Source organism: Saccopteryx leptura, chromosome 4 (assembly GCF_036850995.1).
Source record: "Saccopteryx leptura isolate mSacLep1 chromosome 4, mSacLep1_pri_phased_curated, whole genome shotgun sequence".
NCBI classification, from domain to species: domain Eukaryota; kingdom Metazoa; phylum Chordata; class Mammalia; order Chiroptera; family Emballonuridae; genus Saccopteryx; species Saccopteryx leptura.
The window spans coordinates 35,793,143-35,856,591 of NC_089506.1; the positions used below are offsets into that span (position 1 = coordinate 35,793,143).

General features: G+C 52.5%; 1 protein-coding gene across 1 annotated transcript; it reads left to right on the forward strand.

The window, feature by feature from the left end:
• The first annotated feature begins 9,567 nt into the window (after nucleotides 1-9,567).
• Nucleotides 9,568-53,912, forward strand: GAS6 (growth arrest specific 6). The gene is made up of 15 exons (XM_066380492.1): nucleotides 9,568-9,897; nucleotides 10,146-10,312; nucleotides 24,207-24,231; nucleotides 26,111-26,173; nucleotides 33,133-33,255; nucleotides 34,474-34,596; nucleotides 38,796-38,918; nucleotides 39,729-39,850; nucleotides 41,138-41,256; nucleotides 41,831-42,020; nucleotides 44,143-44,307; nucleotides 45,466-45,634; nucleotides 49,333-49,505; nucleotides 52,071-52,299; nucleotides 53,358-53,912. The coding sequence occupies exons 1-15, from the start codon at nucleotides 9,819-9,821 to the stop codon at nucleotides 53,510-53,512; spliced, it is 2,025 nt and encodes a 674-aa protein (XP_066236589.1). The 5' UTR covers nucleotides 9,568-9,818; the 3' UTR covers nucleotides 53,513-53,912.
• Nucleotides 53,913-63,449: the final 9,537 nt, after the last annotated feature.

Consider the following 63,449-nt stretch of genomic DNA (forward strand, 5'->3'; position numbering starts at 1 on the left):
TTACTCTAGAAACCAGAATTCTTAGGCGGTTCCCTTGAGTCCAAGCAGCACTCTGTTCTGGGCCACTGTCTACATGAACCTTCTCATGCATTGTCCTGCATGGGCCTTTGTGTCCAGAACTTCCCAGAGCCTGGGCCCCCAGCAGGTGGTCTGCCTCCTTCCTTCAGGTACCTCAAAGAAACCTGAACCATAGATTTCTGGTAGAGCCTGAGTGATGCAGGAGGCCCGTCATCTAACACCTGTCTTTCGCACATAGGCAGTGAGGAAGAAACGAACGGCCCCCTGGCTGGGCTTGGGGCATTCGGTCCTGGTCAAACTTGGTGCTGAAAGGATCATCCTGTCCAGACCAAAACAGTCCACATGGCATTTCAGTTCCCCAAAATTCTCATTGGCTCCCACATACCATCCAAAGGTCCAAATGCCTTAGCTGAGGACACAAACCCCTCCACTCTACCTCTATGCTTTTTTCCCGTTCTAGAATTTATCAACAGAGGCACACATGACACTTCATCTGGAACAATCTGTGGGTGACATTGTCTGCACAAGACAGGGTATTCAGCATCCCGGCCCTGTCCTCTAATTGCCAGTACAGCTCCCCAGTAATTGTGACAATGGAGATGACTTTCACACACTCCCCAGCTGCAAGGGTCACCACAGTCCATGAGCATATCCATGAGTCAACATGAGGGACCCCAGTCAGCATGGCCAATGCAGGGCCTCCCACACACCCGTTCCTTCAGCTCCTCTCCCCCACTCCCCTCCCCAACCCCTTGAGCACCATGAGAAGAGCATAAATGAAATGCTGAAGGGCTTCTGAGGAGGAAGAGACCAGACCCAGACTGAGGGCGGGGAGTCAGGAAAGCGGTGGACGGAGGAATTATCACAGGTGTGCGCTGCAGATGTAGCAAAAACACCTGCTCAAAGTAAGCCCAGCTCTTCTGGGTTTCGTAGTGTGTGTGTGTGTGTGTGTGTGTGTGTCCCTGAGCTGGCCTAGTGTGTGTGTGTGTGTGTGTGTGTCCCTGAGCTGGCCTAGTGTGTGTGTGTGTGTGTGTGTGTCCCTGAGCTGGCCCAGTGTGTGTGTGTGTGTGTGTGTGTGTGTGTGTGTGTCCCTGAGCTGGCCTAGTGTGTGTGTGTGTGTGTGTGTGTGTGTCCCTGAGCTGGCCCAGTGTGTGTGTGTGTGTGTCCCTGAGCTGGCCCTGTGTGTGTGTGTGTGTGTGTGTGTGTGTGTGTGTGTGTGTCCCTGAGCTGGCCCAGTGTGTGTGTGTGTGTGTGTGTGTGTGTGTCCCTGAGCTGGCCCAGTCTGGAAGGGTCTGTGTGTGTCATAGCCATGAGTCATAACTTTGACAGTTGAGGGACTTACTGGGAGGACGTGCTCCCCTGGGGAGCAGGACGCCAGCTGAGCCCAGCAAACTGCCGCACAGTGACCTGACTTTCCTCTGGGACATCCCACACTCTCCTTTTCCAGAAGCTGGTGTTTGGTCCTCAGAATATTATCAAGAAACCCTCACGTGTTGTTCTACATCTAGAATGGCCAGCTTTGTGTCTCACGGGGGGGATGTTTGGTCCTCTTCCCTCATATTCTCAAATGAGAAGGATTTCAGCAAAGACTTCGGCGGGTGGAGGGGGAGGGTGCTCTGAGTAACTCGTAGCCTTCCTGCTGCCCACCTGCAAACACAGTCTTCATGAAAGGAAGTGACAGTGGTGCCAAGCATAGCGGGGGCAGTTTGGGGCTTCTTGTCCTTGAAAGCAGTGCCTGATACCCTGAGGCCACAAGACCCAGATGTCTGGGCGCTGTGGCCCAACCTGCAGAGTACCCAGGCCAAGATACTGCAATCTACTGGCCCTCTGAGTGGACCTGGCTGATTTCTCCCCCGGAAGAGAGAGGGAGAGGCAGCACAACCAAGCCCGCAGCCTGGGGCTCCTGCTCTCAGCCTGGGGCCTCTGCCGAGATTTCCCCTTCCTCTCGCTGAGCCTGGGCCGTGAAAGCAGGGACGCGGGCTGCGCGGGCTTCCTCCCACTCCTCCCATCTCTGGCGTGGAGAGGCCTCACGTGGCCACACAGACTTCTGTCGGTCTCAAAGACCCTCCAGCTGCTTTTGACCAAACAGCAAACTAGCAGGTTCCATGTTTGTCCTCCTGAGTCTTCCTGGAGCCGGGCTGATAAGGAAGCCACAACCCAGGGGAGATTTCCAGCAGTTCTCTCACGGCCACTTTGCTTCAATTTGAAATTCACTTGAAGTGTGCTCAGAGTTACTTAGCTAATAAAATTTATTTGGGATGCTAAGTGGATACAAAAAGAACATTTTCTACTTGGCTTTGCAAAAATATTGTCACGATAATAAAATAAAAAGTCCACCTGTAGTTATATGGTGCAATGAATTGGGGATTCTGACATTGCCCCCCTCCATGGAGACATCAACTAGTAGCAGCTGCCACAGCCCAGCACCCGGGGAAGCAGTTTCCTGAGAACGGTGATTCCATTAGCTGGTTGCAGCAGCGTAGGGAGGAGGGGGGGAGGTCAAACCCTACAAAATAATGTCAGGGTGTCAGATCTTTAAAATACACTTCTAGGCTGATTTACAAGTTTGTCTAACAAATGTTTTCATCAGCCAGAAAGGAAGAAAATGTTCTGAAAAAAGTTATTGTTTTGGAAGCTTTAAAAATGTAAACTTTCATATCATGGTACATCTGTCTACACCTCCAATACAAAAGGTTAGTCTTCTAGATAAGGGGCATCTGTTGCATTTTGTCTCCAGCAACTTCTCATTTTTGGATCTCTGCCCTTCCAGGCAGGGCTGTTGATCACATGGCACAGTCTTGGTTAGAGCTGTGTGTGCACGTCCCACAAATCACGTGTGGGAGTGTGGCCCATGCAAGGCCGACACACTCGTCCCTGGAATTCTGGTGAAAGCCCTGTGGAACCATGGCGGTTTCCTCCGGATGTGAGAATACTGCAAGCTGTGAGCAGCTGTGCCAACCCGGCCACTCCCGAAGGAAACAGAACTGCAGGAGAAATCCCAGGGTGTGAAAGGCAGAGTCCTGGCACTGCCGGAACCCTGAGGTCAGCGCAGCCCTGGACTTCTCAGTTACCCAGACCAATGTATTGCCATCTGCAGTGTAAGCACTTTTGCACTGAGTTTCTGGACATGCAGCCAAACTGGCCCTAAATAACACACTGCTGAAATCTGTAAGTCTTAGTGCGGTTACCCTGGACAATGGCAATATAGGGCACAGGCTTTGTTCAAACACAGGTGCATCAGGATGACTGTGGCAAGATATTTATGCTCTACAACGCTACGTTGGTCATCCTTGCTCCGGGGGTTTCCCCAGACCTGTGAGTCTTGGAGCTGGCTGGACGCCCAGGAGACCCCCACTTGACATCAGCATCTGTCCAGCTGCACCTTATCCATGATTCTCAGCTCCCAAGGTTCCTCTGTTAGGGTGATTCATTATAGCAGTTCTCTTGTGCTATGAGTAAAGGGATGTTTTGGATTGAGTTAATACCTGGTTAGTAATAGCCCCTCTACAATAGGCATGCTCAACTGTGAGACTGTCACCCTTTTCTTCTCTTCTAAGACCCGCAGGGAGTCAGCAGTGGGAACTGTGTGGCTGCCACAGGATTGGCAACTCGCAGGCACGGCTTCCGTTTGGATTGGCCAAGGATTCGCATTCACGCTCTCATTTAATTGCCATAGTATGTACCAACAGTTGGGAAGTGTCATGCTATTTTGCAGATAAGGAAATTTAGGGTGGAGAATAAAAATTACTTTTGAAAGGTCACATTAAGTGGAAGAGGTGAACTGTATCTATCCAGTTTAAAGTCTCTCTCCTCCCTCCTTGCACCTCCTCCCTGCCCACCTCTCCCCTCCCTCCATCTGCTCTGCAAACTCACCAGGACTACAACCAAGACTCAGGTGAGGATGAAGCTCACGTTTCAGACTAAGGAGGAGTTAACCAGGCTATGATAGGCAGCCTGGCCTGGAAACAGGTGTTGTTTCTATGAGACAATCCTTACTGCTTTCCATAAAACCACTTACATTTGGCACTAAACCCCACTGTAAGGAGCAGGCTGCAAAGGGGCCCTCAGGGCACAGAGTAGGGAGAGCGACAATCTTTGTCTGCCGCAGGCTGAGGCGGTCTTGGGAACCAAGACGTTTGACGTTTAAACCAAACCACCCCTGGAAAACCAGAACAAGATGATCACCCTCAGAAGGCCCTGGAAGAGTTTTCCATGAGGGATTTCACCTTAACAAGGTCTCACCACCTTCTTTCACTATGGTAAGCAGTGTTTTTCAAACTTTTTGACCACAACCCACAGTAATAATGACATTTTACATCACGACCCTGTACACATTCAGAAAATATAGTGGAAATGAAAAACTCACACCGAATAAACTCTGATATTCTCTATTCTGTATCATTAAAAAAAATTGCTGGTTAACAAAATACTAAATTGATTTCAAGACCTACCAGTGGGTTGCAAAACATGAAAGAAACCCTTACCAACTAATTCTATGAGGCCAGCATTTCTCAGATACCAAACCAGATAAAGGTAATACAAGAAAAGGAAATACCCTCATAATATGGATGCAAACGTTCTTAACAAAATTTTTGCAAATTGAATCCAACAATTTATAAAAAAAATAATACATCATGACTAATTTAGTCCATAGATTCAAGGTTTATTTAACATCTGAAAAGCAATCAAGGCAATTCACATATTAATTAATAAATGGGAAAATATATGATTATCTCAATAGATGCAGAAAAAGCATTTGAAAAAATCCAATATCCATTTCTAATTTTAAAACACTCACACAAAATTAGAAATAGAAGGGAACTTCTTCATATTGATAAAAAGCATCTATGAAAATCCTACAGTTAACATTATACTTAAAGGTGAATTATTTTACTAAGATTAGGACCAAGCCAGGGATATCTACTATCACCATTTCTAGTCAACATTGTATTGGAGGTCGCTAGACAGTTAATAAGGCAAGAAAAGGATAACAAAGCACCCAGATTTGAAAGGAGGCAATAAAGTGTTTATATTTACAAACAACATAATCATCTATGTAAAAAATTTTATTGTATCTACTAAAAAAGTAATGAAACTGAAATTTTAGTTAAGTAAAGTTATAGGCTAGAACAGTGGTTCTCAACCTTTCTAATGCCGTGACCCCGCAATACAGTTCCTCATGTTGCAGTGACCCCAAACCAAAAAATAATTTTGGTGGCTACTTCATAACTGTAATTTTGCTACAGTTATGATTTGGAATGTAAGTACCTGATATGCATTATGTATTTTCCAATGGCTTTAGGCGACCCCGCCGGGGTAGCGACCCACAGGTTGAGAACCGCTGGGCTAGAAGATAAGTATACAAAAATCAACTGTTTAAATAATCAGAAATTGAAATTTAAAACCTTTACAATAGGATAAAAAATGTAAAATATTTAGAAACAAATTCAAAGTGGATCATCATCCTAAATGTAAAACTTAAACCTATAAAACTTTTGGGAGAAAATCTTTGTGGCTTTGGGTTAGGCAAATATGATTCCAAAAGTAGAATTCATTTAAAAATAATAAATTATACTGCAGCATTAAGAACTCTGCTTTTAAAGCAGAGTTTCATTCTTTAATAGAATGAAAAGACAGGTCACAGATTGGAAGTAACTATTTGCAAATCACCTATCTGACAAGGACTTGTATCCAGAATAAAGAACTCTTAAAACTCAATAACTTACTAATTGGAAAAGCAAACATCCCAAGTAAAAGAAAAAAAAAGATAAAATTTAAACAGACACTTCATCAAAAAACATATTTGGATGGTAATAAGTACATTTAAAAACATCATTAGTTATTAGAAAAGTGTAAATTTAAGCCAAAATAAGATATCACTATGTACCTACTAGAACAGCTAAAATAAAAAAGACGAACCATCTCAAGTGTTGGCAGGGATGTGGAGCAACTGGGACTCATACATTGCTAGTGGGAATGTAAAATGGTAAATCACTTTGAAAAACAGTTTGTCAGCTTCTTAAAAAATTAAACAAATACCTACTATATAAACTCCAATTATTTTTGCTCAGAGATATATTCCCGAGAAATGAAAGTTTATGTGCATAAAATCACTTTTATGCTAATGTTCATAGCTGCTTTATTAGTAATAGCCAATAACTAGAGATAAGCCAAATGTCCATCAACAGGTGAATGACAGACAAATTGTAACATATCCATACAAGAGACTACTACAGAGCAGTAAAAAGGAATGAACTATCGATACATGCAACAATGTAGATGAATCTGAAAATAAAATGTTGAATGGAAGAAGACAGGCAAAAAATTTTACATACTATATGATTCCTTTTATGTAAAATTTCAGAAAATGCAAACTATCCTATGGTGACAGAAAGCTGGCCAGCGGTTTTACCTAGTGATGGGGATGAGGGTTTATGTTCAGTAGGGAGGATTTACCAAAGGCACGAGGTGTTTCTGAGTGATGGGTATTCTCTAACTTGATTGTAGCGGTTGTTTCACAGCTGTATACACATATCATAGATATATAAAAATTTTTTTGTGTACAATGTATTATATTACCACTATATCTCAATGAAGGTGTTCAAAAAAATCAAACAAATAAAAACCAAATGTGGGCCCTGGCCGGTTGGCTCAGCGGTAGAGCGTCGGCCTGGCATGTGGGGGACCCGGGTTCGATTCCTGGCCAGGGCACATAGGAGAAGCGCCCATTTGCTTCTCCACCCCACCCCCCCTTCCTCTCTGTCTCTCTCTTCCCCTCCCGCAGCCGAGGCTCCATTGGAGCAAAAGATGGCCCGGGCGCTGGGGATGGCTCCTTGGCCTCTGCCCCAGGCACTAGAGTGGCTCTGGTCACGGCAAAGCGATGCCCCGGAGGGGCAGAGCATCGCCCCCTGGTGGGCAGAGCGTCGCCCCTGGTGGGCGCGCCGGGTGGATCCCGGTCGGGCGCATGCGGGAGTCTGTCTGACTGTCTCTCCCTGTTTCCAGCTTCAGGAAAATACAAAAAAAAAACAAAACCCAAATGTGATTGGTCTGGTCAAAACCAAGCACAGTGTCTTTTAAAACATTTGGTCCTAGACTAACATGGGTTTGAACTGCGTAGATGGGTCAATTTATAGACAGATTTAAAAAAATAAATAAATGTACTGTCGGCCTTCCATATCCCTCTGGGTTTCACATCCACAGATTCAACCAACCACGGATAAAAACCTGTTTTAGATCTGTGTTTGGAAATGTGTGGATGTGGAGAGCCATTGTTCTATGCCATTTTATATAAGGCACTTGAGCAATCATGAATTTTGGCATCTGAGGGGGATCATGGAACCAATCTCCCTCAAATACATAGGGACAACTAGTTAGGTTTTGGGGGAGTCAAAAGTTATATATGGAGTTTTTACTGTGTAGGGGGAGGGTCAGTACCCCTAATGTCACCTCACCCTCAGGTTGTTCAAGGGTCAGCTGCACTCAACTCACATTTATTGAGTGAAAACCTAAAGAAATGGTCTTATTGCCTTGAAGTCATCACCCACAGATGTGATAACAGGAGAATTCAGAACTTTCATTTCCCTACAAATACCTCATTTCTTACCCTACCTCCACACTTTCATCCCAGTTTATCCTTAGAAGGAGCCACCGGCTTTTCATCCCCGACTACAGGTTGATCGTCTAGCCTCCGTTGCCCTGGGTCTAATCTGTCCCTTGTGGAGGTGAATGATCTACTTCTTCATTGCTATTTCAGGGTATATAATACCGTTCCTGACAACTCTTTCCAATTTTGGAACAGAGTATCTAATTTGTTTCTTATCTATTTTTCATTTCTGCCTTAGAGCAAATTTCCTGCATTGGTAACTATTCAATACTTTGGAAATTTTGGACTTAGCTTATGTCATACATCCTCCACTGCTCCCAAATTTGTTTTCTGCATTCCGTAGTTATCAAAATCAAAATGAGCAAGTGTCTGTAAATGCATTTTTATTAAACGAAGATTCTACATAATGGGTATCCTTATTATTGGAATACCAACTCAGTAGAAGGGGTGAATGAGGAACAGGGGGAAGTGGAGTGAGGTCCAGGCTAACAAGTCAGGGGACCCTGAAAGTCTTCATCCAGTGGGGCCAGACTGATGCCTAGTCACCTGAAGCAATGAGTCCACACCTATGCAGAGCTTCCCAGAGGGACATAACAGAGGCCAGAATGCTCCCTCTTACTTGGAAAAGACTTTTCAGAATTACATGCAATCTATAAACACTCTTCTTCAAACACAGAAATGATGCAGAAAATAATTGCAAATAATTTCTAGGAGTTCACATACTTCCTAAATCTATCCATTGGCCACTGGTTTAGAACCCCTGAGAAATAATAGATAGAAGTACCTGAACACAGTAGTCTTTCCAAGCTCCACGGTGTTGGTGGAGAACCTTCATTACTAGGCTGCATGTGTGTGGCTACCTGACAAGGGAGTGCCTTGTAACTCTAGTTCAGACACAGGTGCCCATGACTTATCTATTAAATTGCTAATTCTATTTGAAGACGATCCTCATGAACATTCATTACCCCAAATTTAACATATTAATACTCATTAACCCACCTTTAAACTGATGACCACAAAGAATTCTACCAGCAATGATGTTTCATTCTCCCGCTACAAAAGGGGAGGAGAAACAGGTCTGGACTACAAATGTTGAACCCAGCAAGTAAAATGACCAACCATTTGGGGTGGAAGTGACTTGCTCTCCCTTTTCTCATCATTTTGGGATGCAGGAAGTATCCTGACTAGGATTCTCCAGAGGCCAGTCCCTGTCCTGGACCCCGGCCCCCCCACCCCACCCCCATGCTGGGCTCACACTGGCGGCCTCAGTCCCCCTTGAGTGGTCTGCTCTGTTTTGGTTTTGTTTGTTTGTGTGTGCTTTGCCTATGACTTTGCGAAATATTCCAGGAGAGACAGAAAGTCTTGGTCTCTGTGAACAAGCACAATGTTGCTTTCAGTTTAAATATCCACTGGGAAACCTCAAGGTTTTTAAAGTCATCATTATGGAAAACACAGATTACAAAAGGAAATCATTTATGTCACTCCCTGGCCCCCACCGGGACTCAGTTTGACCTCAGTTTATCTTTTCTTTGGTGAGATTTAAGTCTTGAGAAAATCTGCCCAAGAATGAAGATTCCAAAAAGGATATGGTAGACTTGGATTGGGAGTTTGGGGGGTAGGAAAGAGGTTTAAATCTGGTAAATGGTCAAATTGTAGTACCTGGTCACGTTGTGCCTGGTTGTTATTTCTTCTTTCTTTTTACCCCATTCAGATTAATATACTCAATCGCCGATTTAGGAGTAGCTTCTTTGGACCCCGCAGTCTCAGCAGCCAGCGTGTGAAGTAGCCACGCCCCGGTGACCTGTTTCCCCTTCAATCTTTGATCTTCCCAGCGAAAACCAGCTTGGGCGCCAGGCGGCTGGTAAGAGCTAGCGGCCCCGCCCGCCCAGCGCGGTCCCGAGGCCAGTCCTGCCCCCGGCCGCGCGCCCCGCCCCGGCCACCCCCGGCCTAGCCGTCGCCTCCGCCCAACCGGGCCGCTAGCTCGAGGTGCTGCCGCCGCCGCCTCTGCCGCAGCAGCAGCCGCCGCCGCCGCCGGGATGTGACCTTCAGAGCCGCCTGCACAGGATGACCGGAGCCACCGCCCCGCGGCTCCCGCGGCTCCCCACGGCCTCCCCGGCACTCTGACCGCGCGCTCCCTGCTGCCCGCCCGGCTCCCGGCTCCGGTTCCCGTCCCTGGTCCCTGGCCCCTGGCCTCACCATGCCTCCGCCGCCCGGGCCCGCCGCCGCCCTAGGCACCGCGCTGCTGCTACTCCTGCTGGCCTCGGAGTCCGCACACAGTGAGTACCGCGCGGGGGGCGCGGTGCGGGCTAGGTCGAGAGACCCTTCCAGAAAAGACCCCACCAACCCTGGGGGCTAGGACAATGCCAGTGTCCTCACCCCAAGCCGGCCCCGTGCGCCCCTACTCCGTGCGCTCTTGCCCCACCACCGCATCCCCAGGCCCGCTGCTGGGAGGACAGAGCGTGCGGGGCCTGGGTTGACAGCGTGTCCCCACTCTCCTCTTCTTCCCCCGCTCGCGTCCGGGCAGCCGTGATGTTGCGGGCGCGCGAGGCGACGCAGTTCCTAAGGCCCCGGCAGCGCCGCGCATACCAGGTCTTCGAGGAAGCCAAGCAGGGCCACCTGGAGAGGGAATGCATCGAGGAGATGTGTAGCCAGGAGGAGGCCCGGGAAGTGTTCGAGAACGCCCCTGAGACGGTGAGCGCCGGGGCCGCGCGCACGGGCGCGGTGCCGGGGAGGTGAAGGAGTGGGGAGGCGTGCGCCGGGTTTGTGGGGATTCCGCAGCTGGGCGGGACTGCGATGCGGAGCGTTAGAGCCTGCAGATTTCCGCGGAGCGCTGTCCCTGCAGCACCGCATTTCTGAGAACAAAAATCCGTGAGCCCCTGGGTTCCTCACCTCAGACTCCTCTTCCCGAGTCTGCGGTGAGTCCTTCATGTGCCGCAAGTCACACCCAGAGCTCTTAAATACGGAGACATTGCATTTACGAATAGTGAAAGGGCAGATCTGGAGTTCAGGTGACTTCCGCTCACCCTCAAGCTTCTTCCACACCTTCTGAACCCCAATCCCCTTGGTGGCTTCCAGGTACTCCTGTTAGCTGGAAGCAGAACCAGATCTTCCAGCGGGATCTTGTTAAAATCCTACAGTTTTCTTCTAAAGCAGACCTCTGAAAGTGCCGCCTTGAAGGAAATATGCAATATATGACACCTCTACCAGAATGAAATAGAGGCTGTTTTTCTAAGTAGAAAAGAAATACCATGATCTAAAAACCCAAACAGCTTCCTAACTCCCCCTCTCCCTTATCTGGATTAGAGGTGAGGGGTGGGGCTACCCACAGCTTCAGGATCTGGTGAAGAGGGATAAAGGGTTTTCCTGAAAGGAATGAAAAGATTTGAGGATTGGAATTGCTTGCAGCAGGAGGTCCCAAAATATGATGACAGGAATAGTGCTAGAATGTATATGGGGGGCATGAGGTTGGGGGACCTCAGTGTGATAGGAAAGGGCCCCCCAACACACACACACACACACACACACACACACACACACACACACAGCCCCTTTCAGCAAGGTGCTCTTTTAGAAGCAGCTGGTGATTTCAGGAGCCTGACAGTGCTGGCTCAAGACATATTTCTATTAATAATGTCCTTGGAGACTATAGGGCACTGGGCAGCCAAGTGCAGGCAGAGAGCAGCCCAGGTGTGAACTTAGTGTCTATGCAGAAGCTTTGTGATCTTAAGGGAGGAGTGGTGTAAGAACATCTGTGGTGGTTGTGATCTGTGGGATCTGGTGAAAGCCCAATGTATCTGCTCTGGGGCAAATGACTTTGGGAAGTAGTAGTGATGGAACTGGGGTAGACTTACCTCACTTTATGCTGTGAGGTCAGGATGATTTCACAGCTGTTTTTGCTTCTACCAGATGTTTTTCTTTTAAAGAGTTCTCTGGGATGAAATAAATGTCACATGTAGACTTCTTCTGGACTTCTATTTCTGATCAGTTGATTTGACAATCCATTTGGTCCCCTTTCTAAAAACAAGGTCTAAAATGATTGCCACAGTGTGGTTCTCTCTAGCATGGTTAGTTGTTGCTGTGGCTGAGTTCCGATAGGCAGTGTTACTGCCTTCAGTGTCAACAGCAACACAACTTCAACCCTGTTGTACGGAGCAGTGTATGGAGCAGTTTTGCAGGTCTTTTCTGGCCTTGCTGTTTTCCCATTTCTTTGATGATGAATCCTCATAGCCCAGTGACTCATACCTCTGCAGAGGATTTCTGAAGGTCCTAGCAGCAGGGCTGTGCGCCTGGCCACCTAAGATCACTGACCAGCTGTGGGATTGTGTGACAGTGCAGTGTTCTCCATCCACGTGCCTAACCTGGAACTTTGGCTTGTGCAGAAAGTGTGCGATGGGGCTTGCAGGTGACAAGGGTTGAGAGCAGCAAGGCTGCCACCCACCCAGTCATGCTCTGCCCTGCCTGCCCTGGCCCCTGCTTGCTCAGGACAGAACAACTCTGACCCGGCTTTCCCATTCAGTCCGGACCTTCTGCGCATTACCCATCATTAACCGTCATGCCACTCTTCCCAGAATGTGAATCCCCTCTCTCACTTTGCTTTTGCGCTGTAATTTTTAACTTTACTTGCAAATGTATGGAGTGAAGACAAGAAAAAGAAAAGTGTTCATGATCTTATAACTTTAATGCAGCCACTGTTTCTTCAGCCTGTGTCTACGAAGGGACGTGGGACTTCCCTGTGAGCTTTCGGCTGCCCTCCCTTCCAAGGCACAGCGGAGTTGCTTTAATGCTGGGGGCTGGAGGGGTGGGGTGGATGTCCTTTCTTATACCCCAGCCCCATTATGAGTTTGTAAACTCCTTTCCTATCAAAGTCTTCTATAGTTTCCTAAAATTCTCTCATCCTTCCTAACCCCCGCCCCCAAATAGTAATTGCATCTTTTCTGTTGTTTATCAGCGTCCGGAGTTGAACTGGTTAGCTCTGTGTCATCCCTCCCAGTTAGTTGGATTACAAGCTCTTCATTTTACCTGCACCTTGCATGCTGTGTAGACCATGTGCTCTTTTGTCTGGATTTGGCCCTTGGCTTGTTTTCCCTTTCCTTGAAAGGCAATGTGGAATGCTGGGAGGAGCTGGGTAAGGGTTAGGGTTAAGGGTCAGGGTTAGCGGTTATGGAGCTAATTCGAATTCCAGCTGCTCTGGTAGATCAGTTGTCCACTGCAATGTGTACAGGTTTCCCACCCAATCTCCTCCTTACTTTGGGAAGGTCCATGTTCCCTGGTAATGGTGAGATCCTCCAAACACTATTCACTGCTAATGTGTTTTAGTAAATACAGGGGGTCCTCGGCTTATGACACAGTTTCGCTCCTACAACCGTGATGTAACCTGAATTTTGGTGTCAGAGGATGCACACCCTATCCTAACACAGTTGTCAAATCCTCATCTAGAACATAAAAACACAAACATGCTGCGTTACTGCGTACGCTTCCACTGTGCGCAGCCAAACTAGTTCTCCCGCATAGTCCGCAAGTACAACACTAACCGCGTAAGCCAAAACACTCACGTCTCAAGTTTTTAAAGTTTTTATGGGAGTAAGCATCCTAAACTCAAAACATCCTATGTCCAGACTGTTGTAACCTGAGGACTCCCTGCACAGCATTTTTGAAAGACGCAGTCCTCTGAAATAATCCATGAGTTTCTCTGCTCCAAAAAGTTTGGGGCTCTCACTAGGAAATATGTATTTTTTGTCTTGCAGCTCAGTGTAGTTCATTTTGCTTTTTTTTTTTATTGAGGCTGATGAAGAAACCCAGGGTGGTCAGCACTGACCTTATTTAGCTCAAGGAGTCCTGGGGACCTGGCCATATGACTGTCATAGGACCTCGAGGGCCATAGTGTCCTGATGTGAAAGGCTGCACCAGAATTGGCATTTCTTGGGAATGTAATCACCAGACCCTCTTACGGGGTGCCTGTAGAAAATGCCAGTTCTCACAGGCCAGGGTCACCTTCGTGGCTGATGCCACCTGCCCTACCTTATTGTCTACGGGGTTAGGATGCTGGAGGCAGCGGCCCGTCTGCAGTGCGGCTGACCGAGTTGTAGTCATACATCTTCCCGGCTGTGGCTCTGCCTTTGGTGGAGTTTACAACACTGCTCTTTCCTGCTGGTAGAGAAGGCAGTGCTACCTGTCTTGCTCCCATTCCTGGGGCTGTGAGGGCATCCGATAGAGGAGGCCCCTGGGAGGGACTGGGGGAGCTGGGATGGGGCCGGATGCCTTGGGCATCTGGACCCAGCTCTTCGGACTCCCACTCCTCTTCCCAGAATTGGGAGGTTTGTGCTCACTGAGCATGTGCTGTGCTGAGTGTGCTCAGTCTTCCTTTCTATCCGGAATCTTTCCAAACTGAGCTGTTTTCCTCTTTGGAGGAGGGAAAGAGCTTGGCCTCCAAAGCTCTCCCTTTCAGCCGGTAGCTGTTAGTGTCATGGCTCTTCTTCATTTCTGGGGTTATCACACACCTAGCTAGAAAGGCATGGAGCCTGGGGGTGCCTTCCTGACACTTGAGCATTTTAGTCACCCACTTCCCTCCTGGGGGCAGACGGTCTCTCACCCACATTCACTCTGGCCCCAGAAAATGTCCCAGGCCACCCACTGTTGCCACTGCTAATCACCTGTTCCTTCTCTCCAGAGCCTGAGGGTGATTACATTCCCTCCTTATCTTGTTTCCCTTCGTGTTGTTGTTCTGTGTTCCTGGCATTTTTCCCTCTCTCTTGTTTTTCCTTGCTCTGGGACCCGGGGTAGTCCATCCCTCAGCTGTCTCTGCTAGGGTTCTCCTGAGTTCTTCTGGAAGGTCACCCAGGCCTGCAGGCCGCCTGTCTACTGAAATCCTTTAAGGCAGGTAGGTTCCAGACAGACGCCTTAAAGACACCGTTTCGGTAATCACCCTTTGCTTTCGGAAAGGGTTCTGGACCAGAGGCTTACCCTGGCCCAACCTGCTGCCCAGGTACGTGTCACTACCTGACAAGCTCTGGTGCCTGCCCTGCAACTGACCCATTCCTTGCTGGTAGGAAAAAAATTCCAGGCTGCAGTTTTTTATCCCCCCACCTGGTTTAATCTGCGATACAAACAATAAGATTTACACTGTCTCAGCTGGCTAGTGGCATACCCTGAAGACTTCACAGCGCGCATGGCCACTGGCCTGTGCCAGAGTGCTTGGGATTCACCCTCTCTACCCCATCTCTCTCTGCCGCAGTCTCTGTCCATTTCTCTCTGTGTCTGTCTCTCTCTGTCTCTATGTTGGTCTCTCTGTGTCTCTGTCTCTGTCTGTCGGGCTGTCTCTCTTTTGTCTCTATCGACCCCATTTCCCCCCAGCTCTTACAGATGTCGGGAAGCCAGGGGTGGTGATGGGTTCTCTAGCTCAGAGTTTAGGGGTGCAGTGAATTTCAGAGCTCTGTGTACTACTGGCCTGGTCCTGAACTGTGTCTGCACCCCTAGGACACCTCTCTTCCTTAGACCCTAGATTATTTGGGGCTGGCTTGGGGAGGAGCACCCCCCGCACAAAGGTGAAAGCCCCTCCCTCAAGTTGTCCTTCTTTGGCGTGGCCAAAGGGTCTCACGGGGGCAGAAGTGGGGTCTCAGAAGGAGTGTGGGGAGGGAGGAGAAGGGGAACCTTGTCAGCTTCAGTGACTTGCCTCAGCAATACAGGCCCCCTGGCCGGGGTGGTGACACTTTGGCTGTGAGATCCAGGACAGCTGCCTTCCTGTCCCCACCCCTCTACCCTCCACACCCTACTCTACTGCCCCAACACACACACACACACACACACTCAGACACACATGTATATAGACACAGTCACACACCCATGCACATGTATATGTAGACATACACTAGATACACCCATACGACACACACAGGGACACAGTCACAGACATACAGTCACACACATGCACATACTCTTCTCTCTGCAGCTGTGGGTCTGTTGAGAAGTGAGCCCAGGTCCCTCTCCCTGTGCAGAACCAACCCCTGCTCCTTTCTCCAGGTTCTGTTGCCAGGGGAGCATCTTGATCCCAAGTGGTTCTGCCCCCACTGACTCCTTTGGGCCAAGGCCTCACCTCCCGGGACCTTTCCACTTGGACTCATGCCATTGGAGTCCCGAGGCAGCCTGTCACAGGGGCAGGGTCACTGAATTGTTGTTCGACCGGTTGTGCTCTTTCTGGAGCGGGTGCCCGCACAGCTCGGAGGCCTGCTTACCACTGGTTAGACCAGAGCGGGCACCCACAGGTGTCCAGCATGCAGGCTGCCACTCTCCGGGGTGGGCCTTGAGCAAGAAACAAACCCTGTCTGTCTCCCCCGCGTCGCCTTCTGTTGCCCTGTGCCTGCCTGTCTGTTTGTTTTAATCCGAGGAGTAGGCAGAGACTTAGAGCCAGCTCTCAGCGTAATAACAGGCCAGGCCCCATAAATTACACCTCATCCTCACCAGTAAACTCAACATCTGCGGAAAACCAATTAAAGACATTTCAGAAAACACTGAACGTCTGCCTTTGTTATTTAGGAACAAAACACCCTTTTGAGAAGCTGATGTTTGTGGCCTGTTTCTTGAGATTCCAAGTAGCTGGAGCCAGGACATTCCAAATGCTTCCCAGGTTTGTAGGCTCCAGCCCCACTGGCAGACGTGCCGATTTCTTTTTCTGTCAATTGAATTTATTGGGGTGACATTGATTAATAAAATTATATACGTTTCAGGTGTCCCACTCCATAATACATCATCTGTATCTGGTATTGTGTGTTCACCACCTCAAGCTGTCTCCTTGCATCACTATTTACGCACCCTTCCCCCTCTACCTCCCTCACCACTGTGCCCAATTTCTTTAATGCTGCATTTTCCCCTGGTTTTTTCTAAGGTCAAAATCGAGAGCTGTTTCTGTCATGCATGGAGTTGGGGGTTGAGGGTTAGTATTTCATGTTGGAAATACTCTGCGCTTCTTCAGTGGTGATTATAATCCAGTGATTTCATTGAAAACTTGGTGCATATGCCCTATAAATTATGACCCTGACAGAGTAGTTCATTAAAAGCTTTAAAATAATTTTTAAAGTGGAGTTGGCAGTGGAAGAAACTGAGAAGATGTCAGTTCCTTATTTCCCGCCGACAGAGGCACAGACCTGCTTTGACTGCTTGCGCCGGTTAGAAATGTAACATCCATGAGAGATAGTAACAACGTGCTGCTATCATACTTGTTACTACTCATTTTCTTAGACTTGGTTTTTTCAAATTGCAGGTGAAATTTGTTTCTTTCTGACTTTAGTGCCCATAATAATAAAACACTCCTTTTCCACATTGGTCCCTAAAATCAACCATCTAGACCCGGTTTTCCAAGGACCTCTTCTTAGAACCACACAGCAGGGCTCAGCCAGCCCCTGGTGGCAGGGTGCACTGGTCACTGTTGCGGCCACACACTCAGCTGCACAGGGGCCTCCCTGAGGCCGGGCAGAGGCCATCTGCCCAGGACGGCTGTGTGACTGGCGGCTGCAGGTGCAGCCACCCTGGGACCCTGCTGAGGACACTTTCAGAATGCTTCAGAGAGAAGTGGAAGAATGCCCTCAGGAGGTTGCTGTTGACAGTTGTCAAGGGGCCCCCACAGGCATGTGGGTTTGTGCTTTCCTCCTGCCTCACTGGGTGGCAAACTCTTCAACTGCAAAGGCGAAGCCACCATGTGTGATGCAGGAATCTGTGGCCTGGGTCTGCACCGTGTCCTTGGTGCACCTGCAGTCATCAGATGCATTCTCCGAGTTACTCTTTGTCCACACACCATGCATATTAATCACATGCATGCTGTCATTTAGCGGCACCATAATGCACAAAAACTTCCCTTCACAAGCCAAGAACAACCAAGAATTTTGCATTAACGTTAGTGGCAGGTGAGAGTCTTAGACATCCTCTCGTTTTAGACACTCACGTGAAACTGAGACCGAAGAATCTATTTAGGGACTTGTCCAACTTAGCTCATTAATGGGATGACTCAGATGCAAACTTACATCCCCAAACTCTCAAGTTTAATATGCACACGCTGAGGTGACAGAGACCTTCAACACGGTGAGCCGGTGAGCCTGGGTCCAGAGGAAGCATCTACATAATCCGCGAGGCAGTGACTTCTAGAGAAAAATACCTCTGCCCCAAGGATGACCTTGGAACCCATGCTGTTTTAACTGCTAAATTGTTAATCTTGTACTCTGTTAAGTATTTTATTTTGCTGTGTTACATGATAGGAAAATACATCATTTTGTTTTAACTAAAGAAACATAAAAACAGTAGCGCAACTTTGCCTTTGTGATGTTAGTGTGTCTTCCCTGGGGCCGGCCCTGTTTCCCTAAAGCCATGAGGGCTGTGCCATCCAGGGGCAAAGAAGGAGGGCAGGGGGTCATGAGGCTCCCCTCCCACCACCCTTAAGCCTGTAAGCTGTGGGTGGGTGTCAACGATGCTTCTCACCACACTCCTTCACTTTTCCATTTCTCATCTCTCTCTTCCTCCCTCAGACTGGCTCGTTCCCTCCTCCCCCACTTTGGTCAGTGCTGCTGCTCAGCCTCTCAGACCTTGGGTGGAAGTCTGAAGTCCCCTCTGCTCGTCTCTCCCTTCCCACCAATGCCTGTAACCAGTGGCTTCTGCCTAAGGGCTCCTCCTATGGCATGTCTCCTAGTTGTGGCTTACGTGGATCTCCTCGTTATGGCTGACGTGACTGCCCACGGCCATCCCTGGATAGGCTGACGTTCCATCCCGTTTGTAAAGCTCCCTGAAGGGCCTGTCTGTCCCACTCACGTTGCCAAACAACCGAGCACAGTCGTCTCTCCCATGAAAGCTCTGGGATCAAGGCCAAACCTCTCGGCCGGGCCTGTCGGGGCATCGCACCCTCTCCCAGCACCTGAGATCATGCACAGCTCTTCCCTGCTTAGCATGGACTGGATTTCCTTCTCTGCTCCTTTGATCCAGCCCAACTGTTCACAGCTGACGGTTTTCTACCCACAGCCACCCTGCTTAGGGCGATTGGGGGTGTGGTCTTTGTGTCCGGGCAGATGGACAGCGTTCATCCCGTGCAGCCAGGGCAACTGCTGGAGCTCTCCGAGCTCTAACAGCTACAAGTTGCCAGAAATAGGTGCATCTAGCTGCCTTCTGTGACTAGGAGGATGACATAGCCGATGGAGGACAGTTGTTTCCTCATTGCTGCTGTGACAACTCAGCACACACTGAAGAGTGCTGCAGGTCTGAAGTCTGAAACAGGTCTCCTGGGAATAATGCCAAGGCACCCAACTGGCTGCTTCTAGAGGTGCCCGGACCCTGGCTGGGGCCCCTCCTCCACTTTCACAGCCAACAGGGTCAGCGATTCTTTTCAAGCTGCCGTTTCTGCTTTCCTCTTCCACGTGTAAGGACAGTATAGACGTAGTTTGAATCCAGTCCTGTTGGTTCATCCATGTAGATCTTGTTTCCCCAGTAAGAACGTGGCAGGCCCGGCAGGCAGGGCCACCCCCAACCCGAATCTCGCAAGAGCGTAGTTGTTTCCTGATCCTTCCTGTCGGCACGTCTTCCTCACGCGCTGAGTGACATCCCTGCTGTTGGCCTTGAGGACCAGGGAGTTTGCTGAGCAAAGCTGTTGGTGATCCGTCAGCAAGGTGAGAAAGGCCTCTGCCAGGAAAGCGCGTGAGAACAGGAAGAGAGGTCTTTGAAAGTGACTCCGTTTAAACCACGTCATATTACACCATAAGTATAAAAATTAACCTTGAGAAACGAAACAGTAAATTATAAAACCAAATTTAGTCCATTCCGTACTTTATAATATTTGGACTATGAAGATTGAAGTAAGAACTTGGGGAGGGGACAGGGCATAATTTTTCCAAAAACAATAATGATCTCTACCATGTCAACATTCTTCTTATCATAAATGGAGAATTTTTGCAAAACAAAAAATGTCTTTGTCCACATTCTCACCCACGAACCTTTCTCAATCCTCAGATGATCAGATTATTCTCTTTAGAAGCAGTCATTCTATGACCCTTGCAAACATTGTCTTCTTTGATGGTTAGTTGGCCTGAAGCGTATTTATCAATGCCTTGGCAGTGGCGGTGGGTGTTTCTCATGGACTCATGAAATCTGGGCTTTCAGTGGATTCATAATTTTACTTTGCAGGTGATTACAGTTCTGTTTGCACTAATTTGTCCAGTTCAGCTAGCCTGATATTTTTGGCTGCATAAATCTGAAAAATGCAAACAAGGAGATAAAAGTTTATTTTTCTCTCATGTGAAAGGCGTGAGGCAGGCTGACTAGTGCTGCTCAGTGGTCCCAGGGACTCACACTACCTCTTTGTGCTCTGCTGTACCTGTGCTTGTGGCCTTTGTCTTCAAGGCCTCCTCACACACCTATCAAGATGCTGGAGCACCAGCCATCACATCTGCATTTTAGCAAGGAAGGTGGAGAGGCAAAGATCCCCCCTCCCAACTCTCTTTACTCAGTGTCACATTGTGCTCATGTCTTATTGGCTAGAATTTAGGCATGTGGCCACTCCTAGCTGCAAGGGAGGCTGGCAATGCATTGTAGCTAGGTGGGTGTATTGCAGTTTTAAAATAAACCCAAAATTCTATTACTAAGGATAAAGGGAGAATTGGGGATCTCTGCCATGGGGAGGGATATTTGGGAACAAACCTCTTTTATTAGGTTAATTTCCATGAGTATTTTCATGCCAGGTGATAGACACTATATCTAGCCGTGTCAGAGTTTTTGCACAGTGCACCAACGTAAGTCTTTTCAGCTGCACCCACACAGTCCATGCTGTATGTTTTAGTGCAGTACTTGGTGGAGGGACCAACCCTCCCCTCCACTTTCCTGGTGCCTCATGCTGGCTTGTGGGGTCACTTGTCAACCTGCAGCTGGCAGTGAGGGGAGGGCTCAGCCCTCTTTTTTGTAGGCCTAGCCGTGCTGGAGAGGAGCCCAAGGACCCCCTTAGGGCCTGCCTGCCACTGCTGGGTGCCCACAGCACGTGAGAAGCACAGGTGCTCTGTGCAGAGGGGGGTGCTGTGGACAGGTACAAATGTCAGCAAACGTGGTCACTGGAGTTTAGTGAGAGCACCAAACCCTTAACACCCTGGAGAGCCACTGCTGCTCATTCCAGGACCCTGAGCATCCAGAAGAGCCTGTATCAACTTCATGTTAGTTACAGGTATTTGAGTTTTGTCCTAAATCTGATCATGAAAAACTTGGCTTTCCAGTGGGCTGTAGCCATTCCTGAGCACCCTGTTGGTTCAGGCCCCTGTCCTTGTCACACCGTGTGTGTCAGGTACCAGGGGATGGCTGTGGAGGAGGAGGAGAGGTGCGTGGAAGCTGCGGGCTGCAGACTGCACAGACTGGGGCCGGTGTCGGGGCTGCTGTGGCCTGTTCTGTGGGTCCGCAGGGGGTGCTGCTCCTGGGAGTGGGCCCAGCTCTGAGCCTCAGGCCGAGGTGCACGCCCTGACCACCTGTGATGCAGCAGGGCTGGCTCTGTGTTCCGTGTCTGGTGCCTGAATTCACAGTGATTTTTAAGACCCTCCTCTTCTGTTAGAACTTTGAAAGACAAATAGACATGTGTCTTTCTCCTGGGAGAGTAGGCAACATTTTTAAGTGTATTCATCTTAGCTTTGCTTTTATTCAGGGTTAACCATCTCTCCCTTAGATTACCAGGCAAAGTAGCACATGCTTTATACCCCTCCCCCACCCCAAATAAATCAAGCACACAAATCAGGATAAATTGTCACCAGGTTATGACTGTGGTTTCAGTAACCACATTCCCATTAGGTGTGGTTAACTGAGGAGAGATGAGCATGGTTTTTCTATTAATCTTTCTTTCACAACAGTAGAACTCATTATTAGAACACACTATACATAACTATAAACTAGTCATGATTTTGAAAAATACAGTATACCTTTCTGGAAAGTTGTGATAATGTAAATGTTTATGTATAATTAGGTCCTTTACTCATAGTTTTTATTGTTTCTAATTCTTCCTTAAGCTAATTCTCAGTTTCTTAAACCCGAAGGCACACTTCTTGTATTCATTCTAAATCTTTCAGACCCAACATCTTTCCTTTTGTGACAAAGCTCTGTGGTCTTGGTTCTCCTTCTAAACTCATGTTGGGCAGATAAAATATATTATGCTCACTTTGTTAAAGATGGTGCTGCCCACGTGGAAGCTCATCACCCAGGTGATATTAATGTGTGTTGGGGGCAGGCTGTGGGCAGGCAGGATCCTTGTAGCCTGGGGCTTGGTTTTAGGACTAAGCCTTTCCCACCCTTTTTGATGTGGGGTGGTGCAATCCCATCATGCCTCAGATAAATGACTTTGTATTAGAGACTTCCCTATTTTGTATATTGGATTAAAGGTTTGGATTTCTGCACTATAAAGTGGGGCAGACCGGGAGCTTGCTCCCTCTCGGTTCCTGAGATTAGCATTAGAGGAGAGAGCAGAGCAGAGAGCAGAGAAAGGCCATGTGAAGGAGGCCAGGAGAAGCAGCCAAGATGGTGGAGTGCTGAGTGAGAAGCCAGTTTGTGCAGAGTTTGTGCAGGGAGAAGGAAGGAGATGGGGAACAGAGGTGAATAAGTCTGGTGAGCTAGAAACCTTTGATTCTAGGAAACTCGGATAAGTCAGTAGCTTTGTGAGCACTGAATGAGTGTGTTTTGGAGCCCAGTGTGTGTTTTTACTTGCCCACAGGGTGCAATCTAGGATTAAAGATGATGGCCCACCGGTTCTTGGCTCTATTGTTTCTTTACCGACTGTCCGAATCCAATGCGAACCTGCATGGGCCAGGTGGCTGTGATGGTGGCCTGGCTACTGGCTTCACAACCTAGAAAGATGTCACTTCCTGCTTGCACTCCACGGGGTCTCCCCAGAGCACACCTGGCCTTCTTGCTATTCCTGTGCTCTGTCATTGGCCAGTCTATGACTGGAAGCAAGAGAAAGAAGTGACATCAAGCATATCATAGGCTTCTGAATGCTGGCAAAGACAGACAGTCCCCTCCCTGACTTTATAGCTCCAACTCCCAAACCGGGCCTCTTTGTCACACTTGCACTGAACGTTATCTTTGCAGCTGTCACACAAGCTGAAGTATCAAACTTGCTCTGACCATTACTATTTCTTTAGAGGGATTAAGGGTTTTGATTTTTAAAATCATGTCTTTGCTAGAACATTATGTTGTAGAAACTCATCTGAGTGCATCTTAGCAAAGTCTGCCCAGCGTCACCCCAGTCTATGAGCTCTCGTTGCCCTCAGGCGGCACCACCCACCCAGCCTCCTTCACAGACAGCAGACAAGGGGGCTCTGGCCAAACGAGTGAAGCTGACAAAAGAGGTTGAACCAGGACTAGCGTATGAAGCTGGCCAGTGTGAAAGAACGGCGCCCTGTGAGAGTGGCCCTGGGGCCCCCCTGCCTGTCTCTCTGAAAGTGCCCCTCGCCAGCTCCCTCCCGTCCACACCCTTTCAGGATGCAGGGAGCCCTTTCCAGCTCCGTGACCTCAGTCACACTCTGTCATCCATGTGAGCCTTGGCTTCTTCATCTCTGATACTGGATTAATTGAAAAGGACCTTCCTTGGGGGTGGTTGTGAGAATTAAACAAAATAATGTAAACATATGGAATGTCACCAGCATGCAGTTGACACCCAACATCTAGTGGCTTCCATTGCTTAGTCATTTGGTTCCATTGAGGGAGTGGGGAAGGTAACTAGGGCCAAACTGCTCCATGATTGGCCCTAAGTGGGCAGATCAGAGTGGGCATGTTTGGGCTACTTTAACCAGCCCACAGCCTGGCGTTTGTGGCTGGGGCACAAGGATCCTGAAGGGCTTCCCAGTAGGTCCTGCTCTCACCGAGGTAAGGCAGGTAGTTCTTGTATTTGACAGTCCCTTGTGCGGAGCAGACCTCTTAATTCAGCGGTTCTCAACCTGTGGGTCGCGACCCCGGCGGGGGTCGAACGACCAAAAGACAGGGGTCGCGACCCACAGGTTGAGAACCGCTGTCTTAATTTGCATTTATGGATAAAAAAACCTCCTTGCTTATACCCTCCATAACTCACTTGGCACCACTTTGTTTTACAAATACAGTAAATGGAAATCGGTGCCCATGTGCTGAGAGTCACACAAAGGTCTCTACATTTCTGTGAGAACCCCTATATCAACAACAGACTAACTTGGTTTTTCCTTGCAGTTTTTCTCATCCTTCTGCAAGACACTTAGAGTGGCACCTTCTAAGATGCTATAAACAGCATCGCTGTTTCTGGTTGCAAAACGTCTAACCACATTGGTGGCTTTGCAAACATTCTGCAGAAGCTGCTTGGCCATCCCCTCTCACTTACTTCCCTCGTGTCATGGTCTTCCAGGCAGGAAGTGGCTTTCGGGGTGGTTCTTGCCCTGCTGGTCCTGTTACTGAGCCAGCTGTGGAGAAATTCTCCTCAGTCCTTAAACACCTGCTTCCCCAAGAGTCTATTTCTGTGTACTGGGGAAGAAGAGCGAGGTTCGCAGGTTCGCTTAACCTGCTGCTCACTGTGTCGTGTGGAAGTCTTGTATTGTGCCAGTAAATTGTTGCCTTTTCTCTTTTCTCACAGGAATATTTTTATCCGCGATACTTAGGTAAGTTTAAATCACTGTTTCCTTTAGTTGTCATAAAGACATAGTTGGGGAACGTGTGTTACATGTCGGGGAAATGATTGGTCAGAATCTCATTACCAACTTGTTCCTGGAGGGAAGATTGCTTAATTACTTAGTACGTTTGAAACCACCCGGAGCACTCAGTTCAAAACACTTGTGTCTTTTGTGCCATAATGATCCGTGTTAAGTTAACCTCAGTCCAATGCCATTATTTGCAAACCTCTTTTCTGCTCTGAGTCCAGGCTTAGTTTATTACTTAGGAATGTGATTGATTTATAATTCTCAGACTTTTTGCTCTCAGAACTCTGTGCATTTCTAACATTATTGAAGAAGTTGCCAAAGAGATTTTATTCATGGGGGCTGTATTTATTGATATTTACCGTGCTACTAATTAAAACTGAGAACATTAAAAATGTTTTTATTTAATTTGAACAACAGGAATGTACAAACACACACTCTGTTGGACAGTGAGTGGTGATATCATTGTGTGTAGGTGGCCAACTGTACACTGGGGAGCGAATGTGAGTAAAAGGGCAAATGACAGCTGAGTCTGATCAGGACAATGGCACTGACTTCCTCAGTGACCTGAAAGAGGCCCCGGCCTCCCCCGAGAACTGCTCCTTTAATTAATAACATTGTAAGAGCTTTTTGGATGCATATCACTTGTGACGAGAGAAATGTATTCCATTCTATAAAGCTCATGTTGGTAAATTTTCCACTGGCCTTCTACCCTCCTAGAGAAACCTATTCTGGGTCCATATCTGGCAACAAGCAGAGTGGACCTGTGACTGGCCTTGGAAAGCCCAGGAACCCGCTACTGGGAATGTGGGGTTTGTTTCCTGAGACAAAGGGTGTTCAGTTATCCCATGGGCCCACCCTTTAGGGACAATCTGTTGCCTGTACCAGTGTCTTCTTAGGCATGGAGAGGTAGCAGGGACCTATGGAAGGACCAGATGAAGTGGTTTAACACCCATTCTGCCCAACTTCAAGTTTCATGTCATCCCGGGACGCATGTGCTCAAAATGCCAAGCCTCCCGCCCCCACCCCCATGCCCATGTGGAACGTCCATTGTCAGTCTGTGTCCAGCACATCAGACAGTTTTGACTTTCAAAAACAGACTGACTTGTTTCCAAATGGGGTCAACTTGAAATGGAAGTTTAACTCTCTGGCTATGATCAGAAAATTTACTAGATGTTATTAGTGATTCTTCCATACAAGAGCAGAGGGAACCCAGTGAGAAGCTGCAGACGGTGCATGGTGACGCTCTTTGGATACAGTGTCTGCCATTTTGGTGGAGTCATTTTCCTGTTGCTCCATGTGAAAATGTTTTTTTATTATTATTGAGTGAGAGGAGGGGAGGCAGAGACAGACTCCTGCATGCGCCCCGACCGGGATCCACTTGGCAAACCCCTTATGGAGTGATGCTCTGCCCATCTGGGGCCACTGCTCTGTTGCTCAGCAACCGAATCATTTTAGCGCCTGAGGCGAGGCCATGGAGGCATAGTCATTGCCCAGGGCCAACTTGCTCAAATTGAACCATGGCTGCAAGAGGGGAAGAGGTGGGGGAGAGGGCGAGAAACAGACGGTCACTTCTCCTGTGTGCCCTGACCAAAAATCAAACCCAGGACTTTCACACGCTGGGCCGACACTCCACCGCTGAGCCAACCAGCCAGGGCCAAAAAGTTTTTGTTAAAGTGTATCAACAAAAGCTAAACTGTGTTATTGCTGGAGGACTAGAGCACCCCAGTAAATGTGAATAATCTATTTTTCTAGAGGTTTCTCAGAAGCGACAGGAGTGCTTCTGAAGTCTGTTCCGTTTCCTGTGACTAGAGAATGACCCGCCCTCACTTCTCTCTTGCAGAGTGCATTAGTAAATATGGATCTCCGTACACGAAAAACCCGGATTTTGTCAAATGTGTTCAAAGTAAGTCTATCTCCTTCTTGTCTTCCTCAAAGCCCTGGGCATTGGGTAACTTTAAGCTTTGTTGTGGTTTTCTGGGGGTCTTGAATATTTTCACCTGCCTGAAGTCTGCTCCCTTTGCAGTGAACTGTCTTGTTTAAGCAAGTATGTTTTGGTTTTGGGTTGGCAAGAAATGCACACGGTACGCAATTTAAACCTCTCACGAGGGTGTAAAGAGAAAGCACATCTCTGGCCCTGCCTCCTCATCAACCAGTAAGCTCTCTTTCCCAGAAGCCACCGTGGTTACCGGTTCTAAGAATATATAATATGAGCAGTCTCAAGGGTGACTGACCCTACACGTGATCTGACCCCACATTGGCCACCAGATACCGCGGATCCCTTCCATATCATCACATTCGGAGCCGCACAGGCATGTTCCTGCCAACCCCGGCATGGGCAAGGGGCACAATGTAACCAGTGTGAACTGGCGGGCTTCGAAGCTATTCCTAGTTTTTTGTTATTACCAGCAAAACCAGAGTGATATCCTTGGACCCTTGTCACCTCTCACACATCTCGGTATATCTGCAGAAGAAATTCTTAGGAATGGAATTGCAGAGTCAAACTTACGTTTGTTTCTCACTTGGATACAGACCTGGCCCTCGTTATCTCCCAGCAGTGGGTGACAGGACTGCCCATCCCCCACATCTCCAACCATCTAATTCGCTTTTTATGAACTTTTTGATCTCTTCCAATATTAATGATGTTTTATTTTATTTTATTCAGTCATTTTACTTTATGTTTTTCCTACTAATGAGCGAAGCTGAGCTTCGTGTGTTTAAGGACTTTATATTTCTTCTGTGAAGGATTTGCGTCTTTTTACTATTATTGTTATTTTAAGTTATTGTACAGTAAAACTGACATTCTTGTCACATGACTTTAAACCCACACCTAGAACTGTGTGACCACCCCAGCTGAGCCTGACTCATGGCCTTCCCTGGTCTGAGTGCTTCAAAGTGTGGCTGAGTGATCACCACTAAGCCCATAGCATTGGTGTTTTTTTTTTGTTTGCTTTTTTTTTTTTTTAGATTTTTATTTATTCGTTTTTAGAGAGAGGGGGGGGGGGAGGAGCAGGAAGCATCAACTCCCGTATGTGCCTTGACCAGGCAAGTGCAGGGTTTCGAACCGGCAACCTCAGCATTCCAGGTCAACGCTTTATCCACTGCGCCACCGCAGGTCAGGCAGCATTGGTGTTTTTACTGCACCTGTTCCACGGGTGAGGAAAACTGAGGCTCGAAGGACACAGCCAGGCTCTTCCTGCACGTGGTGGAGCCCTGCTGTTTTAGGGATGGCCTAGAACAGTGGTCGGCAAACTCATTAGTCAGCAGAGCCAAATATCAACAGTACAACGATTGAAATTTCTTTTGAGAGCCAAATTTTTTAAGCTTAAACTATATAGGTAGGTACATTCCTTATCGAGGTAACGCCCGCACGTGGTATTCTGTGGAAGAGCCACACTCAAGGGGCCAAAGAGCCGCATGTGGCTCGCGAGCCGCGGTTTGCTGACCAGGGGCCTAGAAGGCTGTCCAGACCCGGTACTGCTTATAGACCCTGGCCGGCCCGGGCTCGGCGGGGCTGCTGTGTCCTGTCAGCCCCCTGTCCGCATGCCAGCCCCACACTTCATCTGGTTTGCTTCCATCCCAGACCCCAGCCCGCACCGGGATGAGCAGAGGAAATGATGGCTGAAATGTGGGAAGGGAGAAGGGTGCTGCTGTGTGGGCAGGGGCACCAGTTAGCTCAGAGGACCCGGGAGCCATGGCCACGCCTGGAGGGAGACCTGGAGTAAGACTCTCCCCTCAGGGTCAAGCCACGAACTGAGCCTCCCCAGGGTCCCTTGTGGCCTCACCAGAGCCTTAGGCAGATGGGGGAGCAGTTCAGCTTTGTGTCGATTTGGCTTTTTGTTTTTAGTTACCATTCTTTGTTGTTGTCAATTCGTTAAACCAATTTCTTCTTTTATAATAATGTATTCAAATTCATTAGGTTGTTTTAGTGTAGTTTCTGGGTTTTAAGCTATCTTTTCCCTGAGATTATAAAAAACATTATCTCATGTTTTCTGTATGGTGGTCTGGAATTTCTCCTGATGAGAGAGGGATCTGGATATATTCTTATTTTTCCAGATAGCAGCCACCTTGTTCCAACACCATTTACTTAGAGTCACTGGGGTTTGCTCAGAGAGAGGCCACCAGGATCCTAGGCTATGTTGTTCCTATGTGAAGGATCTCTTGGCATGCATTAAAGTGACTTAACTTGTTTGAATAACAAAGCCGATTTCTTAATGGGATTGAGACTTTCTCTCCTCCTGCTTGGCAAGCCTGGGAGATAAGGTAAGAGGGAGAATCCCAGGGCTGTTCCCTGAGCTGATGTTCAAAGGAAAAATCTCCCGCAGCTGTGGCCTGTGCCAGATGTCTATGCAGTTTCCAGCAGCGTAGGAAGCTGCTTCTCACGCCTGGTCTCTCCGCCCAGCCAGGACCCACTGTGACCCTGGGCAAGCCTCTCTCCCCTCTTCCATCCCCTTTGACCAACTACACCCTCCTCAGGCACTTGACACCGTGCACTTCAAAGTTTCTGCAGCCTGGGCTGCTGCACAAATGTACCGGCTGTCCTTATAGAAGCTGTGACGACTGCTGGGGAGTCGGGCTGTCACTGGGGGCCACACACCCTGTCTCCTGGTCTTCGAAGATGTGCCTTCCAGGCCTGAGTGAACATGGGGTCAGTTCAGGCAACTTTGCACTGTTTGCATCCGTTCCTTCCTAAAAGTAGTCAGACCTGGTGATCACGGGCTGTTTACAGCTGAGTGCTTGGTGACCTGTTATTGTTAAAATTGAAGCAGTAGCCTCAAAGAGATCATCTTTTAGTTGCCAAAGTGGTCAGCCCGGATAAGTCCCAGGTCTGGAGCAGACTTTTCCACTGACCTTTCCACCTTCCTTGCCCACAGATTCCCGCGTCGTGCTGGGGTGTGCCCACGGTCCCTTGCTCTGCTCTGCCCAGGCCGGGTTGGATGAGCCCCAGGCCCATTCTCCTCTTGAGGGAGGATCCCTTTGCCCTTTTTCTTCGGTCAGAACAGTGGGTTCCCTATTAGAGCACGCTGTCCAGGTTATAACTTGTCATTACCTTCAAATTTTGGGAAAAGGGAGTAAAAGGCAGCTGAGAAAGCCGAGCTGTTGGCTGTCAGCAGATGGTTCACATTCCAGGCCACAGCAACAAAGCAGTTCCCTCCTCCCTCCCCTCAGCTCTGCCAGCTCAAGGCCAAGATAAACCCCTTATCTCCCGAGCAGCCCCGCCCATGCGGAGGCTTGACGTCAGCGCACAGATCACCTGTCAGGCCAGAAACCCTCTGCAGGCTTGCTGTGGGGTCAGGGAGGTGGTTCAGTCTGTGCCCTTGGGCCCACAGAGTTCTGTCTTAATTCTGAAAAGGTTTGCTGGGCACCTGCCCGGAGCCAGGCTCAGATGTTCCTTCCTCCTTCCTTTTGTCCTGGAGATAAACTTTGTAACAGTGATGGGTGGAGCTCCTTCTGGGCTGGGTGTTGTGTAGGGATCTCCTAGAAAATCACACCTCAGGCGAAGTGGGTATTGGCCCCTCAGCTCAGGGACCCTGAGGTTTTTTTAGGGGGGGTAGTCATTCTAGGCAAATTCTAGACGAAGTTAACCAGACCTTCATGTCAAAGGTACACATGTGTACTTCTGAAATAACTTTAACAATATGTCAAGTGGAGACACACACCACCTCCCTGATTTCCCTACCGTAGAGGTCCCTCTGGGCCTCATGCCGTGTGTTGTGGGAGGTGTCCAGTGAACCAGCCGCTCCATCCAGGTGTCAGATGCTGGCCGGGCCTGGCATACGTCGCCCACCCCCCGGTCTCTCTGACCCTCCTGCCCTAAAACCCCCATCCTGTCAAGACAAAGTCAGGAAGGAAGATCTGTGCCTTCATTTCTCTGGTCCTAGCACTGGGCTTGACCTCGCCCTCCCTATTCCTTCTGTCTCCAGAGTATAACCCGTTACTTACAGCGAGTGAGGCAGCATGGAAAGGCCGCTAGAGCCGCCGTGGGGGGACCGCAGGGTGACCTGGGGTGGGTTTGAGGCAGCTGTGGGTGGCACGATTCCATGACCAAATTCCTCTGATCACTGGACCCAGTTCCTACTTGCTTACCCGTGGAAGGCATTTACAGCTTCCTGCCAAAAACAACCGAGCGTGTCTCAAAAACACTGTGAGACGTGGTGTTTGGTCTACAAGCCCACTTTGAGGTGTGCCGTGGAAAGGTCACAAGAAAAGCACGATGAGAGATGTCGCGTTCCAGTGTTTCAGACACGACTATGCAGGCGCCCCGAGGATCGGGGTGCCCCGGCCGTGTGAACAGCTGAGGGCACAGAGCACAGGGGCGTCCGGAGTTTGTGCCAGCGACGGGCTGGCTCGCGACCTCGTGTGAGCTGGAGGAATGCAGAGACCGCTTGCCTCCTGTGCTGGCGGCAGGGAAATTCACTGCGATGACAAGAGCAAGCCCTGTGGGGAAAATGCTGTCCCCAAATTTGGCATCAGGCTGGCAACGTCAGTCATTTTAAGAAAGAAGTGATAAACTGCACAGGACACCAGGACAGATTCTGGCCTGGCGCTTTCAGCGGACAGAGGCCCTGTTGGTTTGGGCTTATTCCCAGTGACCAGGCAGTGGAATGAATGGTGACTTCGGATCCATATGGGGGTAGGGACAGAGAGAAAAAGCTGGAGAACCTTTGCATCCTCGTTCCCTGTGGGTTAGATGAGCCTCTGCCCACCTGCGGCTGCGTTACCTAAGGTGGGCTCTTCCCCTCGTAAGTTTGAAGAGTGATAATCCCCGAATCAAGTGCTGTAGATGGAAACACGGCCCTTGGAAATAATACTAGTGACACAGTTTGCATAATAGTGGGTGTTTTGTTAGAGAAAACGTCAGTGTAGTTTGTCCGAGATGAGCCCAGATGGCATGCCTCTGTTGGCACCTGCCCTTCTGCTACCTGCTCTTTCATCCTCCGGGCCTGGAGAGATTTGACAGCCAGTTGGCCTGGGTGACCGTAGTCTCCAAGGCCACTAGGGAGATGTACCCAGCTGCCCTTATTTTTATTTTATTTATTCATTTTAGAAAGGAGAGAGAGAGAGAGAGAAGGGGGGGAGGAGCAGGAAGCATCAACTCCCATATGTGCCTTGACCAGGCAAGCCCAGGGTTTTGAACCAGCGACCTCAGCATTTCCAGATCGATGTTTTATCCACTGCGCCACCACAGGTTAGACCAACTGCCCTTAACTAGAAGCAAAACAAAGAGCAGGTTTTGGTGTCTGTTATCTGTGCAGCTAAAATCCACTTACCATGGACACTGGCGAATTTACCAAGGGCAGTCTGGGTGCCAACCCCCTCTGGTTGTTAATGAGCCAGTCCCGGAACCCAGTGGACCTCCGCCATGGACAGTTGTGCTGTTCAGGGGCTGGATGAGGCATGTTCACCCCGGACTGGAGGAGAAGAGAAGTAGGAAGACCACAGAGAGGCACTGTGAGATATTTAATGTCTGTAGGCTGATGAGAGAAAGACAGTCGACAAAGGCAAAAGCAGCTTTGAATGAGGGAAGAGAGAGGGGGCCGTTCAGGAACAGATGATCGCGTGGCACTTTCTGTGTGAACTGGACAGGACGTGCTGCTGCAGGTCAGTGTGAACACTAAGCCCGGACGGGCTGAGTCAGGACACAGCTGCGTTTGATGAGGTTTTTCTGGCAAACCTCGACAGGTGAGCAGTGGTGAACGCAGGGCCTGCAGTACCCCAGACCTGCCTGTGTGCCTCCGCCGTCTGCACCTGGCCAGCTCAGGGTGTCTCCCAGCTCCCGGCAATGTCTCCGCCGTCCTGTGTGTCTGTAGACAGGAACCCTTCTCAGGCCAGGGGAATCCAGCCTCTTCACAGTGTTTTGAAAACCCACACGTTTCCGATTGGCCGGCGATGCAGAGAGGTGGATGGAAAGGCCTGTCCCTCGCTGCCAGGCCCCTTGGCGTGGCCAGGGGCCTCGTGGAAGGAGTCTTGGGGCTCTGGGCACAATCGTAGCCTTCCCCCATGTACTCTGCTCTCAGCTGCTTGAAGCCTGAGAGAGCGTAATAGCCACGCGGACAGGGTAAGTGCTCCACCGGCCACGTGTCACGAGGCTGCCAATGTGTCTGTAAGAAGCTCCTCATCGAGTAGAAAGCCCTTGGAAGGCCGTCCACTGGAACAGTCTCTGAACTGTGGTGCCTTAAACAGGAGGAAGATATGCTGGTGATTGACATGCTTATCCTAGGCAGATGGCTCCCCAGACAAGTCAGAGCACATCCGGCCTACGCACCGTCACCCTGGGACGCTCTGGGAGGACCTAATGCAGCCAGGGTCTGGGGCAAGCCGCTGTCTCACGCAGGCAGATTTCTGGGGGAAAGAGGGGGAGGCACTTCCACAGAGGCCAAGCCCAGTGGAGAGAATGTTGGTGAAGGTTGATGTCCTCGTGGTTTGGGTGGGCAGGGGCCCTGGCCTGAGAGGGTGGAGACGTCCACTGGGGATTGGGGGAATGTTCTTCATCTGCTGGGAAGGCCTTTGGGTCAGCAAGGGGTCTGTTGACCTGCTTCCTAGGAGGTCTGAGCTCATGGGGTTAAGCCAAATCTTTCCTCTCTTCTCTTGCTCCCTGATGGGCCAACACCCCAACTCCCTGACCCTATGGGTAGGTGGCCACTGCCTCCTAAAAACAGCCGGGGGCCTGGCCAGCCTGTTCTGTGACCCTGCCCTGCCCAGAGGGGTGGATTCTGTGAGACCGGCCTTTGGCAGGGCCCGGACCTGCCTCAGAGTGCTCCCACCAAGGGCCCGACAAGAAGCGGTGCTCCTGCTGGCCATGACTGGTCCCTCCCTGCTGGGTGGGAGCAGCCCAGGACCGTGTTCTCCTCCCTTTCATCTCAGACCTGCCTGACCAGTGCTCTCCAAACCCCTGCAGTAAGGAGGGGACCCAAGTCTGCCAAGACCTCATGGGCAACTTCTTCTGCCAGTGCAAAGTCGGCTGGGGGGGACGGCTCTGTGACAAAGGTACGCCCACGGCAACCACGGAGTGAGGGGTGAGGGTGAGGGTGAGGGTGTGGGGACCTCCCTGTAGGGCCGCTTGAGAGGCCCCAGGCTAGAGAGGCTGTGTCTCCCCTGCCCTTTCCCCCTCCCTACCCTAACCCTCTCCCTGCCCCACTTGGGGACACAGCCAAGCTGGCCTGTTCTAGTTGAGACACGAATGGGGAGGCATGGGGGTGCTGCCAGCTGTCCGAGGACTCAGGCCCCTCCCTGGCCAGCCTCCGCTCAGCTCCTGGGTGCGGAGGGAGATGTCCGAGGACTCAGGCCCCTCCCTGGCCAGCCTCCGCTCAGCTCCTGGGTGCGGAGGGAGATGTCCGAGGACTCAGGCCCCTCCCTGGCCAGCCTCCGCTCAGCTCCTGGGTGCGGAGGGAGATGTCCGAGGACTCAGGCCCCTCCCTGGCCAGCCTCCGCTCAGCTCCTGGGTGCGGAGGGAGACGGGCGGACAGGGCATCCTCGGCCCCTTGTGAGAGTCATCCCAAGAGTGAGAGTGTTTAAACAGTGCCAGAGGCGCTGCTGTGCCTCTCGGGACAGAGGCACTGCCCAGCTTGCGGGCCATCCGGTCAGCTCCTTAGGGAACTCCAAGAGCAGGACTGGGACAAAGGAAAGGGCCACCATAAGGCAGTAAGACCACCACACAGGAGCCTAGCAGCTGCCCATTAACCTCAGCACCCCGAGATTAAAAAGGGGACAAGAGTGATTCCCTCTCCAACCTCCCTCGAGTCTGCCATTGCCCAGTGTCAGCAAAGAAGCTGCAAGAAAAATCCCCTAGGCCCTGGTTGGCACTGCCAGGTGGGCCCCTTCACTGTGGCTGAGAGCCGTGTCCCACCTCAGGGCCTCCTGGTGGTCCTTCCCGGGGCGACGGAGCTGAACCAGAGGCCCTGCCCACTGGTGGTCTGTGAAGGCTCGGCTCAGCTGGGAAGGGCTTGACCAGCCTGAGTTTGGGCCTCATGGCCGCCTGGCCGTGTTTGTCCTCGGGCACTTTCGACTTCTGCCCTCCTCCTATGCCCACGTAGATGGCCACAGAACTGGCACGGTAGACCGTCACCACCCACAGCGCAGGAGATCTCCCCTACCCCACCCCACCCCGCCCATGATCTGAAGGAGACAGACGCTACCACATGCTTGAGGCGGGTGTGCGTCACTGCTGGGCTCTCCCCAGTCCCTCTGTGTCCTGTGTGTGCCCAGATATCAACGAATGCAGCCAGAAGAATGGGGGGTGCAACCAAATATGCTACAATAAGCCGGGCAGCTTCCACTGTGCCTGCTACAGCGGCTATGTGCTCTCCCGGGACAGCAGGACCTGCCAAGGTAAGGCCCCACCGGGACCCACGGTTTCCCGGCCTCGCTCCTCAGCTCGCGGGCGCCCTGCTCGCTTCCCCTCCCCTCTTGTACTTTTGCAATTGCCAAGTTGCTGAAGTTGGCAGTCACATTGGCTCCTCTACAAGAGGCTGCTGGCAGTGGCTGCTGCTTTTGGTTCTGGAAGGGAGGGAAAGATGGAGGAGGGGTGTCCTGCAGAAAGAGCACATGTCTGGGCATGTCAGAAGCCAGAGGGAGCTGTCCCGGCCCCATCTCGACACAGGATGATTCACTGTGTCTGTGGACGAGGCTGGCCCAGCTGAGACAGACATCCCTGCCCCTGAAGGGGGTGCGGCTGCTGGGCCTCCTTGCAGTGCCACAAAGCCTGCAGACTCCTCTGTGCGACTCCGAGCCCAGATCATCTCAGGGGCCGTGGGGCGGGGGCATGGGCTAGAGACTCCAGTCCTAGGGTCTCACCTGTCTGCACACACCCAGCCCTCCCCGCCCGCTTGTCCTGTTCCTCCCGGAAAGGCCTACTCGCCCCGTAAGGCAGGAGGCAGCTCAGAGCCCACTCGCTCTTCTGCTCCCAGTCTAGTCCGGGGCTCCCTGAGGCCCAGCACCCTGAGCACCCCGAGAACAACACTGCAGACACTGCAGACGGTGGCCCCGTCCTTTCTCCTCCTGTGCAGCCCATGGTGTTAGCTGGTCAAAGTCACCACACAGGCGACTCAGGGGCAGCACCCCACATTTCAGGGGGTGACTTCCTCCTCCCACCCCACTCTCCAATCCAGACGTGCTAACATCTGTCTGGCACATTTCTCAGGGCTGCCAGCAGCTCACCCAGGAAATGAGACAGTGTTCAGGGAGAAGCATCAGGCACGGGGGTCCGAAGCAGGCCCGGCGCCACGGGGCGAATCTCTGAAATCAGGACAAAGACGATTGTATCCATTTGGAAAACAGCTTCCACTTGTGTCCCCATTAGTGGCCCCTACTACCGATGACCCTGGAGGTACTCCTGCATCCATACGACAGTTCTCACAGGAGTACACAGAATAACCTGTTTCCCTTCCCGTCTGCCCTCCTCGACCTGAGACCAGAGGCCAGGCGCCAAGTCCAGACCCAGCTCTCAGGGCTGAGGAAAGCCTTGCACCCCGCAGGCATGTCCTCAACTTTAGGAACCACTGAGGACACTGCCGTCGCTGGACAGAAGTATTTTACCCAGCGCCCACTGGTCTCACTCTGTCTGCAGACCAGAAGTTCGTGAACTCAGGGTTTGCATCTGGCGCACCTGCAGCCATGGCGGGGTTCTCGGGACTGCCCTGACTCATGGTCAGCTACCCGGGTGGGGCTCCCTACCAGGCTCTTCGGACGCCCCCCGGGCAGTGCCACCGTGCACTGCAGAGGGAAGCCCTTCTTTAATCTTCTGAAAAGACCCCAAGCGACCAAATTACTAGTCTGCTTTCAACCTCCCACCAAGTTTGTGAAGCTAGAGGAAGACACAGTGGTCTGAGAGGACCCCTGCATCCCACTGCCTTTTCCTCCCAGAACAGTGTGCAGGACAGCAGGTGGGGCTCTGCACCTGCCTGAGTCTCCTTACCAAAACCGATTAGCAATTAGTGTGATGGCAGGAGCCCCACCCTCACTGCAGGTTTCAGGGTGTGCCTGCGGATACTCCCCTCACACACTCCCTTCTCCTTCCTGGCCATCACTATTTCTTTTGGGACCTTGGGACAACAGGCCTAGGCACAGAATGCTTTGGGAAGTGAGGACCATGTACGAGACTGGACTTTCCATCATGTCCCCCTCAGACGCGGGGAGGGAGGAAGTGGGGGTCCCTGAATTTTTGCTTCCAGCACTTTCCCTGGGAAGCATGAGAACAAGGTGTACTAGGCTGATGAGTTCAGAGCTGAGGAGTCTCCCCCATCTCTCCTTGGCTGCAGGAGGGACTGTTTGGCCCGGCAGGGGAGCTGGGCCGGCCCTTCTCTTAAAGGAACAAGCAGATGAGGGTCCTATGGGAGGAGGCGGTTGGCGCCTGTCCTAGGACCAACGGGCCCCTGGACCACAGTGCACACAGTGGGGTTGGGCCTGGGCTTTCTGTGCCCAGTGCCAACACTATCCACCTGCCTGCCCACGTTTGGCTTTCCTGGGTCACTGCACTCCGTGGTTAACAGTGTCATCTTCAATAGACAAAGTGTCAGGACGACTGGGGATGAGGGAGGAAGGAGTGGAGAGAGCTAAGGTCAAAGCTGAGGGTCGCGCATGGTCTGGGACCTCAGGTCCACCCGCCGCCTCGCAGAAGGCTCTGCGGCAATTCAGACACTCTGGGAGAAGAAAATGAGATGACTTGGGGGTCACAATGGACAGAGTGGAACGTGGGGTTCTATCTGCTGTTTCTTGTGGGGAGGAGATGGCCCAGTGCTGGTTCCATTGAGATGCAGCGAGCACAGACTCCTGTCGGGAGAGAAAGTCCAGCCCAGGCCCTCTTCTGGTGCTGCTGCGAGGGCTGAACCCCAGCTGTGTCCCCGGCTCGCAGCGCTGGGACGTGTGAGAGCCGTGTCCCCTCGGTCCTCCCTGCCCTCTGAGTCAGGACGTTGGAGGTGGCCATTCATGTCTAGCAGGGGCTTCCGGGGCTTCTGGGCAGCTAGGGCTTGAGCACCCCTGTCCAGGGCGTCATGGAGTAGCCAGCAGAGGCCAGCTTGGGCCGCTCCGCCCAGCAGCAACGCCCGGTGCACGTATAGTGGGAGCCGTCCCTGGGGTGGAGAAGAGTCCAGGGTGCCCAGCAGGAAGCCAGGGCTCCAGGGATGCAGGGGGAGGCTGCAGCTCAAAAGGCCCCTGGGGATTACTTTTATCTCCTTGTACTGTAATTACTTGAATTAAACAATAATTCTGTGTGTACCGCTGGCCAAGCAGTTCTCTGTCCAGTGTTTGAAACTGATCATCGTACCTGGGACCCTGATCAAAAATGCCCTCCATCCTCCATCCCCGCTCCTGGGCTGCAAAGTCCAGTGGATGGAAGGCAGGGGACAGGCAGCAGAGGAGGGGTGGGGGAGGATGGGGGGGAGGACCAGGGGACAGGCAGGAGAGGAGGGGTGGGGGAGGATGGGGGGGAGGACCAGGGGACAGGCAGGAGAGGAGGGGCGGGGAGGGTGGGGGGAGGACCAGAGGACAGGCAGGAGAGGAGGGGTGGGGGAGGATGGGGGGGAGGACCAGGGGACAGGCAGGAGAGGAGGGGCGGGGAGGGTGGGGGGAGGACCAGGGGACAGGCAGGAGAGGAGGGGTGGGGGAGGGTGGGGGGAGGACCAGGGGACAGGCAGGAGAGGAGGGGTGGGGGAGGGTGGGGGGAGGACCAGGGGACAGGCAGGAGAGGAGGGGTGGGGGAGGGTGGGGGGAGGACCAGGGGACAGGCAGGAGAGGAGGGGTGGGGGAGGATGGGGGGGAGGACCAGGGGACAGGCAGGAGAGGAGGGGTGGGGGAGGGTGGGGGGAGGACCAGGGGACAGGCAGGAGAGGAGGGGTGGGGGAGGGTGGGGGGGAGGACCAGGGGACAGGCAGGAGAGGAGGGGTGGGGGAGGATGGGGGGAGGGCCAGGGGACAGGCAGGAGAGGAGGGGTGGGGGAGGGTGGGGGGAGGGCCAGGGGACAGGCAGGAGAGGAGGGGTGGGGGAGGATGGGGGGAGGACCAGGGGACAGGCAGGAGAGGAGGGGTGGGGGAGGATGGGGGGAGGACCAGGGGACAGGCAGGAGAGGAGGGGTGGGGGAGGATGGGGGGGAGGACCAGGGGACAGGCAGGAGAGGAGGGGTGGGGGAGGATGGGGGGGAGGGCCAGGGGACAGGCAGGAGAGGAGGGGTGGGGGAGGATGGGGGGGAGGACCAGGGGACAGGCAGGAGAGGAGGGGTGGGGGAGGATGGGGGGGAGGGCCAGGGGACAGGCAGGAGAGGAGGGGTGGGGGAGGATGGGGAGGCCAGGGGACAGGCAGGAGAGGAGGGGTGGGGGAGGATGGGGAGGGCCAGGGGACAGGCAGGAGAGGAGGGGTGGGGGAGGATGGGGGGGAGGACCAGGGGGGCCTGGGATCAGGGATGCCTCTCAGGGACCTGTTCTCAGCCTGCCAGCCAGGGCAGCAGTACATTTCTGGCTCACTGCGGGCAGGCCTAGGCCGCTGCAGCCTGCCTGTCACTGAGGAACACAGCTGGGGACCTCTGGGCTTTTTTGCAGACATAGACGAATGTGCAGAGACAGACGCCTGTGGGGAGGCACGCTGCAGGAACCTGCCGGGCTCCTACTCCTGCCTGTGTGACGAGGGCTACGCATTTAGTTCCCAGGACAACACCTGCCGAGGTACCCACCCCCAGCCGCCGCGGGCGCCACACACGTACACACCCCACACACGTAAACATGCACACGGGTATGTATGCATGTGAGTGCACATATCACACATGCGTGCACGCACACGTGCTTCTTGTTGCAGCGGGTCACCTTCTCCAACATGCTGCTGCACACAGAGATCAGATCCCACAGGGAAAGCGCCCCTGCGCTCCTGTGGCGGACTTGGGATTCCCCAGCCTCTGTCCAGCCTGCCGTCATGCGGACAGGCCTGTGAGATCTTCCCCTGCTAAGTCTCAGCCAGCTGTGTTCTCGGGGAGCACAGAGAGATGTTCTCTCTTACCAGCTTCTTGCCTGGTGTCCTAGAGGCTGCCAAAAACTTGAGGGAGATGATAAGGTGGTCCCGGCCCTCGGCCCCTCCTCCGTCTCCCCTCCAGGGCTGTCCATCGAGCCCCTCAAACACGGCAGAGACTCCCATCATGGCGCAAACCTACACCAGAACCTTCAGACCAAGCTTTGCACAGAAGTGCTTTGTTCGCCGACACGGTGGCTTAGCTTGTAACGTCCCCCTTCACCTTGCACAGTCACTGATCCCCCCAGGAGAGAGCAGAGGAAGCGTGGGCAGCCGAGGCTGGCCGGGCCTGGGCGCTGGGTGGATGTTAGAGGCCAGGGTGCATGCTCCGGGAGGGGGTCTAGGGAGTGGGTGCCTCCTGAGTCTCACAGTCTAGAATTGTTTTCACGGCGAACACGCCGTGTTGTGATCAGAGAGAAAGCACGTACCATTGCACAAGGTGAGGTTGGGGACATTTCCCTTGTGGCCGGCAGATGTGGACGAGTGTGCAGAGGGACGCTGTGAGCAGGCCTGCGTCAACTCCCCGGGGACCTACACCTGCCACTGCAACGGACGCGGAGGTCTCAAGCTGTCCCAGGACATGAACACCTGCGAGGTAGCGCCCCGCCTGTAGCCGGGATGCTCTGGCCTTGCCGTTACTTTGGCTGGGCTGCCCCAGCGGGCTGTTTTCTTGGCCCGTTAGCGGCTGGTGGGGAGGTTTGCTGGGAGAAATGATTTTGCTGAAAGACCTGGTATACTTGGGGCCACACGGAGAGACATGCGATGGGAGACAAGCTTGTCCCATCCTGGGTGTTGGGTTGTATTTGTGAGATCATTACAGCAACCCCCTACTCCACAACTGACCAGGTGGTGTGGCTCTGTAGTGTAACTCGTTTACACACAAATGAGCGTTTTCTGGCCCACCTCACGTTTGCTCGGGTCCTGAGGTGGGTATGCAGTCAGTGCTTCCTGACTTGGTGGCCCCTGGGACTCACCCCACTGTGGTCCCTCTGGGTATTGGAGAAGCTGCATTGTAGAGCAGCTTCCAGTAACGGGAGAATCAAAGGACATAATAAAACACACCTGACTCACTTACCTTGGTAAAGATAAGCTTCTGGGAAGCGTGAGTCTCCCAATACTGTTAACTGTTACTATTTTAAAACAACAAATACCATATTATTATCCATAAAGAACTAAAAAGATAAAATAAAATACATGCCAGGACAAGTAACGCAAAACCTAGAAAAATGGTCTCACTTACCAACGAAAATATACAAACAAGTCTGGCGATCAAAACACTGATGTTTTAATGATAGGCCCAGGACATCGGGGGGAAAGTTGTCACCGGCTGATGACTTTGCAGAAACAATAGTCTCCAAGGCCTCCATATATTACTTATTTTACAATATTTTGTAGGTGTGTTTTATTATATTCTACACTTTTATGTGTGTTTGAAATACACTGCTCACAAAAGTTAGAGGGTATTCTATCGCTTCATATTCATTTCATATCCCCTAATTTCTGTGAGCAGTATATTCCATAACTTAAAAAAGGACAAGGGAGAGGAGCAGGGAAGGAGGGCGGGGCGCAGCAGGGAGAGGCGCTGTTGGGCATTCAGCTGTGAGCGCAGGAGCCCAGGGCTCTTCTGGAGAGACCTGAGACCAGCCTGGCCCGGAAGCCTTTACTTGGTGGGGGGGTTACCACAGAATCTCGGGGGTTTCAGCAAGAACCCAGCCCTGACGTCCAAGCACTCCCTGTGTGTACACCAGGGGCCCCCACTGGGTGGGGGGTCGGGGTGCATACAGAGGGCTTGTCCGGTGTCCTGCCACGGCCGCCGTAGCTGGAGGGAGGGGCTGGCCCAGGGCACGCCCCTGCCTGACCCTCCTCGCTCCCGTTCTGACAGGACATTCTGCCCTGTGTGCCTTTCAACGTGGCCAAAAGCATGAAGTCCTTGTACCTGGGCCGCATGTTTAGTGGGACTCCAGTGATCAGACTGCGCTTCAAAAGGCTGCAGCCCACGAGGTGAGAAGGGGTTGGTTGCCACAAAGCAAAGCAGACCCACGGGGCCCCGGGGAAGTGGCCCCCTGATGGCTCCGCTCCCCTGTGTCCCCGGGCCGACACCGAGAATGGCCCTGGCCATGCTGGACGTGGTTCCGTCTGGGCACAGACGCCGCAGCCACAGTGGTTTCGGTGCTGGGCTCTCGCAGGGACCTTGCTCCGGGTGCCTGTGGGGGGCGTGGCCTGAGTCTACAGCACGAGGCTGCCTGCATACCTGCTTCTCTATTGATTTTTTTTTTTAACTTTCCATTGATTTGAGAGAGGGCAGAGAAGGGAGAAAGAGAAAGACAGGCATCAACTCTCTGTTCCACTTAGTGGTTCCATTTAGTTGGGTACTCATTGGTCACCTCTCATACGTGCCCTGACCTGGGATCAAAGGCATGACCTCGTCGGTGCACAAGGACGACACTTTATCCACTGAGCCACCCGGCCAGGCCTCCCTGCTTCTCTTTCCAAGGCCAGTTTGAGCTCCCACAGGGAAGAGGCCAGGAGCACCGACCTGCATGTGACTAATTTGTTTCTCGGTGCTGGCACTCAGGTTGGTGGCCGAGTTTGACTTCAGGACCTTTGACCCTGAAGGCATCCTCTTCTTTGCTGGAGGCCATCAGGGTACCAACTGGATCGTCCTGGGCCTGCGGGCTGGCCGGCTGGAGCTGCAGCTCCGCTACCAGGGCGTCGGCCGTGTCACCAGCAGCGGGCCTATCATCAACCACGGCATGTGGCAGACGGTGAGTGTGGCCTCAGCTGCCCCACCTGTGCCGGCCTGGGGTCTCCTGGGATGAGGGCCCGGCAGTTACTCGTGTGCTCATGCACTCAACCATTAGTGGGCACTGGACATGGCAGGACAGGCTCCCTGTCCCCTGGCATTACCTCATCATGTAATCACGGCTGCCACCTCGAGAGCCGTGATTCTCAGCAGGGATGGTTCCATCAGGGGACACCTGGCTGTGTCTGGAGACAGAGTTTAGGGAGTGGGAGGATGCCAGGGGGCTTCCCGGATACCCTGCAGCACACAGGATGCCCCACTGCAGAGAACCCTCTGGTTCTGACTGGTAACAGCGCTACAGCTGAGAAACCCTGACCAAGGTCCAGGCACCTGCTCCTGTCTCCATGTGGCCTGTCCAGGCTCCAGGAGCTCACCTGTCAGCCTAAGGCAGAGGCAGATGTGACACTCTGACACCATCCCCTGCTCTGGCTTCTGGAGTCCGCTCTGCTCCTGCTGAAGCCCAGGCGTACTCGCCCTCAGTGGCCTCGTTATGGAGTATGTCCTGGTGAGACCTGATTTGCAGGCAGCTGTCCCACCAGATGTTGGCGCTGGAGCACACTGCCTTGTCCTGCATCCCAGCGCCTGGAGCCAAGCAGCCTGTGACGCAGCAGGCTCCCTCCAACAGTGCAGAGGCTGCGTAGTTGGAAGTGGGCTTTTAAAAGTAAACACTTGAAAGAGAAATGAGAAAAGCATTTTTTTTTTCCTTTAGAAGTGGAGATAAAATGGAAAATTTCACCCGTCCTCTCTGAATAAAAACATTGTAGGTGTTTGCGAATAGTTCCAACCTGTCAAGGACTGTTCAGTTCCTTCTTTCCTAACCTCTTCAAGTGCAAGTGTCTCCAAAGCTGTAGAGCCACAGCTGAAACAATACCCCCGGAAGGAAGCAGCCTCCGGGGTGGAAGCCGGGGTCCCACCCCACCGTGGGGCGCGAGGGGACCTGGGTGGGGCTGAGGGGCAGGGCAGGGTCAGCCCAGAGACGGTGTCCTGCCGTCCTGCCGTTTCTAACCGGTCCCCTGCCCCCGGGAGCACCCCCACACAGACACCACGTTCTTTTGACCAAACTCAGACCCAAGTTCCTAAAGGTTTCTCCATGTTAGCCAGAGAGGAAATTGATAGATTTCTGGAAGATTAGGAAGAAACACAGTATATAGAGCGATAGATTTATTTATTTTTTTCTACACAGACAGAAACGAATGGAAAGTTTTACAATGAATTCATGTGCTCATTTAGCATTCAGTGTTAGCCAGGTACTGAGTTAAGTGTTGGAGATTTAGAAATAAGTCTTCCTGCCTTCACGGTGCACAGCTAAGGATAAGAAGGACCAAAATGGGGAAGCAGTGACGTTAGGGCTGACCCTGTGGGGCAGTGACATCAGGGCTCACCCAATGGGACAGTGACATCCGAGCTGACCCTGTGGGGCGGTGACATCAGGGCTCACCCAGTGGGACAGTGACATCCGAGCTGATCCTGTGGGGCAGTGACATCAGGGCTCACCCAGTGGGACAGTGACATCTGAGCTGACCCTGTGGGGCGGTGACGTCAGGACTGACCCTGTGGGGTGGTGACATCAGGGCTGACCCAGAGGGGCGGTGACGTCAGGGCTGACCCAGTAGGGCAGTGACATCATAGCTGACCCTGTGGGGCGGTGACGTCAGGGCTGACCCAGAGGGGCGGTGACGTCAGGGCTGACCCTGTGGGGCGGTGACGTCAGGGCTGACCCAGTAGGGCGGTGACATCATAGCTGACCCTGTGGGGCGGTGACGTCAGGCACAGTTCCCACTCCCTGGCTGAGGGTTAGGGAAGGGTGCTGAGACACGAGGTGAGAGGAGCGGCTCTGAGCAGGTTTCCTTCCAGGGAGAGGAGGAAGCGCAGCAGTGCTAGGAAGGACCTGGCAGAGCCTGAGCCGCCCCTCCGGCTGCATGGAGGTTGTGGGCACACGGAGGCAGGGGGGCGATGTAGGTGACGAGCACAGTCAACCTAAGGTTGGGCGTCTGTTGGTCCCAGGTGGTGATGAGCGTGGTCCCCGAGGTTGGGTGCCCCTCAGAGGGTGCACTCCCACCTCTCACGGCACTGGTTTTCTTCAGATCTCCGTTGAGGAGCTGGAGCAGAATCTGGTCATCAAGGTGAACAAGGATGCTGTTATGAGGATCGTGGTGGCGGGGGATCTGTTTCGGCAGAACCGAGGGCTGTACCATCTGAACCTGACCGTGGGAGGCATTCCCTTCAAGGAGAAAGACCTCGTCCAGCCTGTAAGTGCCGTCACTAGTCCCTGGGGTCAGAACCTGGGCTCGGTCTGAAGACAAGGTTTAAGTGCAATGCATTTAGCATTGACCAGGTTTGGCAAAGGACCCAGGAGAAAGGTAACATTTTCCTAGACATTAACAAGTAGCAGGTGCAGCTTATATCATTAATCTCACCATCAGTTTCTGTGAGACTCCTTTGAGTTTTCCTCTGAATTGATAATAAAAATGTCTATTTTGCAGTGGAGATAAAACACAATGAAATTATTCTTTAACAAAAAAAGAGCAATCAACTTTTTTGGACAATTCCCAAGAACATGTGGGGTGTTAACCCTGCCAGGATTTCCATAGGGGAAAAAGACCTAATGGGGAGGTCAGTACTGGTCATTCTCAGCCCTGCCTTTGCTCACCCTTCCCCACCCCACATGCCTTTGCCCCTCATCTGTGTCCCTCCATCTCCCAGCATGCTGATGTCCGTGTGATGATGATTTCCACACCAAATATGAGAAATGAGTCATGAGTATGTTGATGTTCCACAGAGCGGGCGGTATTAGCACTGTCTTCCCTCTGGGGGTGGAGGAAGGATGTCCTCCAGTGTCAGGCCCTCGTTGCAGGGCTCCCATCCCGTAGTTACCATTTCCTCAGTGCACAGGTAAAAGCTGAGGTAACCCTGATGTGCTTAAAACCACCTAGAAAGTGGATGGCCGGGGCTGGACTCAGAATCGCTGGCCCCTGGACTTCCACCTGGGTGCCGGGCAAGCATGCCGGCACACCTGCTGGGTAGATGCTGCCTCGCCCCACACCCTCTCGGTGTGTAGTCAGTACTCTTCACTCTGCTTCCCGAGTGGGGACATGCAGTGCAGACAGAGCAGCTGGGGTTCACTCCGCGACACGTGTTCTCCTCATCCCGCATGGAGAGAGGGCCCACCGTGTGTGCTATGCTCGGAGGTGTCCCTGCAGCGAGTCACTTGTCAAGTAAAGCGCCCTTTTGTGAAATAAAGAACATCCACACATAGGGTTTTGTCCATTCTGCCGCAGACGTCCACGTGAGCCCAGAGGGGACCCTGTTCATCTGACGGGTGTGGCGCCAGCCACGCAGCCTCTCATCACGGTGTCTGGGAGCCTTGGGGCTCCCAGAAGACCACTGGGATCTCTGTGTCTTTCCAGATAAACCCCCGCCTGGACGGCTGCATGAGGAGCTGGAACCTAATGAACGGGGAGGACAGCACCATCCAAGAAACAGTTAAAATGAACACGAAAATGCAGTGCTTCTCTGTGACGGAGAAAGGGTCCTTCTACCCCGGGAACGGATTTGCTTTCTTCAGCATTGGTTACGGTAAGTCTTGGCTCCTAGGGGGGGATGGCTGGGGCTGTACTTTAAGCCAGTAGACACTAAAACAATAGAAAAACCAAGAAACAGCTTCTTACCCAGGATGACTGTCAGGGACCCCCACCACGGGCTGTGGGGCAGGGCACAGGCCCACCTCTCGGGTCTGTTTGGAGTCAGCCAGTGAGGAGGTGAGGAGGTGAGGAGGTGAGGAAAGTCGGGTGGAGGGGGAGAAGGTGGCCCCCTGCTGGAGCTGCGGAGGCCGGGCGGGGGAGCCGGGTCGGAGGACAGTGCTCTCGAGGAGGGCGCTTTGCCGGAGGTTCTGAGACAAGACAAGCTCAGGTGTGTCCGAGTGGGCGGAGAAGCTCCCTGAACCGTACTTGACAGTGCAGTGGCCACTGACTCACAGGGAGTAAAAGCGGGGGTGGGGGGGAGCGGCAGGAGCTAAACATCTCAGGGTGACTGCCGTGAGGACTCTAGTGAACTCAGGGTTCAAAAGGAAAAGAAGAACCCGGGAAGGAGAGGGCCACAGCAGATGAATAGCAGCCGGTGACCCAGCCCCGGGACACGGCCAGGAAGGCGGACATTCTCCAAAGAACTGAGGCTCACTGGGCCAGTGTGGAAAGCAACAAAGGGGCTTTTCATTCGTACCTGGAGAAAGAAAACGCACGTGAAGGGACATGAAGCTGGTCTGCGGCACCTGCAGCCAGCGGGCAGAAGGCAGGAGACAAACGGACAGGAGGAGAGGCGGGCGTGGCAGCGGGGGCCCTCTGAGTGTGTGTGGGGGCACAGAGGGCCTGAGGTCAGTGGGGTACCCCTCGTCCATCAGTTACAGCGGTCTCGGAAGTGCATGTAGTTCCAGGGGGTCGGCCAGAGGCCCTCCTGACTTCCGTACAGCAGAGCCCTTAATTTCTTAACACAAAACACCACACATCTCTCTGTTTCCTTTTATTATCAAATTAGTGCCAATTTACAGTAAAAACAAATAACTCCAGCGTGCTGACAAATAAGTATTCACTTAATCATAAACTTGACACAAAACGAATTAACATTCCAGATCACGTTAGCCATCGCCCAGTGACACCGACCCTGCTCTGAGGACGTGGGCACGAACGATTCGGATGGGTGGGGGATGGCTCAGAAATGCTGTTGTCTTACTCTGGACTCACAGATTTTCCCTAGTCGTCTTCTCAGATTCAAAATGAACCTTTAATTCTTGAGCACATACCAGCTGGAGCCCTCCATCGTCACTATGCCTAAGTTCATAGACATATGAACTCCGGTGGCTTTGAGCTGGGGAATGTTAGGAGAGTCATATATCCCGGCCCAGGAAGGTGCACGTGCCCAGAACTGTGCGAGCTCTCTCGGCGTGTTCACAAGCTCCCTGTAGCCTGCACAGGGAGCCCACGTCCAGAGCCTTCTCTGTCCAATAGCTGCTATGGGTGCTTTCTGAGTCCCCCTGGCCCCTGGCCCCTGGCCCACACCTGGCCCAGGCGGGCTCTGTGGGAATGCTTCACGCGTTCTCTTCCGTGGCCCGCTGTTGCCCTGATCCCAGCGTTGCTGCAGGGGCCATCTGTCCTGGGCCATTTCTGGCTTGGCCCTGCCTCTCTCCTCATTCCCACCCTGCAAGAGTCTCCTCTCTGTTCCTAAACTCTGAGCCTTGTATGGCTTTGCCCGGCTCATCACCCCAGGGCAGGCAACATGCTCCCTCCTTCAAACCTCACCTCCGCACATCATCCCCAGCTCCCAGCGGGACCTCCACGTTCAAGGAGGGCCCATCTAGTGAGGCAGAGAGGAGACCTGCTTCTTCCTCCTTAGCCAGACCAGCCATCCTTTCAGGACCAGGTGTCACCATCCTCCTTGGTATCTTTTCTTTTTTGTCAGAGCATTACTGTGTCATTAAAGGGAGTTTTGAGAAAAGAACCATTCTCTCCTAATTGTACCTCCTGTTATAATACATACATTGTTCCTTTAGCCTTCGTCTTTGTACATAGAAAGCTAGGACATCATTATAATATTTAACATCAAGTCATGTAATATAGAATATTTAATTCTTTTTTTCACTCAACATTATTAACATTTTTTATGCTATAACAAAGGCATCACAGGTATAATGACTGCAAACACTCCCATGACTATCTATGTCACGGACTGCTTACCATTTTTGCTGTGTGGATTTGGTCTGTGAGTTCTGTGACAGCGAAGTTCAAGTGGTATTTAGGACTGGATGCATTTTAATAAATCTTGAACTATACCATTAATGTCCACTTTATAACAGAAAATACTCATTGGGAAGTTACAGGTTCTGTACTCTTTCACTCGTAATAGTTCAAAACCAGTTTGGACTTACTTGGTCTCGAGGTTTGAGAAGCCTGGGGTAGGATGGGGTCCATGGTAGATCCTGTCCTGTGCCCCTGTGCCTGAGAAAACTTCCCAAGGAGAAGCGAGGCATTGGTGCCTTCAAAAATGCCCTGACAGCCAGCCATCTGCCTAAACCCCATCAGAGGGGAACCTCACATTACCAGAGAACACTCTTCTCTCTTCCTTCACAAATAAAACGGGAACTTGGCAACAGAGGAAAATGCTATATATCTGTGTGTGTGTGTGTGTGTGTGTGTGTGTGTGTGTATGTATGTATATATATGGTTATTTTTCCAAAATTCTGTGTGCATTCCGTTCAATAAGCAATTCTTGAGGACTGACCACAACAGACGCTACTTAGGCATGAGACCCACAGATCATTCGAGGAGCTCACAGTCCAGTGGGGAGAGACGGACGCTAGTGTCATGCTTCACCCTTGATGCTAACCCCAGCTGAGCTCGAATGTGTGCCAACATCACTTCAGTGCCGTTCTGCCTAAACACTGCTCCCTCATCAGGATCTGAAGTTCTTATGAGATAGAAACACTTAAACACCAAGAGGGCAGAGGTTTTCTTCCGGCTTCTTCATCAGCACCCTATTCAAACATAAGGAGGAATCATGGAATGGTACATGCCCTCAGGGAACCAAGATCCAGCCCATTCTACAAAAATGTGGTTGTTGGAACTGTTTAAGACATAGATAGACAGTATATACATATTTCATTTAGATGAATTTTATATAATATATCACTTATATATGCTATATATAATGTATCTTTTAAAAAATCACTCCACTGAGGCATTATAATAGTAAAAAATGAAATGCAACTCAGACTATAACGCTATATATGTGGCAGCTTCTATTTGCATTTTAAACTCTTCAAAGAACTTCCAAGCAACACCACATTCCGTGGAAAAAGCTGAGTCCTACAAGAGAGGAAGTTAGGGAGCCCAGGGTGGGTGGGCACCCCTGGCCCACATGGCAGGCTTGCGCCTGTGGTCCCAGCAGGCCTGAGCATCTCGTCTGGTGGTCACTCGGTTGGGTGTTGGGGAGGTCAGGACGCTGGCATGGCCAGGAAGGAAGCAGCCATCCTCAGGTGGCCCCGGTGCCTTTTGACTGTGGGTGGAGCCTGAATCAAGTGCCCAGGTTGTCCTGTCACTTCCCAGCTCTGGGCCGTTGGCTCCAACAGTGATGGTTTCTGAAAAGCTCAGCACTGAGTTCTTGTTTGGCTTCCTAACTGCTGCTGCAGTGCCCAGGGCAGGGTTGGGGGCTGTAGCTGGCACACCCTGCTCACTCCCATCTTTCCCTCGTTTGTATGGCCTCTTGATGTGCCATCTTCCTCGCAGTGCGGACATCCTCGGATGTTGGGACCGAAACAACCTGGGAAATAGAGGTCGTGGCTCGGATCCGCCCCGCCACCGACACGGGGGTGCTGTTCGCCCTGGTGGTTGACGAACACACTGTCGGCCTCTCGGTGGCCCTGGTGGACTACCACTCAACCAAGAAGCTCAAAAAACAGGTACTGTTTGCTATCCTGCTGCAAGGGTAGAGGGGCTGCCCCCGCTTCCAGCCAGCAGCCCTCCCTGGGGCTGGGTCCCCCTTCCCCTGCTCTGGGAGTTCTTTCCCACCCTTACCCGTCTCTCACCAGTCTGACCAGCTGTGCACGGCTTGAAGACGTTGTTGACATAGGTCCCCTGACACAACTGTACATCTAAGCTGGTGTGGGCTGGGGGGCCAGGGGCCTGGAAGCAGACTGCACAGTGGGGTCACGGCTGGGGGGCCAGGGGCCTGGAAGCAGACTGCACAGTGGGGTCACGGCTGGGGGGCCAGGGGCCTGGAAGCAGACTGCACAGTGGGGTCACGGCTGGGGGGCCAGGGGCCTGGAAGCAGACTGCACAGTGGGGTCACGGCTGGGGGGCCAGGGGCCTGGAAGCAGACTGCACAGTGGGGTCACGGCTGGGGGACCAGGGGCCTGGAAGCAGACTGCACAGTGGGGTCACGGCTGGGGGGCCAGGGGCCTGGAAGCAGACTGCACAGTGGGGTCACGGCTGGGGGGCCAGGGGCCTGGAAGCAGACTGTACAGTGGGGTCACGGCTGGGGGACCAGGGGCCTTGAAGCAGACTGCACAGTGGGGTCACGGCTGGGGGGCCAGGGGCCTGGAAGCAGACTGCACAGTGGGGTCACGGCTGGGGGACCAGGGGCCTTGAAGCAGACTGCACAGTGGGGTCACGGCTGGGGGGCCAGGGGCCTGGAAGCAGACTGCACAGTGGGGTCACGGCTGGGGGACCAGGGGCCTTGAAGCAGACTGCACAGTGGGGTCACGGCTGGGGGGCCAGGGGCCTTGAAGCAGACTGCACAGTGGGGTCACGGCTGGGGGACCAGGGGCCTGGAAGCAGACTGCACAGTGGGGTCACGGCTGGGGGACCAGGGGCCTTGAAGCAGACTGCACAGTGGGGTCACGGCTGGGGGGCCAGGGGCCTGGAAGCAGACTGCACAGTGGGGTCACGGCTGGGGGGCCAGGGGCCTTGAAGCAGACTGCACAGTGGGGTCACGGCTGGGGGACCAGGGGCCTGGAAGCAGACTGCACAGTGGGGTCACGGCTGGGGGACCAGGGGCCTTGAAGCAGACTGCACAGTGGGGTCACGGCTGGGGGGCCAGGGGCCTTGAAGCAGACTGTACAGTGGGGTCACGGCTGGGGGGCCAGGGGCCTGGAAGCAGACTGCACAGTGGGGTCACGGCTGGGGGGCCAGGGGCCTTGAAGCAGACTGCACAGTGGGGTCACGGCTGGGGGGCCAGGGGCCTTGAAGCAGACTGTACAGTGGGGTCACGGCTGGGGGGCCAGGGGCCTGGAAGCAGACTGCACAGTGGGGTCACGGCTGGGGGACCAGGGGCCTGGAAGCAGACTGCACAGTGGGGTCACGGCTGGGGGGGCCAGGGGCCTGGAAGCAGACTGCACAGTGGGGTCACGGCTGGGGGACCAGGGGCCTGGAAGCAGACTGCACAGTGGGGTCACGGCTGGGGGGCCAGGGGCCTGGAAGCAGACTGCACAGTGGGGTCACGGCTGGGGGGCCAGGGGCCTGGAAGCAGACTGCACAGTGGGGTCACTTTCCTGCCTGTATAGTTGGCCACCTCAGTGGTTTAGAACCATTCGACTTTGTTGCCCATATTTAAGTTGATGACTTTACTAACAAATCCAGATTTCCTGTTTTTCTTGAAAAGGCAGATGTGCAATCATAGCCCAGACCCTCTGAGAACATCGTTCCCTGGGTGACAGAGGCAGAGCTCTGACAGCTTGCCCCCTAGACAGGACCTGCCCTGTCCACTTTAACACAGTCCACACCCCTCCCTACTATCCTGACTCTTAAGTCAGCTGTCTCTGGTCTTTGGGCTGTTTTCTTAGAGAACAGCTGAGAGGCACTAGAAATAGGTTTCATTCTCTGGCCATTGTCCAAAGTGGGAAACGGGTGACCTAGGGGAGTACCCATTCACCAAGTCAGCCTGTCCTCAAAACAGTCCTGACCAGGACGAGCAGTAACCGGTGTGGTTTACACCCAGACGCACCCCCACCCCCACCACCAAGGCACGGGTCCACTCTCATACCAGTCCCAGGCGATGACGTAGCTGTGGGGACCGCTGGGTGGGGAGAGGGAGGAGGAGAGTCCAAGCCTGCCTGTGCTACAGAGCATTTCTCTTCTGGGTGTTCAGAGTGTGTTTCTAGTCCGTGTTTATCACACTGTTTCTGAGCTGTGTTCCGCCTGGCAGGAGCACCCCAGACAGCAGGACCCAGCTGCCTGCTGGGATGTTTATGTCCACTGCTCTGCATGGGTGGCTTCCTGTGATGCCCGTGGCCCGCAGGAGCGCCCGGCCCCAAGGGGGCTCAGGGCATGGAGCAGACTGGGAGGCCGGCAGCCCAGGACGGGGCACACAGGGTCTGAGTTGCAGGGCTGTGCTGCCCCCACCCCGGAGGGCTCAGGGCGTGGAGCAGACTGGGAGGCCGGCAGCCCAGGACGGGGCACACAGGGTCTGAGTTGCAGGGCTGTGCTGCCCCCACCCCGGAGGGCTCAGGTATGTTTCTCCCCTGCAGCTGGTCGTGTTGGCCGTGGAGAACGTCACCCTGGCCCTGATGGAGATCAAGGTCTGTGACAGCCAAGAGCATGTGGTGACCATCTCCGTGAAGGAGGATGGGGCCACTCTGGCGGTTGACGGCACCAAAGGCCAGAGTGAAGTGAGCCCTGCAGAGCTGCAGGAGAAGCTGGCCGTCCTCGGGAGTCACCTGCAGGGCTCTGTGCTCACCTTCGTTGGGGGGCTGCCAGGTAGGGCCCCCTGGGGGGCTGCACACTTGGAGGAGGAAGGACTGCCTGTCCTGACCCCCCCCCCCCCAGCTCACTCACCGCAAACGGAACTGCCAGTTTCTGTCCTGAGACGGACTTTTGTTTTAGAGACAGAGAAAATAGAGAGAGGCCCAGTGCTGCCCTTGTGCTGCCTTCATGTTCATCAACACTAGCTTAGCAGCTGATAGTTGAGGTTGAGGACATGCTCATGGGAACAAGCGGCAGCCCGAACCTGCCCTGCCCCCCCCCCGCATCCTCCAGGAGCGCCCTGCTGAGCATGCGTCGGAGGGTGGCTCTGGCGAAGGTCCGTGGGAAGGCCTAGCTGAGCGCGGGCCAGGCTGGAGCCAGGTGCCCCAGCGCCTGGGCCTGCCTTCCCCCCTGAGTCCTGGTGCCCAGCTGCTGTGGCAGTGAACAGAGTCACCGCCCAGGGTGGGCCAGCATGCAGCTGCCTCCTCCAGATGGGCAGGGCTTGCTTCTGATCAGCTGGAGAGTGCCCTTGCCCGTGGTGCCTGTCATGAGCCCGTCATGAGCCTAGTGATCAGGGCTAAGTGGTAGAAGGCGGACGAGGGCCAGGTGCTGGTTATGTAAGCCGGTCTCCGTCTGCTCCCATGCCTCAGCGCAGGTTCTCACTCGCTTCAGAGAGCAGGGTTTCTGTCTTGGCGACCAGACACAAACTCCATTTAGTTTTCATAAACAAAGCTTTGAAGAGGGTGCGAGCGGGCCGGGGAGCCCTGCGGCACGAATGATTCATTTGGGCCAAGAAGAAGATAATATTTATTTAACTGATTTGATTATCTGTGTATACTTCCTTGGGGGTAAAGGGAGGTTTCTTGCCGAAGCCCGACTGGCAGATGTTCAGTGCTTGCCTGCAGGCACATAGCCAAGCCAGGCTGGTGACGTTCTGGAAGTAAAGGAAACGGTGCCCTTGAGGACAAAGGCCAGGGACTGAGAGGGACCCACGGTGCCAGTAGCACTGCGGCGGGGACACCAGGTGGGGAGCAAACCTAAGACAGTGTCTGTTCTTCTCCCCGCCGGCCCAGAGGTGCCAGTGACCTCAGCACCAGTCACGGCTTTCTACCGCGGCTGCATGACGCTGGAGGTCAACCAGAAGACGCTGGACCTGGACGAGGCCTCCTACAAGCACAGTGACATCACGTCGCACTCCTGTCCCCCGGTCAAGCAGGCCACCCCCTAGACCGACCACTGTTGCAGGATGAGGAGGCACAGCGCACTCCTCACGCTTTCTGTTTGACACAGCAAGCAGGGCAGGTGGCAGCCACCCCAGCCCACCCTGTGTGAGCAGCTCCCCGAAACACTGAACCCTCGCGAGCTGAGTTCCTTCTGAGACCTTTCTCTGCCTTGTAATATATGTGTAAATAGTTGAGAGGACTAATGTTAATGACCCAGAAAGACACCCCCACCCCCCGAAGCATCCTGCGTGAGGCTGGGCTCCAAGGAGCTGATCGGAGGGGGAGGCGGAAGGCCCGCATATGCCAGAGGGGACCCAGGAACATAATTCTGTTATTTTTATTACCAAGTGCTTCTTTCTGATCTAAAAATATGGAAAAATAAAATATTTACAGAAACCTTTTTAACTCTGTGTTGGCAGTCCCTGCTCCTTGCATCTTTTTTTTTTTTTTTTTTTTGTGACAGAGAGAGACAGAGAGACAGACAGATAGGGACAGACAGACAGGAAGGGAGAGAGATGAGAAGCATCAGTTCTTCATTGCAGCTCCTTAGTTGTTCATTGATTGCTTTCTCATATGTGCCTTGACTGGGGGGCTACAGCAGACCGAGTGACCCCTTGCCCAATCCAGCGACCTTGGGCTCAAGCTGGTGAGCCTTACTCAAGCCAGATGAGCCCGACCTCAGAGTTTCGAACCCGGGTCCTCCACGTCCCAGTCCGATGCTCTATCCGCTGCGCCACTGCCTGGTCAGGCTGCCCCTTGCATCTTGAGAGCTCAAAAGCTCTGGGTAAAGGACAGGAGAAAGGCTTATGCCGTGTGCCTGAGGCCAAGGGAGGCCCTGTGCACGGCATCCCTTCTGCCCACTCACCGGCGACTCTCCAGGGCCCGCTGAGTCACCTGTCCCCAGGGAGCTGCCGCTCTGTGGGAGACATGGGCCCGTTTACTCAGGAGAAGCAGGCGGCCCCTGGGCCCCCTCCGAGCAGGGTGTGGGGGGTGAAGGAAACTGCGGGTCAGCACCTGCTCGTGTCCCCTGGACAAGCCCCTTCACTGCTCAGCCTCACATTTTCTCTGTGAACAGTGTCCGCGTAGGGCTCCCGCTGGGCCTTGGCTCCTGGGCTGTGAGTGACGGTGGGGTAGACAGTCCTCACACGCTGACCCCGGGAGGGAGAGGGGCAACGACGACACCAGCTGTATGAAAAGGCGTGTGGCGCACTGGGAGACACCCAGCGGAGGTCACCCAGGCCCGTGTCCTGAAGGGGAGTTCAGCAGCCACGGGGGACGCTCCAGGGGCACACACCTGTTCTGTGCCTGATGTGCCTGACGGTCAGGTCACCCAGGCCCGTGTCCTGAAGGGGAGTTCAGCAGCCACGGGGGACGCTCCAGGGGCACACACCTGTTCTGTGCCTGATGTGCCTGAAGGACCACGTGCCCGGCAGCCGGCGCTGCCGTCACGGCCGGTGTTCAGGTCGCAGAGTTCCCAGCGGGTAGTGGGGTCGTACTCGACGGCTGAATGCTTCCACTAAGACTGAGGGCTTTGTTTTATTTTATTTTAAAGTAGCCACTCCCAGTGTCTGGTCTGAGGCGGCGGGCAGGCGTGGGTTTTGTTTCCTTCCAGACCTTGCCCCTCAGACGGCAGCTGAGAGTCCCCCAGCCTCGTCCTGTCACTCTCACAGAGTTCATCCTGAACACCACAGCAGCCAGGCCCAGAATCAGGCAGGGTTGGTTTCGGTGTCTTCACGTCCTCCTGGCTGCTGAACACGAGTGTATAAGTCACAACTTGACTCGGAGATAAGCTGGGTTCGGAAGGGAGGAGAGAACCCTGAAGAATCCACCCACAGCGAAGGAATGCGCGTGTGGCCACACCCACCTGGTGTGGCGAGCCAGGTGGGTGTGGCGAGCCAGGTGGGTGTGGCGAGCCAGGTGGGTGTGGCGAGCCAGGTGGGTGTGGCGAGCCAGGTGGGTGTGGCCACACGGACAGCAGAAACCCCTCCAGGGTTCTCAGGAAGAGGGAATGGCCGCAGGACTGCAGCAGAGGCCCTGCCCACGGCGGTGGCAAGGTGGAATGACCCCGAATGTGCCCACATGAGAGGAAGCAATCGTCCCTTTTCACCAGCTGGCTGACGTACCCTTGAAGGGGCAGGGGTCCCCATGACACTGGGAGGAGTGGGCGATTGCAGACACACCTCAGGAGGGACCTCCTGGGCCACACTCTCTCAGGGATGACCAGACTGGGGCATGAAGGTACAAAGGTGACTTGGAAGGACACACGAAGGTGGAAGTGCTTTAGATCCCTAGGTTCTAACAGAGCTGGCTCGAATAACCAGGGTCCGCTCTACAGAAAGTCCCCGTGGGTCCTTGGCTCACTCACCTGTGTCCTTGGGGCTCCTGCTGGCTTGAACCTACTTTTCTGCTCCCCCGCCCATCCTACAGCCCCAGGTGCATGTCCAGGCACCAGGTCCACCTGGCCCACCCTCAGGGGCATGGTGCAGCTCGCTCGGCCTGTGCTGGCCGCGTCCTTCCTGTTGTTGTTCTTCCTAAACTGTGAGCAGCATCTGGGTGGGAGTTTTGTAGACTCAGGACTTCAGAAAACTAGTCTAAGAGGTTCCTCAGGAAATTTTCCACATTGGTGCATGAGACATAAGAGACACAGGAGAAGTGTTAAGCCTCGGAGAGCACATGTCCGGCGGTCCCTGAGCCGCTTCAGCCAACCGTCTTCTCGTGAAACGTCCATCGCCAGCCAAGCTCCTGTGCGCAAGGATGGTCCTCACCCAGCCTCGCTTCACAGCTCTGTGGGCCTCCCCACTCATGCTCTCTGCCCAAGGTGGAGGTGTGTGCCAGCTCACACTAGGAGTGGACCCCAAACCGAGCCACCTTGTGGCTGGTTCTGGGACCGGCAGGCAGCCTGGTTGGACTGAGCCGGCCAGGCCGGGGCTTGGAACTGTAGGACATAGCCTTGCTGTCCATGTGGGGCATGAGAGCCTAGTTCTTGGGGACTCTGCTGTTGGCCAGGAGGACCCAGGCAGGGACACTTTGCTCAATGAGCAGGAGGTCTCACCCCAGCCACCCCCGGTGGCCCCCAAGCCGGCTGAGCACAGCTCCCCTGCCGCTGCCTACCATCTGTCTTCACACGGCTGCCGGAGCCCAGGGCCACTTCGGGGGCCTGGTCCATTTCTCAACCCTGTCCCTGCAGCATTCCCCATGGTGCTCTCGATTCTCGTTCACTGTGGAGGCGGCTCTGGAATGTTCTGGTGGAATGCTCCCCTGGCCGGCCAGGAGTCTCTTCCGGCCAGCCCTAATTCCTTTGAGAAGTCCAGAACAGCCAAGAGCAGGAAGGACACACACTGAGCTCTGGGACTAGACACTCTGGAACCCTCACAGGCACACACAACAGGGACCAGCTTCTTGGAGGCTTTCTGACGCCCTTGGTTCATCTTCTGCTCCAGGAGAGCTAAGCACACATCTATGTCCTGGTTTGGTTTCCTTAGACTTACCCTATGTGCCAGAGGTTATTCTAACTATTGCCAAGAAAAAGCTTATAGCAAGTACAGAGCCAAATGCTGCAATACATTTCCCAGCTGTGCCAGCCAAGCTGGCATCCTCGCCCAACTATCCAGTCTAGGCAGGGCGGACTGTGTAGGAGGCTGTGACAGACAGAGCTCCATATCTTCTGAAAGTGGGCTATGGAAGAAGATCTGGGAAGATTCTAAGTGCACTATGGAGATAGAGCTGGGGGATTCTGAGTGTGTGCCATGGAGATGGAGCTGGGGGATTCTGAGTGTGCTCTATGGAGATGGAGCTGGGGGGATTCTGAGTGTGCTCTATGGAGATGGAGTTGGGGGATTCTGAGTGTGCTCTATGGAGATGGAGCTGGGGGATTCTGAGTGTGCTCTATGGAGATGGAGCTGGGGGATTCTGAGTGTGCTCTATGGAGATGGAGCTGGGGGATTCTGAGTGTGCTCTATGGAGATGGAGATGGGGGGATTCTGAGTGTGCTCTATGGAGATGGAGCTGGGGGGATTCTGAGTGTGCTCTATGGAGATGGAGCTGGGGGATTCTGAGTGTGCTCTATGGAGATGGAGCTGGGGGGATTCTGAGTGTGCTCTATGGAGATGGAGCTGGGGGATTCTGAGTGTGCTCTATGGAGATGGAGCTGGGGGATTCTGAGTGTGCTCTATGGAGATGGAGATGGGGGATTCTGAGTGTGTGCCATGGAGATGGAGCTGGGTGGAAGATTCTGAGTGTGAGCTATGGAGAAGATTAGATGACTTGATTGAGTATGTGGATATAGAAGAGGGAGTAGATTATGCTATTGACACATTTATGGTCTTAGTTGATTTCAGTTTATTTTGTTTTTTAAAGAGAAGAGCAGTAATAATTTTGTGGGGGTTTTTGTTTTGTTTTGTTTTTGTTATTTTTGTGTTGGTTTATAAGATATTATTGATGAAAATGCCTTATTTTCTGGACTGTTTTATGCATCTGGGTCATTTAGTAAAATCCCTGCCAACTATGCACTAAATGTCAGAAGTACATCCTCCCACCCAATACACACACCCACACACTTATGACAATCAGAAGTGTCTCCAGACATTGTCAGATATCCCCGGGTACAAAATCATTTCTGTTGAAAACCACTGCATTAAAGAAAAAAATTCTTTTGCCTGACCAGGTGGTGGTGCAGTGGATAGAGCGTCGGACTGGGACGTGGACGACCCAGGTTCGAGACCCCAAGGTCTCCAGCTTGAGCGTGGGCTCATCTGGTTTGAGCAAGGCTCACCAGCTTGAGCCCAAGGTTACTGGCTCAAGCAAGGGATCACTCAGTCTGCTGTAGCCCCCCAAGTCAAGACACGTATGAGAACACAATCAATGAACAACTAAGGAGCCGCAACAAAGAATTGATGTTCCTCATCTCTCTCCCTTCCTGTCTGTCCCTATCTGTCCCTCTCTGACTCTGTCTCTGTCACAAAAAGAAAAAAAAATTTGACCCATACCTCATATAACACAGAAGGTTAACTCCAGGTAGAGTATATATTTAAGTCTAAAAGTAAGATATAAAGCATTTAAAAAGTAATGTATAACCATAGCCCGTGGGCCCAGTGTGATCCCCCTTTGCTTTTGTTAGTAAGAGTTATTGGCACACAGTCACACCCGTTAATTGACTATAATCTGCGGTTTCTTTTGTACTGAAGTGGCAGAGCTAAGTAATTGCTATACAACTACTAATCCTCAAAGCCTAATACTATCCTGGCCCTTTACAGAAAATATTTACTGACCCTTATTGTAGAAGGATACTTTTATGACCTAGGGTAGAGAAATATCTCTTAAATAAAGAACAAAATGCTCTAATGATAAGGAAAGAGTTTTTAAATTGGGGCATGGTAAAATCAAGAACTTTAAGAACTAAGTTGGAGGACTGCTGTTACCGGATTTTAAGACTAAGTATAAAGCTACAGTAATCAATGCAGCCTGGTATTGCCAAAGAATAGACAAATAGCTCAATGGAACAGAATGGAAAGTTCAGAAATAAACCCACTTAACTGAGGTTTTTTTGTTTTGTTTTCTTTTGTTTTGTGCTAGGAGTGGAGGCAGAGAGACAGACTCCCACATGCGCCCTTACGGGGATTCTCCCCACTAAGCCCACTAGGGGGCGATGCTCTGCTGATCTGGGGCCATTTTTCATTGCTCAGCAATAGAGCCATTTTTCTAGCACCTGAGGCAGAGGCCATGGAGCCACCCTCAGCTCCCGAGGCCAACTTGCTTGAACCAATCGAGTCATGGCTATGGGAGGGGAAGAGAGGGAGAGAGAAGGGGAAGGGTGGAGAAGCAGATGGTCGCCTCCCCTGTGTACCCTGACTGGGAATCAAACCTGGTACATCCACATGCTGGGCCGATGCTCTACCACTGAGTCAACTGGCCAGGGCCATAACTGATCTTTGAGGAAGGCACAAAGGTAATACAATGGAGCAAAGAGAGTCTTTTCAAGAAATGGTGCTGGAACAACTGGACATCCATCCATATGCAAAAAATGAATCTAGACACAGACCTCAAACCTGCCACCCTTCACAAAAATTAACTCAAAATGGACCTCAGACCTAAATGTAAAAAACAAAACAAAGACACAAAAAACCTCTTCGAGGATAACAGAAGAAAACCTGGAAGGCCTTGGATGTGGCAATAACTTTTAGATACAACATCACAGGCATGATCCATAAAAGAAAGAACTGATGTGCTGGACGGACTCCATCAAAGTTAAAACCTCTGCTCTGCAAAGAGCACCGTCCAGAGAATGAAAGGACAAGCCACAGACTGGCAGAAAATATTTGCAAAGGACAAATATGATAGAAGATTGTTATCCAAAATATACAAAGAACTCTTAAAACTCAATAATAAGGAAACAAACAACCCAGTTTAAAAATGGGCCAAAGACTTGAACAGACACTTCACCAAAGAAAAATACACAGATGACAGATAAGGACATGAAAAGACACTCCACCTCATATGTCATCAGGGAAATGCACATTAAAACAAGCTACCACTAAGCGCCTACCAGAAGAGCCAACATCCAGAACACCGGCAACGTCAGATCCTGGCCGAGCTGTGGGGCCACAGGAGCTCCCACTAAGCGCCTACCAGAAGAGCCAACATCCAGAACACCGGCAACGTCAGATTCTGGCCGAGCTGTGGGGCCACAGGAGCTCCCACTAAGCGCCTACCAGAAGAGCCAACATCCAGAACACCAGCAACGTCAGATTCTGGCCGAGCTGTGGGGCCACAGGAGCTCCCACTAAGCGCCTACCAGAAGAGCCAACATCCAGAACACCAGCAACGTCAGATTCTGGCCAAGCTGTGGGGCCACAGGAGCCCTCGCGCGTTGCTGGTGGGATGCAGAACAGCGCAGCCGCTCTGGAAGTCATTTGGTGTTTCTTACAAAGTCAACCGTACTCTCACCATATGATCCAGCCATCGCACTCCTTGATATTTACCCAAAGGAGCTGAAAAATTATATCCACAGAAAAACCTGCCCTTGGGTGTTTATAGCAGCTTTATTCTTAATTGCCCAAACTTCGAAGCAACCCAGATGCCCTTCAGTAGCTGAGTGAATAAATGGTGATACATCCAGAAAATGAAGGATTATTAATACTGAAAAACACAAAATGAGCTAGCAAGATAGAAAAAGACATAGAGGCACCTTCAATGCATATTATTCAGTGAAAGAAGCCAATGTGAAAAGGCTACATACTCTATGATTCAACCTATATGACATTTTGGAAGAGGCAAACCCATGGAGACAGTGGAAAGATCAGTGACGACCAGGGGCTAAGGGAGAGGGAGGAACAGACAAAACACTAAGAATTTCTAGGGCAGTGGAAACATTCTGCATGATACTCGAATGGTGGACGGTGCCGTTATACACTTGTCCACACCCATAGAATGTAACACACCAAGAATGAACCCTAATAAAAACTGTAGACTTTGGGTGATAATATATTTCAGAGTTGGTTCATCTATTTAAATTTTTTAGAAAATAGGGAAAGGAAGTACATACGGACATAAGTGAGGGCCCTGCCCCTGGACTTTTTCTCCTTCTGTGGTCAGAACAGCTTGGCCAAGCATGTTCTGCTTAAATTCAGAGAGTGTGTCAGCTCCTGCCACCTTTGTGTTTTCGTCCTCGTGCCCAGAGGCGATGCAATCCAGCTGCAGAAGTTGGGAAAGGGCGGCAGGGAGGGCAGAGCAGTGCTGGGTGACTACGGGCTGCTTGAGCCCCAACTAGAGGTCGTTCTTTAAGGTGACAATAATGGTAACTGGCTTGCCACCTGAGCATGCGCTATATACCTTGGCACTGCTCTAAATGCTTCCCACACATTCCTGTCACACCCTTTTGTCACTGAGGTACGATTTATGTACCACAATATTCACCCCTTAAGAGCACACAGCTGGGTGGGTTTTAGCTTGGTCACTAAAGGTTGTGCGGCCATCACACTACCTAGTTCCAGAACACTTCCATCACACCACAAGGGACCCCTGCACCCTGCTTCCTTGACACCTCCCACTCCCAAGCGTCTAGCCTGGGTCCCCTGAGCACCTACTGCTGCCTGCAATCAGGAACGAGGCAAGGTAAACTCGGCAGAAGACCAGCCCCAAGTGGTGTCCATGAGAGCTGCAGGCCCAGGTCCTGGGGAGCCGAGACTCAGCCAGAGCCCGGCCAGGGTCCACTGCAGTGAGGCAAAGGCTTTGGCAGGGCTGGTCCCCTCCCCACACACTGGGGAGTGGCACCCAGAGCACAGTGCAGGTCGGGCGAGGCAAGGTGCCGAGTGCCAGGAGCGGAGCAGCTGTCCCTGCAGACTGGGGAGAGGGTGTGAGCACATGCAGGGTACAGAGGGCGTGAGAGGTGCCCTGGGACGGGGGACGGGCGGTGTGGGAGCCACCCCCAGAATGGAAGTTGAATGGTTCACATTCTTTGTGGTTGGGGCAAAGGATAAAGACATTTTTGTGGACAAGAGCTAAATTGTTGGCCTTGGAGTTTAATTTTCTTTTTATCAGTCTTGGCCCTCGGCTAGATTAAGACCCAGACAGAGGGGGGTTTGGGCGACGCTGGTGTGAACAGTCTGGGGAAACACGGACGCCGCTGCATGTCTCTGACCCTGGGTCTGTGGGGAGGATGAAGCCTGTCCCTGTGTTCTTTGGCACCCAGTTGTCTTCTGGGGCTGGTGGTCCAGGTTCAGTCGGCACAGACTTGCTGCCAGGTCTGCAACTCAGCTTTTCTGCTGCTAGCACCTGGGACAACATAGACTCTGGGGAAGCTGAAGCCCAAGCTATGGGGGGCCCTCCACCCCCACCCCCCACAGGCTCTGCAGGTGCTCTGTACACACTCAGGGTTCACACAGCCAACCTTCCTCCCCTGTCCAGCAACTCCTGGAATAAGGAACCCACTGAATAGTTTCTGTGTCTTGGCTTGCAAAGACCTTCTGACTCAGTTGGACAAGTTTGTTCTTAAACTCCAGGCAGAAGAGTGTTGCTCTTTTTTTTTTTTTTTTTAATTTTTTTAGTGAGAGGAGGGGAGGCAGAGACAGACTCCTGCATGCGCCCCGACCAGGATCCACCCGCAAGCCCACTAGGGGGCGATGCTCAGACCATCTGAGGCCCTTGCTTCATTACGGCCAGAGCCATTTTTTTAGTGCCTGAGGCAGAGGCCGTGGAGCCATCCTCAGCGACCGGGGCCAGCTCGCTCTAATGGAGCCATGGCTATAGGAGAGGAGGAGAAGGGAGAGAGAGAGAGAGAGAGAGAGAGAGAGAGAGAGAAGTGAGAGGGGGAGGGGTGGAGAAGCAGATGGGCACTTCTCCTGTGTGCCCTGACTGGAAATCGAACCTGGGACATCCACATGCCAGGCCAACGCTCTACCACAGAGCCAACCAGCCAGGGCCGAGTGTCGCTCTTTGATGTTCTTGCCGTGGGACCCCAGGCGCATCAGCCACAGGTGCAGCCTGGTGCACTGTCAGCTTAATTATCACTACTAACATTCAGTGAGGTGTATCTGGCAGAGGCTAGGGTCAGCCCTCTGTGCAGTTCTCCGCTCCCCAGACCCCTGGTCAGACGGCCTGCTTCCGAGCTCTGACTCTGGGTTAGTCTGTCTTCACGTGGCCGCATTTCTTCCTCTCCACAGTCTCAACTAATAAAAAGAATTTTTCTCTTAACGACAAAGTGCCTTCTTTCCTGTTTGGAAACCCAGAGGGTGGGCACCTCCTGTCTTTGCAAACAGGAAGTGAGGGACCCCATCCCCGTCCTGCGGAGGCCAGGGCTATGCTGGGCCACTGTCAGGTCAGCTTCTTGCAGAGAACCCTAGGGCACGTTAATCTAAATTTAACAAAATAGGACCCATACTAACTGATGCTGGCTCACCAGACCGGTGACCAGGCCTTTCGCTTCCTGGTCTGTAATCAATAGTCTTT

Coding starts and splice junctions, on each gene's coding strand:
- GAS6 (XM_066380492.1), top strand. CDS start 9,819: ATGCCTCCGCCGCCCGGGCCCGCCGCCGCCCTAGGCACCGCGCTGCTG. Junction 42,021..44,142: donor ACCACGGCATGTGGCAGACG/GTGAGTGTGGCC, acceptor GGTTTTCTTCAG/ATCTCCGTTGAGGAGCTGGA. Junction 52,300..53,357: donor CTTCGTTGGGGGGCTGCCAG/GTAGGGCCCCCT, acceptor CCGCCGGCCCAG/AGGTGCCAGTGACCTCAGCA.